Here is a 72089-nt window from a genome sequence, read left to right on the forward strand (position 1 = left end):
ACCACAGTGGAGGCCAGAGGCATCGGTTAGCAACGGTCCACAGCCACGTGGCGTTGACTTGAGCTGCACAGATTAGGAGCATTTGGTCTTCTTAACCGATTACAGTCTCTTCCACAATTTGCATCGGTACTAATCTTGAATTGTGAGCTGTGCTAACTGCAGTGTATACCAGAAGTAGCAGCCAGGAAGGGCCCACAGCCATGTGGCGTTGACTTGAGCTGCACAGAGTTAGTGGCACCTGAAGCACTGAACGTGTGAACAGCCAGCGATGATGCGTGGTCCGGGCAGGCCGCACTGGGAACAATGTCTCTTGCCTTCTGGACTGCGTCATCTGCAATTGAGACTCGATTTGAATTGTGAGCCCTGTTGTCCATTTTGTAGATCAAAGGCAGTAGTCAGCAAAGACATTGGGGAATGCTTTTGGTCACTTACTCTTGACAAATTCCGAGGACATAGAGTACATTTCACTCTACAATTAATAATTCAAAACTGAATTCGAACTGTGAGCTCTGATGTCTGCAGTGTAGACTGCCATTCACTTTTTGTTTAGACTTGCAAGATGAATTTGGTCATTGTAGCAAGCGTACTAAAAGGATATTATGTAGGTTTTGGGGAGATTATACTTAGTTGCCTACTGGACTCTGCAATTAATGAATCAAGACTCAATTTCAATTGTGAGCCCTGATGACCGCAGTGTAGGCAGGAGGCAGCGGTCAGAAAGGGCCCACAGCTACATGGCGTTGAGTTGAGCTGCACAGTTAGTGGCACCTGAAGCAAACAGCATGTGCGGAGCCTTCGATAATGCGTGGTCCGGGTGGACGGCACTTGTAGCAGTGTCTTTTGTCTAACGAATTCTGCCTTAATTAGGCCATGTGGCGATGACTTGTGGTGCACTGAGTTAGTGGCACATGAAGCAACCAGCGTGTGCGCAGTCTGCGATGATGAGTGGTCCGGGCGGGCCGCACTGGTAGCAATGTCTTTTGTTTAATGAATTCTGCCTTAATAAGGCTACGTGGAGATGACTTGTGGTGCACTGAGTTAGTGGCACCTGAAGCAACCAGCGTTTGTGCAGCCTGCGATGATGCGTGGTCCAGGTAGGCCGCACTCGTAGCATTGTCTTTTGTCTAATGAAATCTGCCTTATTAAGGCTACATGGCGATGACTTGTGGTGCACTGAGTTAGTGGTACCTGAAGCAACCAGCGTGTGTGGAGCCTGCAATGATGCGTGGTCCGGGCGGGCCGCACTGGTAGCAATGTCTTTTGTCTAATGAATTGTGCCTTAATAAGGCTACGTGGCGATGACTTGTGGTGCACTGAGTTAGTGGCACCTGAAGCAACCAGCGTGTGTGCAGCATGCGATGATGCGTGGTCCGGGAGGGCCACACTGGTAGCAATGTCTTTTGTCTAATGAATTCTGCCTTAATAAGGCTACGTGGCAATGACTTGTGGTGCACTGAGTTAGTGGCACCTGAAGCAACCAGCGTGTGCGCAGCCTGTGATGATGCGTGGTCTGGGCGGGCCGCACTGGGAGCCTCTTGCCTACTGGACTGCGTCATCTGCAATCGAGACTCGATCTGAATTGTGAACCCTGCTGTCCACAGTGTACATCAAAGGCAGTAGTCTGTACAGACATAACTCTGTGGTGCTGTGCCGCTGGGTTCGCAGGGGGCCGGTGTCGAGGAGGCCGGGGGTCACGGCGGCGGCATGGTGGCAGGGTGAGGGCCGCCGCTCTGGCAGACATGTTGGCGTTCCCAGAAGTGAACCACACCCAGAGCCCCGGCCTATTTATTCACACTCCTACGCTGGAGTGGCGTACGTTAGACCAGCCCACTCAGCTTCCGCTTACAGGGGTGGGACGGCACAGCTACATGATCGAGATCTTCCCCACAGCCTGAGGTAACATGGTTGCGTCGACTGTCCACAACACTACAAGCGCACATGGAGAGGTCTGGGCTCTGTATAGTGAGGTCTGTCCAGCACATCACCGCTACACTTCGCATTGTGTGCATTGTTATTGAAGGGTGACTTGCGCCTTTCACACATACTTGGTTCCCACATCTCCCAACATTCAGGTATTATGCGGCTGAGGGGCCATGTCATTTTGGAAAGGTCCGCTGTCCTGTATTGCGCTGCCTAGTTGGTAGTAGGGGGCGTGTGGTTCGCGGGGAAGGTCCTGGGGGTGGTGGTGGTGGGTGTTGTGGCCTTCAGGGGTGTTGGAGTTGCATGATCAGTAGTTCTATAATGTGTTTGTCTTTAGATGTGATTCTGGGCTGGGCTCGCTTTCATACTGTAGGTAGTCGTCCTGCTTTACACCAGCAAAAGGCAGATGTTAAGGTCTTACTGCTAACGCAGCTTTTTGCCTGGTTTTGGATCACATCGCAGATTTGACTGGTCGTTGAAAATATCGGGAAGTGGTGTTTTCATGTTATTTTTGCACGGGAACACGTACTCTGCATATCAATAGCGTTAGTTGTAGCTCTTATTTGTGGCGATTTTTTATGCGGAAGCTATCAATGGAAAACTGGCGATATCGGCAGTTTTCACCAGGTTGAGAATGGGATGATAATTTAAAAACACAGAAAAAACATAAGTTTAATGAACACTAGAATTAGGTTTCAGGCATGTTAACGTTAGAAACTAGCATTTAAAAGACCTTAGAAATTCACTGAAAAAATCATAGGTTACAGGCACGTTATAGTTAGTTGTACATTCTTCTCGTACAAAACCATAGAAATTCCCCCGTTATAGTTAGTTCAGCTAACTATAACACGCGCACCCGCAATGCACTGCTGATGACGTCGCATATTACATCATTCATGACATGGTCAGTGACATCACTAATGACATCACTCATGAGATCACTGATGACATAATTCACGTGAAAATCTGATGCACCTCCCCACACTCTAATATAACCTTTGATACACCCACTACAGACTACCATTTTCAAAACCATTGACACACCAATACCAGTTACTACATACGAACTTACTGATTCCTAGGTCTACACACACATCCACTCATTCACCCATACAATCACACATACATGCAGTCACTCATCAATACAACACTATCATAAGCACTCATACCCATATACATGCACTCACACACCACCACTCATCCAGAGTTACTCACACACCAAGTCAGTCATGCAAAGAATAAATCACACTTCCATTTACTGACCTATACAGTTATGCATGCACCATATCACTTATTCAAACAGAACCAAACGCATACTTACTCTTATTCAATCACTGCTACAAGTACACACTCATCCATACAGCCACTCTCACAACCACTGACTTTCACGTATTGTCATTTATATACTTCAACTGTCACGTACACTGCATTTAATATATGTAGTTACTTGTACATGTACCATTGAGACATCAATTCACTCACCAGCACACCCATACACACACTCATCCACCTATACAGCTGTTTCCACATGCACTCTTGAACCCATTCACACAGTGAATCAACCACTCAAACATCTATGCACAGAGCCACACACCCATACAAATACTCAGGCAACCAATCGATAACCTATATAGACACTCATGTAGCTACTGACCAACCCATTCAGCAGCTTATACAACAACAGACAGACTGATACAGACATTCACACAGTTCAGTTACTAAGTCATAAATTCAGTAAGACACATGTAATCACTCACTTAAAAAGTCCGTCACTCACCTATTAAATACTCCATCTAGACACTCATAAACCTACTCATTCTTCAACACACCCTGGCATATGTATAATACATATTTAAACTTTGAAGAAAAACACAGTCACTGGATGATGTCATCAGTGATGTCATTTGAGATGTCATCAGTGATGTCCTCAGTGATGTCACTGACCATGTCATGAATGATGTAATATGTGACGTCATCAGCAGTGCATTGCGGTTGCACAAGTTATAGTTAGCTGAACTAACTATAATGGGGGAATTTCTATGGTTTTGTATGAGAAGAATGTCCAACTAACTATAACGTGCTTGAAATTTATGTTTTTTTCAGTGTATATATGTATATATATATATATATGTATATATATATATATATATATATATATATATATATATATATATATATATATATATCACAGCACGTATCAACAAATTACAGTTGGAAAGATGGCAAGCACGCTGGTATCTGATTTTGTGAATTTATTATTGCAAACCCCCCCTCACCCCAGACAGACGCGTTTCGCTATGCAAGCTTCGTTAGTGTCAGTTTGTGTTCGTAATCAATCGCCATTTTAAACCCCACCAATCATTGGTTATTTCCTCAACATAGAAGATGGTATACATGGTGAAAGCCGTGGCCATCTTAAAATGTCTATACCTCCATCTAATACATTGGTTTTAAATGGCGAATAATAAAGTGCTTAAGTGCTTACTATTAAAAACTTTGAAACAACAAACATTTCATTATTCAAGTACATTCCAAAGGGAAATTATTAATATGTGTTCATGAACAAAATTAACACGACATAGATTGTACATTCCTTGATTATAAGGGGTGTATCCCCCATGTACAGTCTTTTGCCATTTCTAATTCAGAATTAGGTAATTAACAAATTCATCATATGAGTTGTGTTGCCCTGTATGGGTAAAGATTTGTTTTTAAATATCCTGAGCTTTATTGTCTAATGTTGGATTCACTGGCGCTTGGAGAGTATAGTTATTGTTATTGATTATTCCTAAAGTTGTTCTAAAGGTTGAACAGGCTCATAGTACACATGATCCCATGTGTCATTTTACAGGTGGACCCACATCTCCTCATCGTTGTTAAGGCCCCATGGTGTCATTGTTTTAAGGTCAATAATATACCTGGAACCTAATATTCGGAGTGCCTTTTCTCTGTCTCCCCCTGTTCTAAACGGGTCATTTGATCTATACAGTAAAAACTTAGGAGATCCCTATTACTCTGATGATATTCAGAAAAATGGCGAGCAACCTGATAAGATTTATCCTTGTTTGCGATTGCTCGTATATGTTCGAGAATCCTAAGTTTAGTGGAGTTGATAGCACTACCTATGTACCGTTTTTTGCAGGGGCATTCTAGGCAATAGATCGTGTAGTCCAAATTGCAATTTAGGAGTTTTTTTATTTTTCTGTTTGGTCCACCTATTCCCGTTCTGCCTGGATATTCAGAAACTTTTTTGCTGTACTTACACGCTTTGCAGCGTAGACAGGGAAAGAACCCCTTCGTGTGTGTTAAATTCAGGGGCTGTGATTTGGATGAAAAATGACTGCGGACTAAATGGTCCGACAATGATTGGCAGCGACAATATGTGATTAAAGGTCTATCTGGAAGATGTTTTTTCAGGACGTTGTCAGTGGCTAGAATATGCCAGTTTTTCTTAAAGCTTTGGACCAGATCACCAGATTTTGTATTCAAGTTGGTGATCATTCTTACCTGATCCTCATCTTTTTGGACATTTTTGACCATCAGGAGATCCCTCCTATTTACTATTGACACTTTTTCAGCAGCCAATTTCAGTATATTACTGGAATACCCCCTACTTTGGAACCTCATGTTTGCATCAGCTTGAGCATGTCGAAAATCTATATCTGCTGAGCAATTTCTCTTTAAACGTAAGAGTTCACCATAGGGTACATTTTTAATTAGACTCTTCGGATGGTGACTTGCCGCATGTAATACGGCGTTTCCCGCCGTGGGTTTCCTGTAGAGTCTCGTTTGGAGAGTATTATTTTGTATAAATACCTCCAAATCTAAGTAACATACATTGGTCGCACTTATTGTGCTAGTAAATCTCAAATTTTGGTCATTATTATTTAAAATAGCGATGTGCTCCTCAGCCGAGGTTTGGTCGCCACGCCACACAATTAACAAATCGTCTATATATCTAGTCCACAGTAGAATCCTGTCGCTCCACCTGTCATTAGTTCCTCCCCATACCTCGTGTTTCTCCCACCAGCCCACGAACAAGTTCGCGTAGCTGGGGGAGAAGCACGAACCCATAGAGGTACCCCTGATTTGTTTATATAACTGGTCTGAAAAAATGAAGAAGTTGTTATAAAGGCAAAACCGCATCATGTTCAACAGCATACAACTGTGTGCCTTATACTTGTCTGTTTTTTTTATCCAGAAACCACTTGGTAGCCGTCAAACCATCTTCATGGGCTATGCAGGTATAAAGATTTACCGCATCTAACGTTATCAAAAGCATGTCCGGTTCCCCTCATACGGAGGAAATCTTGTGTGTCCCTCACATATTAGGGTAAGTCTTTAACAAACGGGGCAAGATATGAGTCAATGAAGCGGGACGTATTCTCCAAAAGACTACCAATTGCCGACACAATAGGCCTCCCTTGTGGTCTCTTGGCGTTTTTATGGATTTTTGGCAAGTGGTAGAAAGTGGAAAGTATTGGTGATTCACATTGGAGATACAAAAATTCATCCATGCTTAGCATGCCTTCTTCTTTCCATTTTATCAGCATTGTTTGAAATTCCGTCATGCTCCTGACATACTCAGCTCTCTTAATGACAGTGTAACACTCAGTATCTTTCAATTGTCTTAGTGCTTCCTGTTCATAATTCTCCTTGCTGAAAATAACTATATTCCCACCTTTGTCCGAAGGTTTTATTTCAATTGATTTGTCATTTTTGAGGGACTTTATTGCCTCCCATTCCCTTCTCGTGATGTTAGACGTTCTCATGTCCATCTTATCTTTTGCCATTTTTTCCAGATCTGAAAATACCGCTTCACTAAAAACGTCAATAGCATCTTGAAAAGCATTTGGCAGTTTTTTTGATTTATTCCTCAAGTTGCTCGGATCACGAACTTGTGTTGTGGATACAGTGCTGTTTTCCTCAATTTGTAACCCTCTCTCTTGAAGTTCTTGTGTGGGAGTCATTAATACATTCAAGAGGGTATTTGACTGTTCTTCTAGGGGTTCCTCCGTGGCGGTTTCCAGATGCGTACCCACAGCCGTATTCTTAGGGTGTAAAAGAAAGATTTTTTTTAACTTCAGTTTGCCGATGTATCTGAACAAATCTATTTTAGTATCAACAAGGTTGAATTCGCTTGCAGGACAGAAGCTTAATCCCTTCTTTAACACCTTAATTTCATCCCCTGTTAGTGTTCTTTTGGACAGGTTGATGATGTTATGGTCATCCAACACGCTTATCTTCTCTTGCGGTTTGATGCACTCCGCGTTGCCATCGGTAAAGTAGTTGGTTGTGTGCCTCCCTTTGCCCCTCTTGCCCCTCCTTGTCCTCCTTTTTGACTTGATTGGGGAGGATGGTTCCTTTGTTGTGGCCTCTGGCGGGTCTCCTTCAAAAAAATAATTATATATATATATATATATATATATGTACCAACGTAATCCAGCTATGGAAGAATAAATAAATCCACTGGAGCCATGGCCACAATTCATAAACGGTCTGTTTATTTTCGGCTTCGGGCAGACCCGACGCGTTTCGCAGTTACCTCACTGCTTTGTCAAGGGTGGTTCATTAAAGTGCAATACACATATTTAAAGGTGCAGGGTTCCACTTGATAAACATAGTAAAAATACTTCCGTTTTTTGTTGTCAGCAGAGTGAATGCAAATAAATTTCACATTGCCCTTAAATGTATTTAAGCCATTCATAGTCAATCAATTCATAGATACAGCCCCAGTGGGCTAATATAAATTCTAATGGTAGAAAAACATTTTTTATACCACTATTTCAAATTTATAATTGTGACAATTTAACTTTCATTATCAACTCTCTTTCTGATGTAGCTCTAGTGAGCAAATATTCCCCGCCTTTGGGCAATGCATCTTAGGAAGTTACATCTTCTATCTGCAAAGAAAACAAACGGAAAAACTGACTTTAAAAACTAGTGAGAACCCTCAGTGACCAAAAAATAATGAAAAACTTTAAAATCAAACATATGCAGTAAGCAAAGGTTAGGATACAGAACATGATTCATCTTAGGTGTACAGAAATTTCATTGTCCATATTTAAACCATAAGGAATCACGGTGTTATATTTTATAATTAGCTTTGACTCTAATTTCCTTAATTCTAGTGTGCGGTTCCCTCCTCTCTCTCTCAAGGGTATTGTGTCAAGCACACAGAATTTAAGCAGGCTTGGGTTTTGGTTATGTTTTACAAAAAAGTGTCGAGCAACTGGGTACTGCTTATCATTTTTACTGATAGCCCGCAGATGTTCTAAAATGCGTAATTTGGCCTTTTTAATCGTGCTGCCTATATAACATAAATCACATGGGCATCTCAAGGCATAAATGGCAAATTCTGTGTCACAGGATAGGTGTTTCAATATTTGAAATGCAGCAACATCTTTGTTCAATTTTACTGTTTTGCAGTTAGTACTGTAGCGGCAGGCTTTGCACTTAGAACATGTAAAGAAACCTTGGACTGGTTTCTCTTCTTAGTATCCTTGATCTCACTTGTCATGAGTATATCTTTTAGAGATTTGTTACGTCTAAATGTTATAGATGGCTCAACTGACAAGTGTTCTTTCAGATCTTCATCAGTTCTAAGAACCTCCCAGAACTTCCTTAGACTCCTACGTACCTCCCATGCCTGGTTGTGGTATGTGGTAATGAATCTCATCTTATTATCCATTGGCATTTCATTCTCTTTGGGAGTGAGTAAGTCCTCTCTCTTCACTAGGGCAACTTTATCAACTGCTGTTTGAATAGTTAAACAGCTGTATCCCCTCTCCTTGAATCTAGATACCATCAATTGCTGTTCTATTTCAAAATCCTCTTGCAAGCTGCAATTGCGTTTGGCACGCAGCAGTTCCCCATAGGGGATACTATTAATAAGGTTTCTTGGATGACAACTCTGCGCTAGCAATAAACTATTGCCAGCTGTCTTTTTACGATACAATTTACTACAAATTGCATTATTGACAATATTCAATTCTAAGTCAAGGAATTCAATTTTCTTCTTACTCATCTCACACGTGAACTGTAAGTTACAATCATTTTGGTTTAGTAGATTTACAAACCCTTCTGCCTGTTGTTGATCCCCATCCCAGATACAGAATACATCGTCAATGTACCTTGCCCAGAGGACGACATGATCTTGATACTGATCGATCTTCCGGGCAACCTGCTCCTCCCACCAGCCGAGGTAGAGACCTGCAAAGCTGGGGAACTAACTGATAAATTTAAAAATCTATATACCGCAGAGGAGTTCGAGGCTGAAATGAGCAAAATCACTAAAAAACTGTTGAAGATTGAGGAAGAAATTAAATTAAAAAACTATCGAAATTTGAACGAGATGAGGCTGATTATAAAAATGGACAGATCCTAACATTCAGCAAAAAGTTTGATGTCTTGAGAAAGAATACTCAACAGCCAAGCAAACAAGTGTCATCATCTCCACCTAGCGTAGAAGATATGCCTGCACTGGAAGGGAGCAGTAATTCATTGGCAGGAAACGCTTTAGTAGATTCAGCCTCTAATGAGATAACCGCGTCAGAGGGAGTAAAAGAACGATTTTTAAAAGAAGTAACGCTAATGACAAAAGGCAGAGCACAGAATCTCCAAGTCAGCAGCGAAAGCCCAGTAAGAGGACGTGGTCGAGGCGGCAGAGGAGGAAGAGGGAAGAATTACGCCACAAACAGCACAGGAGGAACCCCAGTGGGAATGGTTACCAGGGGAAGAGAAGCGCTGAAGAAATGAAGAGTCAGACTGTGGTAAACCTCTCTAATTATTTATTGACTGATGATGAACTAGATGTGCTTGCAAAAGGATTGTCATTTTGCCCATCTTCTAAATTTAATTATACAGAGACTAGAATTGACCTGTTTAACTTTACAAGAAAATTGAAGCTAAAATAATGGTTTGCTATTCATAAAAACAGGCAACCTAATAACTCTAACCAAACTCCAATTAATTTGAATGTATCAGATTTAGACACATTACATGTAATACAAGAATTGGGTAATGCTGAAAATTTCATTGACGACCCTTTTTTGAACCTCATAAATACAGACATTGACATTGGGTTAAGTGGTGGAACTAATTTTAAACCCAAATCCACTTTTATTCCCCAAATCAACAATGATGCGATCAATTGTTTTGAGAAAGGTATGATTGATGGCCTCAGAAACATTGACAAAAATGATTGTAAAAGCAAACAAAATTTGTCGAAAAACCAAAGACAAGCAATTAAATCATTAGAAGATCGCAGAGATATAGTAATCAAAAAGGCGGACAAGGGGGGCAACGTGGTTGTCTGGCCTCTACAAATGTATTCAGATGAAGGTTTGAAACAGTTGTCAGATTGCACCAAATATGAGGTGGTGACTAGGAATGAATATGACAAATGCATTGATGAAGTGTCCCAAAAACTGGTGAATTGGAGGGATATGGGTATTTTGGAGCAAAATGAGTATTTGTTTTTACAATGTAAAGATGCAAAAATACCAATCCTATATCTCCTGCCCAAAATCCATAAGCATGCCACTATACCACCAGGGAGACCAATAGTATCTTCCAGGGGTAGTGCATTGGAGAATGTGTCAAAATACGTGGATTACTTTCTCCAACCATATGTACAGGGACTCCCGGCATATGTTAAGGATACAGGAGACTTCCTGAAGAAGATCAATGGTATTGAGTGGAAAGACAGTTATCTTCTCATGAGTTTGGACGTGTGCAGTCTCTACACCAGCATCCCTCAGACAGCTGGTGTAGATGCCTGTAAACATTTTCTAAGAGAACGGTCAATATCTTTTCTGTTACATACAGACATGATATTAGAAATGATTGCAGTGTGTCTGAAGAATAACTTCTTCATTTTCAATAAAGTTTTGTACAAACAGACCCAGGGGACGGCAATGGGAACCTGCTTCGCCCCCAGCTTTGCAGGTCTCTACCTCGGCTGGTGGGAGGAGCAGGTTGCCCGGAAGATCGATCAGTATCAAGATCATGTCGTCCTCTGGGCAAGGTACATTGACGATGTATTCTGTATCTGGGATGGGGATCAACAACAGGCAGAAGGGTTTGTAAATCTACTAAACCAAAATGATTGTAACTTACAGTTCACGTGTGAGATGAGTAAGAAGAAAATTGAATTCCTTGACTTAGAATTGAATATTGTCAATAATGCAATTTGTAGTAAATTGTATCGTAAAAAGACAGCTGGCAATAGTTTATTGCTAGCGCAGAGTTGTCATCCAAGAAACCTTATTAATAGTATCCCCTATGGGGAACTGCTGCGTGCCAAACGCAATTGCAGCTTGCAAGAGGATTTTGAAATAGAACAGCAATTGATGGTATCTAGATTCAAGGAGAGGGGATACAGCTGTTCAACTATTCAAACAGCAGTTGATAAAGTTGCCCTAGTGAAGAGAGAGGACTTACTCACTCCCAAAGAGAATGAAATGCCAATGGATAATAAGATGAGATTCATTACCACATACCACAACCAGGCATGGGAGGTACGTAGGAGTCTAAGGAAGCTCTGGGAGGTTCTTAGAACTGATGAAGATCTGAAAGAACACTTGTCAGTTGAGCCATCTATAACATTTAGACGTAACAAATCTCTAAAAGATATACTCATGACAAGTGAGATCAAGGATACTAAGAAGAGAAACCCAGTCCAAGGTTTCTTTACATGTTCTAAGTGCAAAGCCTGCCGCTACAGTACTAACTGCAAAACAGTAAAATTGAACAAAGATGTTGCTGCATTTCAAATATTGAAACACCTATCCTGTGACACAGAATTTGCCATTTATGCCTTGAGATGCCCATGTGATTTATGTTATATAGGCAGCACGATTAAAAAGGCCAAATTACGCATTTTAGAACATCTGCGGGCTATCAGTAAAAATGATAAGCAGTACCCAGTTGCTCGACACTTTTTTGTAAAACATAACCAAAACCCAAGCCTGCTTAAATTCTGTGTGCTTGACACAATACCCTTGAGAGAGAGAGAGGAGGGAACCGCACACTAGAATTAAGGAAATTAGAGTCAAAGCTAATTATAAAATATAACACCGTGATTCCTTATGGTTTAAATATGGACAATGAAATTTCTGTACACCTAAGATGAATCATGTTCTGTATCCTAACCTTTGCTTACTGCATATGTTTGATTTTAAAGTTTTTCATTATTTTTTGGTCACTGAGGGTTCTCACTAGTTTTTAAAGTCAGTTTTTCCGTTTGTTTTCTTTGCAGATAGAAGATGTAACTTCCTAAGATGCATTGCCCAAAGGCGGGAATATTTGCTCACTAGAGCTACATCAGAAAGAGAGTTGATAATGAAAGTTAAATTGTCACAATTGTAAATTTGAAATAGTGGTATAAAAAATGTTTTTCTACCATTAGAATTTATATTAGCCCACTGGGGCTGTATCTATGAATTGATTGACTATGAATGGCTTAAATACATTTAAGGGCAATGTGAAATTTATTTGCATTCACTCTGCTGACAACAAAAAACGGAAGTATTTTTACTATGTTTATCAAGTGGAACCCTGCACCTTTAAATATGTGTATTGCACTTTAATGAACCACCCTTGACAAAGCAGTGAGGTAACTGCGAAACGCGTCGGGTCTGCCCGAAGCCGAAAATAAACAGACCGTTTATGAATTGTGGCCATGGCTCCAGTGGATTTATTTATTCTTCCATAGCTGGATTACGTTGGTACATGTGGGATTGGCATTCCCTGCTGTGTTGCCCGCTGTTAACTGTGGCTTGTTTTCTTGCCAAGAACTACGTTGGATATATATATATATATGCTATATATGCTATATATATATATGCTATATATATATATATATATATATATATATATATATATATATATATATATATATATATATATATATATATATATATATATATATATATATATATATATATATGTCACTAATTTCGCCAAATCGACTCGAGGCAGCTGCCTCAGCCCAGTCCCAAATGACGAAAGAGCAGACCCGTGATTTCGAGCTTAGTCAAGGTGCTTTATTTCCTCCAGCAAGCCAGCCGCCATTACGCGTTTCGCTTTCCACAAAGCTTGATCACATGGCAAGTTGCTTAGAGCTGGTGCCGTTATTTAAAGTGCTAGTGCGAGGGCAAACGCAAGGTACAGCAAACAACATTAAAAAAAATACTCTCAAATCATGTTGTACATCGGGATTTTTGTAGCATAAATGAAATTTACACATTTGAACAATTTATAAAATATATAAATATTTAAATATTTAAAAATTCATTGTAAATTCATGTATAAATACAAAGATACTAAGAAACATATGTGTAGTACCTCTATCAAGTAGGACATTGTTAATCAAAATGTCGCTTAAGACTTTATATGATATTCAGCAATTAATTCACATGTCTGAATCCGATTAAAGCCATATTTCAACTTGGGTAGTAGAAATAAATCACTACTTCAACTGTGTACTCAACATTTATCAATCGAATAAAGCCCCAGTGGGCATATACTTTTTATTTTTGAAAGTTAAATTCATAAAGGCTGTCCATTGCCCTAGACAAATACCGGCATCAAAGAGGTCAAAGAAATGTGCATATATGAAATAAGAAAAAGTGCTGGTGCAAGTGCAAAAACTATACAGAGCCAATACTAGTTTCCCCAGGATCACTCCTGGTACAACCCTCTTAAAGTAGCTCATTAAACATAAATCATAAAGAGTAGAGGTGCGGACCCCTATATAATCAGAAAAAAATCTAAAATTGTTAAATCCACTGCAACATTTAAATACAGCACAAGCTGCCATAAAAACATTTTACACTTACGAAACCTAGAACGATTGACCCATATACTGATCATTATTGGTCTATTAAACCCCTGTTAATGTTAACCACTGCAACATTTGCAAGACAAAATTGTTGTCTGATGTGTCAGTTGACCGTTATACATAGATGTTGTTAGGTTAAAGGCACGTGTGTAAGTCCTCCGTTGCATTCAGCCTGTTCGGCTGTTTGCTGTCTAATTCTAGAATGTACCGGGTTTCGAGAAGACGAAGCCTCGCATCTCGATCCCCACCTCTTTTCATAGGCCAAACAGAATCGATAACAAAATATGATAAATGCAACGGATTTGAACTATGCTCAGTTTCGAAATGCCTTGCCACAGGGTAGGTTTGGTCCTTGTTGTTAATTGCCCTAATGTGCTGGAGTACATGCTTGTGGGCCGGTACTCCCCACATACCTGAGCCCCCAGGTGCACTCCAGCACATAAACCGCATAGTCCGTCTTACAGGTCAGGCGCTTAGTAATTTCACGAGGTTCTTGTGAAAAAGGGCTAACATATCTGGTCTTGTTAATCCCATGCCTGCATGCCTTACATTGGGTACATTTTCTGAAACCTCTGCCCAGAGCCTTCCATGTGTTGGATATTTGGGGTTATATGGGTATCCTGTCTTTTGGGGGTTAAAGCTGGTTCACGGGACATTAGCTGCGTCCTTCTCAAAGCAGCCTCAATGATGTTACTGGAATATCCCTTTGCTAGGAATCTGCACTTACTGGCTTCCTGTGCAATCCTACAATCCTCATCACTGCTGCAAATCCGCCTGATGCGCAGCATCTCCCCATATGGGATGCTGCGAATCAGATGTCGTGGATGGTGACTTGCAGCATGCAGGATGGTGTTGCCTGCTGTCGGCTTTCTAAACAGTTTGGTTTCTATACGGTTCTCCTTAATATATATTTCCATGTCTAGAAAGCTAACAGAATCTGCATGTATGTGTGAAGTAAACTGTAAATTCAAATTGTTTTTGTTGAGATTACTGACAAACTCTTTTGCTGCCTCCTCCGTCCCCCTCCATACAAAAAATAAATCATCAATGTACCTGAGGTAGGTGACCACATGTTGTTCCATGACTGCCTGGAGTTCCCCCACCAGGACCTGTTCCTCCCACAGCCCCATGTGCAAACACGCGTAACTGGGGGAGAAACAGGGCCCCATGGCGACCCCTCTCACTTGTTGAAATATTTGATTGTTAAACAAAAAGAAATTTTGCTCTAAACACATTTTAGTCATGGCTAACAACATCTTATTGTGCACCCCACAGTGTATGGGACGTTTGTCCAGGAAATGTTCAAGTGCCTTAAGTCCATCCCGATGTCCAATTGAAGTATATAGGGAGGACACATCCAGGGTCATAAGTAAACAATCCGGACACAACTGCAAATTCTCAATTTTCCGAATGAAGTCCGTAGAGTCTTGCACATAGGAACTGAGTCCTTTTACCCAGTCTTGCAGAAAGTAATCAATGTATTTAGAAACATTTTCTAATGAACTGTCAATGGCCGAGATTATAGGGCGACCTGGTGGATTTTCACAGTTTTTGTGGATCTTCGCGATGAAATAAAAGGAGGGTACTACCGGATGCTCCTTTCTTAGGAACCGAAATTCATCCTCAGTAATAACCCCCCCCCACTTCTCCAAGCATGGAGTTTGGCATTTTGATCCCCCCAAGCTGTTTTCAATGTGGGCAAGTTACTTTTTCTGTAACACGAAGTATCTCCAAGTTGTGTTTCCGCCTCCGCCAGATATAGATCATGGGGCCAAAGCACCACATTGCCGCCCTTGTCTGCTTGTCGCACCAAGATATTATTATCAGAGTCCAACTTTTTTATCAATTGCACATAACCCCAGTTTTGCTTACTCATTTTTTGGCGCTTGCTGTTGGTGACCACATATAATTTTTTTCAGATCTTTCACCACCAAATCATGATATACATCTATATTGTCATGTAGCATTATGGGCTGGAAAGTGGACTTAGGTTTAAAAGGAGTTTGGCAAGCATTTGTACTTCCCCAACCTGTATTTGCTTCAGGTCCTTGACTTCCATCAGTTTCTTTTTGGAGGGACCAGATTTCATCCAGCGCTCCTTGGTCCCCCACCGTCAATAGGGAAGGGCTCCTAGCCTCAACAGTTTGTTTTCTTTTTGACGGAAGACTGTGAAATTTGCTGAGTTTTAGTTTTCGCACAAACCTGAATGTGTCCATACGTGCATCAGCATAATTGAAGTCGGATGGCGGGCAGAAAGACAAACCCAATGCTAGCACTGCTTCCTCTTGTTGCGTTAAAGCTGCTTTAGTTAAATTGATCACTGAGTTGGAGTTGTCGCTTGCGATGTATTCCGGTTTTGATACCGGTTCCATCTCCCTCTTGGGGGTCCCTTGGCTTTGCCTCTTATGCCTGCTGCTCCTTTTGCGGCGTTGGCCCCGCTTGTAGTTGCGCCTTGTGTTTGATTGGCCGGCAATGTTCGTGAACGCAACGTATCCCTCCGGTCTAGGCATAGGCAGTCTACCTCCTCTACCATGGAGAGTTTGGTAAACCCCAAAGATGGGTCATTGATTCTTTCGCCTTCTGGTTCACTTTCAGCATTGGAGCTGAGATCGGATCCCGATACCGCTATTTCTCGTGTGCCAGCCAGATTTTTATTTTGCGAGTTTTTGACCCTTGCTTTCACACCATCGTAGCGCCGGGCAAAAGTGAAAATCTGGCCGTTGAGGTAATCCAAGCGATCTCTCTCAAATTTGAAAGTCTTTCTTTTTTTGATCACTTCCACCTCGTTTTTCAAGCGGACCAGCATATCTTCACGCAACTTTTGTATTTGCTCATTCATGCCCAACGCAGTGATTTCCTCCTCCAACTTGTCTATTTCTGCCTGCACTAGCTGCATACTTTACTAGGATCTTCATTAATTTTGCTGACGATTCTAAATTCGATTCTGCCCAGTCATTAAGCATTGCGGGGTCAGGATTTTCGTAACTGGGAGCCAGTGTTATTCGAAGCCCCCCGGGTACTCTATTGACTTGCAGGTATATATATATATATATATATATATATATATATATATATATATTCACTGAAAAAACCATAGGTTATAGACCATATATAGTTAGGAATTCGCATTTACAAAACCTTATTTTACTCACACAAAACCATTGAAATTCCATATATAGTTAGTTGCACTAACTATATATCGCGCACCCGCAATCCACTGCTGATGATGTCACATATTACATCATTCATGACATGGTCAGTGACATCACTGATGACATCACTGATGACATCTCAAATGACATCACTGATGACATCTCAAATGACATCACTGATGACATCACTGATGACATCTCACTTGACATTACTGATCACATCACTGATGATATCATTCATGTGATAATACGATGAACCTCTTCAGACTCTAATATAACCTTAGATACAATCAGTGTAAACAGACACTCACAGACTGTCACTCATCCATGGAGTTACTCACACACCTAGTCAGTCATGCAAAGAATCAATCACACCTCCATTTCCTCAACTATACAGTTATACAAACTTTACTTATTCAAACATATACTAACACATATTTACTCTCTTATACAATCCCTGATACAAGTTCACAATGATCCATGCAGCCACTCACACATTCACTGGCTCTTATGCACAGTTATTTATATATGTCAACTCTCACATGTACTGTGTTTTACATATGTACTTACTTTGACATGTAGCACTGAGATATCCATTCACTCACCAATACACTCATGCACACAGTCAACCGCCCATACAGCTGTTTCCACATGCACTTTTGAAACCATACATCTAGTGAATCAACTGCTCACACATCTATGCACAGAGTCATACACCTCCCAGCCACCCACACACACACTCAGTCTCCCATACAAATACTTCGGCAACCAATCAATAACCCATATAGTTACTCATATAGCTACTTATCAACACATGCAACAGTTTACAGAACAACAGACATAATGATGCACAAATTAAGACAGTTTAGTCACTAACCCATTCACTCAGTGAGACACATTTAATCACTCACTCATACAGTCAGTCATGCACCTACTAAATCCTTCATCCAGACACTTATACATCCACTCATTCTTCAATATGTAAGACATATTTTAACTTTACAGAAACATACAGTCACTGGATGTTGTCATCAGTGATGTCATCAGTGATGTCCTTTGAGATGTCATCAGTGATGTCATCAGTGATGTCACTGACCATGTCATGAATGATGTAATATGTGACATCATCAGCAGTGGATTGCGGGTGCGCGATATATAGTTAGTGCAACTAACTATATATGGAATTTCAATGGTTTTGTGTGAGTAAAATAAGGTTTTGTAAATGCGAATTCCTAACTATATATGGTCTATAACCTATGTTTTTTTCAGTGAATTTTCAAGGTTTTGTAAATGCTAATTCCTAACTATATATGGTCTATAACCTATGGTTTTTTCAGTGAATTTTCAAGGTTTTGTAAATGCTAATTCCTAACTATATATGGTCTATAGCCTATGGTTTTTTCAGTGAATATATATATATACATACATATATAAACATATATCATCTGTATATCTATATAAATACAAACATAACTGCATGCATACATATACTTATATGCATACAGATGCATGTTATTTACATGAAAGTTGAAAAAACACTAATAAAAGCAAAGCTAAAAAGCCACCTCATTACAAACAGAATGGCTTTAACTTAAACGAGGGCGAGATCTAGTGCATTTTCAATGCTTGTTTACTTTGGTTCCATCAAGAAGGCATTCAGATGTGTCACACATTTGCCATAAATTCTGAATGTTAGCACTCTAGTTGCACATTAGATCACTGTAGTAAAGCTACTGCTCACCAGGGACGTCTGCTGCTGGTATTCAAAGTGCATGTTTCAGTCTGCATGTCAGAATTTTTTTAATGAAATAGAAGAGGATTTGAGAAGTCACTCAAAATGATCCCTAATTTTTCTTTCTGAAGCACTAATCATACTTTCTATGGCAAAATTAACCCCCTCATGTTGTTCCTTTTTAAATTGAGTGTTTTCAGACTTACCACTTCATTCCAATCAAGATGGCTTCAGGTGTGCCATACCTTTGTAATAAGTAGGACTGTTAGCGCTCTAGTTGTTCTTTAGAACACTCTGGGACATTCTGTCATTGGGCTATACTTGGGCTACATCTGGGTGATATTTGGGCTACATTTGGGCTCTTTTGTCTCTGGTGGCCATTTTGGGAGACTGCATGTCAGAATTTTTTAACGAAATAGAAGAGGATTTGAAAAGTCACTCAAAATGTGCCCTAATTTTTCTTTCTGCAGCACTAATAATACATTCTATTGCATAATATACCCCCTCATTTTGTTCCTTTTTAAATTAAATGTTTTAAGAGTTACCACTTTATTCCCATCACGATGGCTCCAGGTGTGCTATACCTTTGTAATAAGTAGGACTGTTAGCGCTCTAGTTGTTCTTTAGAACACTCTGGGACATTCTGTCATTGGGCTATACTTGGGCTACATCTGGGTGATATTTGGGCTACATTTGGGCTCTTTTGTCTCTGGTGGCCATTTTGGGAGACTGCATGTCAGAATGTTTTAATGAAATAGAAAAGGATTTGAGAAGTCACTCAAAATGTGCCCTAATTTTTCATTCTGCAGCACTAATCATACTTTATATGGCAAAATATACCCCCTCATGTTGTTTCTTTTTAAATTAAATGTTTTAAGAGTTACCACTTTATTCCAATCAAGATGGCTTCAGGTGTGCCATACCTTTGTAATAAGTAGGACTGTTAGCGCTCTAGTTGTTCTTTAGAACACTCTGGGACATTCTGTCATTGGGCTATACTTGGGCTACATCTGGGTGATATTTGGGCTACATTTGGGCTCTTTTGTCTCTGGTGGCCATTTTGGGAGACTGCATGTCAGAATGTTTTAATGAAATAGAAAAGGATTTGAGAAGTCACTCAAAATGTGCCCTAATTTTTCATTCTGCAGCACTAATCATACTTTCTATGGCAAAATATACCCCCTCATGTTGTTTCTTTTTAAATTAAATGTTTTAAGAGTTACCACTTTATTCCAATCAAGATGGCTTCAGGTGTGCCATACCTTTGTAATAAGTAGGACTGTTAGCGCTCTAGTTGTTCTTTAGAACACTCTAGGAGGCTGCAGTAGAACACAAAGGAATCAACTGACAGTCTCTGTCCTTGTTGGATGTACATGTTTTACTGAGAATGTCAGACTTCATTTTCACATGACTCAGAAAGACAATGTGAATTTACAGAAAATATGCTTTCAGTTTAGCTTATAGATCCCCTTCCAAACCACTGTGGGAAAATCATGAGATATTAGTTTTCTTTCAAACAATATTCATGATATCACAGCAGAAGGTTTTTTCACATGGTAAAATCACCTTAGAACCCACCACAATTCCTAAAACGAGTATGGTACCATCAACAAATGATTTATAATGTAACTAAAGTCCTAAAACCCTCTATTAACTACAATGCTTTTTAATGAGGTGCTATCATGTATATTGGTCCCAAGATGGCTGCCAACACTTCTTGGATGAAGTGCTGACAGCCAATCAGATCAGATGTGTGGTTAGGCTCCGCCCAGATATATATCTTTTTTTGAACCTAAATTACTCAAAATCCACTGGAGCACATATATTGAGAGCTAGCAAAGGCACATCGGGCTAACAGTCCCTACAATTTTGCCAAGTTTCGTGCAAATCCATTCAGCCGTTCGAGCTAAAAGTGAGGCCAACCGCCCTATGGAAATTAACATGGGAAAAACGCGTTTTGGGACCCCCTTTTTTCTCGGCCCCCCCTTGATGAAACCCCCCCAAATTGTCAGGGGCTGCTCAGAAACAAAATGTTCCATTTTCCTGAAAATTTCAGCCAATTCCGTCCACAAACGCCAAAGTTATTAGACATAGAATTTTCAAAAATCCCATAGAGAAAAAATCCTAACTATATATACCTACTGGCGACCGCCAGTAGGTAATATATATATATATATATATATATATATATATATATATATATATATATATATATATATATATATATATAATATATATATATATATATATATATATATATATATATATATATATATATATATATATATATATATATATATATATATATATATATATATATATATATATATATATATATATATATGTGAAAAAATCACTCTCCAAGTATTAAAGCATTTTTGAAGATGTTCAGGGAATTTTAAGAATCCAGAAGAGTTGAATTTCCATTTAGCTTTGACACAACACATTGCTATGGATCACTTCTGTTAAACCTGGTAAGTGTTACGAAGTCTGAAAACAAATCAACCCAATCATCTTTTGTGCTCTGAAATAAGACAAACTGGACACTCTTTTGGATACACCTGGGAAGCTATTTGTCAAGCTGGAAAACTGAGTAGAAGAGAATACATTACCTCAGAATCAGAGAGGCTTTGGAGTGTCTAAAGAAATTATAGACCAATGCCTTATCCTTGCATGACTTGTGGGGAAATGGTTGGAAAATGTGTGAACTCATTAGTGTTGTGTCTTTACATAGTATTAGTCCATCCTTGCTTCTATAAATATGCCATTACTTTGGGTAAATTGAGAATGCTGGGCATGAAGGACACCCTGATTCAATTAATAATGTTGCTGAATTCAGACACATTGATTGCAATCTCTCAATAACGCCTCTCTGGGAGAGTCACAGTGAGTTAAAAGCATGGCTGTATTATGGCTCACATTGCTTTTAGTTTGTTTGTGGGGGACTTCTCAGGTTTCATTTTGATAATTTGGGCAAATCCCCCAAAATTGCATAATCACCAAAATTAATATCCTATAATACGTGGATGGGCAGTAATTAGGGATCAGACTCAAATAAGCTTCCAGAAACAATTGAATATACTAGAGGCCCTGGGTATTAAAAAATGTTGTGCTGAATAATACAGATTATCTCACTCAGATACAAATGCATCCGTATTTAGGTGGATGACCAACTGCACCCCTCTTGAAGTTTTGAGCATTTTGCCTTCCTCTGTATATTTTTTTATAAACATAATTTCAAGAAGGCTCAGACAAAGTATTGAACTCTTTTAAAGTGCTAATTAACTTAAATATAATCAATGGTGTCCAGTTTGTTGTATCTCTAATCATGGTTTAAGAAGCGGAGATCGTTCCCCAACTCTCGTATTTGTAGGAAATTTAGGGATCAAATATGGTACGGGCAGGTTTGAATCTGGTTTACCCATATGTTGTCCCTTCCACAACCTTTGGGTGTAAGACTCAGTCACAGCTAAACTCACCCAAGGTTCTGGAAACACTGGATTGCTGATAACTGGACCTGGAAAGTGGAAATTTAGAGTCCTTTTATTAAATTGCTCAGAAATGACTGAAGAATGATGATCCCTTTCCACCCAAAGTAATTTTTTCCATCAATGCACTGTGAGCGTCAATTTTCTGTCATTAAAAAGAGCATAGCATTTTGAGTTTCTTCTAACATTAGATTGTGTTTAAACTGTCCCCCATCTTGCCTTCATGCCACAATATATCACATGATATCTGCCGCTAATTCTGGTTGTAAAAAAAAAAACTTGTCTAGTTCTCACTTGTATTAACGGAAAGTCTTATCAGAGAAATGTCCTCATTGTACTGAATCAAGGACAGTTCTTACTGTCCTAGGCTTGGGAAACAACACTTACAACGCAACTTTTACAACGCACTACCTTTACAACGAAACTTTTACAACGCAACATCCATTACAACGCATGCCATTACAATGCAACCATTACAGCGCATGTCACTACAACGTATACCACTACAACGCATGTCATTACAACGCAGTCATTACAACACATACCATTACAACGCATACCTACATTATCCAACACTTACCCTCCTGTTGCACCCCCTGGAGTTAGAATAGTAATTTTTACCCCTACACTATCCAATACTTAACCTACTGTTGCACCCCCTGGAGTTAGAATAGTAATTTTTACCCTTACACTATCCAACACTTACCCTACTGTTGCACCCCCCTGGAGTTAGAATAGTAATTTTTACCCTTACACTATCCAATACTTACCATACATGCAATGTAATGGTATGCGTTGTAATGGTATGCGTTGTAAATGTAGTATGCGTTGTAGTGGAATGCGTTGTAAAGGTAGTTTCAAAGAATTCGTTGTAATGGCATGCGTTGTAATGGAATGCGTTGTAATGGATGTTGCGGTGTAAAAAATGTGTTGTAAAGGTATGCGTTGTAAAAGTATGCATTGTAACGACATACATCCCCTAGGCTTATGTCAAATAATGTATCACATAACTGTACAGCTAAGACTGTGAGAGTGGTTGAATCTCATTGTACTCCTATCCTGAGATAAATCCTCAAATGTATTATGTGGTAAAATGTTTCTTCTAGATTGTTTCTTATTGGTCCAAACCCTGAGAATCATGTATTCTAACAGAATGTTTGAAATTCTTTGTCTAAAGCCCTATATAAAAGCGTAGATTCTGCTTACAAGAGAGACCCTGCATTCCCCATTTTAGAAGGTAAATCTAGGCAGATTTCATTTAGAACTGTACTGAGTTCTTTGTACCTAGGACGTGTATGCTTTGCTGCTAAATTTTCCCATGACAACTTTTCGTAGGCCTGGGCGGAGACTGTGAAGTTTCACTCTGCGGAATTACGTGGAATTAACGAAAAACTCAGCTAAATTCTGCGAAGTTCTGTGAGCAGGCGGAGTAAACACCTTGGGTCACATAGAACATCTTCTATGCACTAGAAACAAGAGAGCATGATGTCACAGATTTAAACTTACTACCAGGATACAAAGTGCAAGTCAAAACAAGAGGGTGGTGATTTCCTTTAATTTCTGCAGTCTGCACATGCGGTACAGACTCTTCAGCTGCCCTGGCTGTCAATGCCATGCCCTCGACAATGATGCCATGAAAATGAATTTGGATAATTCCTACCTTTAGAAGGATTGTTTATCTCCACAAACAAAAGGCGTGTACCAGGGAGTACAGTTTCCAATTTCACAAGCACAAAAGCCTGCCATGCACAATGGGTAACCCCGGCAGCCAGTAATTAACAATATGCTTTGCTTTTGAACTGTGACCCATGAAATTCACAAATGTCCATGACTCATTTTCAGTCCTAAACACAAAATCACTTTACTAGAATCTTTGAGTGAAAGCCCTGGCTTCACCCACCAATAGCCTCTTCCTGCCCCAACACGGGTCACAGACCTCCCTACAAAGTATCACTGTGATCCCCAATCTGCGGAGGGGGCGGCGAAGGGGCGCACTATAGACTAGGGCCATCCAACCCATCATCATCATTGTTTTAAAATCAAGACTCCCACTCTCGGTAGGGGGTGGCTTCTTCGTAAGCAAGGCGACAAGTCACATAACCAGTCCATCGTTCGCAGCTCTTCAAGAGGGGCAGGGAACATATGCACAAATTATTTTACTCTCGTTTAACAGTACGCAGTATCAGAAGCCTTATATTTGCGCCTCACCTTGAAACAGATAAATAAAATACCCTCTGATGATTGCTGTCTTCCATTGTATCTAGTTTGGCGCCGATTACTAGAGACAGAATGTAGAGAAATGGTGGTTCCTTCCTTTGTTTTATTGACGTGAGTTATTGATATATTTAGCCATGTGTAAATGTCTTTAAAAGTAATTTGTACCGTCTTTAAAACAAAATAGTAGACTGCTTTGTGCCTTTTAGCCCTGTCAGTAGGGCCAATGAAATTACGCAATCGTCAGACAGACATATTAATTTTAAGTCCCTGACAAAACGTTAATGCCATTAAAAATAAAATATAGATTGCAAATCAGTCAAATTGCCAGTTGTCGCCTCACTATTTTATGAAGCTGCCTTATGAAAAGATGCTGTATTTTTCTTAATGGTCTCGCTCTACAGGCAATTTCAGAAATTAATTCTGCACTTACCACCTGCCACTGAATCAAAGCCATTACTTAAACAGTGCTTTTAAATGCAGCATCCCTTGGCATTTATTGGAAAAAACATGGGGTCTGTTTCCGCCCACATATTAAACACTGGAGGGTAAAAAACCTCCGCCATTCATCACTCACCAGTGACATTTAATACAAAACGTTTCCTTTAGATTATTTTGTTTGTGTATGCCTTCGCTAATTGCGTTCTCCCCTTGGAGTTCCATGTGATGTGTCCTATTGTATGCAACAGAGGTGGCAGGAAGGTGGTCTGTTCCATTCTCACCCCCAGGTATTCAACAGCAGTCCTTCACATACCATCTGGGGATAATAACACATTAAAGGAAGTTACTGGACAGGGAGCTTTATGCCCCCAGTACGCTGTGTTGTATTTATCATTATGGTTTTCTACTTTCCATTTATTTTCAGCCATGGCCCGTGGAGGGAGTTGAGGTGGGGCAGGGGGGCGGGGCAGGGTAGGGGGTGATAAAAACCGGTATATGGATATTTGGAGGTAAGTAAACAATGTAATTAACAAAACGAATTTCGTAGCGTGCCCTGCATCGCATTTTGTGATGCAGGGCACGCTACGAAATTAGTTTTGTTAATTACATTGTTTACTTACCTCCAAATATCCATATGCCAGCTTTTATCACCCCCCACCCTGCCCCTCCCCCGCCTCCCTCCACGGGCCTTGGCTGTTTATTTTCTCAGAAGCATCCGTTGTCTCGGTGGGTGAGTTCTTGTGCTGTGTATAGTTGTGCAGTTGCAGTAGCCAGCTGCTTTTACTTTTATAAAAGATCCTCTGCAACTTCTTATGTGCGGCAAGAGGGCAGGGCCTCAGCCTACACTTGATTTCGGATTGGATATTCTCACAGGGTGTGGGGTAGAAGTCTACATGTAGACAGGAAAGGAGCTACGAATTTCAAAATGCGATGCAGCCCATGCTACTAAAGTCGTTTTATTAATTACATTGTTTACTTAACTCCAATTATCCATATTCCGGTTTTTAGCACCCCCCACCCTGCCCCTCCCCGCCTTTCCGCCCCACCGCAACTCCCACCACGGGCCGCGGCTGCTCTTTTCACTCTAGAAAATGTTTCTGGAGCCAAAGCAGGCAAATGGAGTAAAAGATCAAAAAGAGACCTAAGATTGATTAGAGCATTGCATCAGTGCAGTGTGCAACGATTGGCTGGTGAATGGTGAAACCACGCTGTGATAGGATGTCCTTGGACAGAGACGAAAGGGGACAGAATAAGGCAATTGTCGGTGTGAAAATAGTGAACGTTTGAACCAAGGCTCCTATTATTAAAATGGAGAGTCTGTTGTCAAAAATATAATTCAGAACATATAATAAAGATTATTCCACAATTAACATAATCATGAATCAATTAAATCAATTTTAAACAAATAATTAATTATTAATTAGTTATTACTTAATTAACTTCCTACCCTATACCTCCACAAACCCAACAACCCACACCTAAAATATACCTTAAAAACTATAATTACAAGTACTGCGCCTATGATTTCTCTATTAATATCACCTCAGCGTCCACAGTCCTATCCCACAACTAAGAAAATCCAATATATATTCATCAGCACCTGCTCATGCTACCCTACCCAATTCATCATACACTCAGCTTCCTAACCTCATCAGAAAGGACCTATGTCCAAAATGGTCCTAGGTAATATATATTCCTTGCCAAAAAGCAGAATCGTCAGAAACCTCATAGATCCTCTCTTGATATACCCTTAGGCAGCAATTACAACCTCCTCCAGACCCCCCTTACTACACACCCAAACAGGCTCAAAACAACTTTCCCTAATACCAAGACCACACAAACTCTAACAGACAATCTGGACATTGTCTTCTTAAACATCAAGGGATTAAACAATCCTGTAAAATAATAGACTATCTTTACAAAACCAAAGGAGACATTTTTCTCCTTCAGGAGACTAAAATCACCAACAAAGAAGCAGCCTTACTAAAAAAAAAAGGATATGCGAGGCCCCCTGATCGCCTACAACACATTAAAAAAACTGGGTTATTACTCTAATTTTTAAATGGTCCAATGTCACCCTCGAATCCTACTCTGTAGACAAAGAAGGCAAACTAATATTTACCACCCTACACAGAGGGGAATCTCTTATTAATGTTCTCAATAACTATTGCCCCAATAATAATGACACTGCCTTCTGGAACAAAGTATCAGATAAAATAGGCCATTCTCCCTGTGATGACCTTATCATTATGGGTGGTGACTAAGCATGGGCGGAAAATCCGTTCCGCTCGCGGATTTTGCGGATTTTTGGTAAATTCGCAATCCGCGAACGCTCGCGAATTTACCGAAAATCCGCAAATTCGCACGCAGCGGATTTTTTTTTCTTGGTGATACAATTTTGCGGCGTTCACTTACCGTCATTCAGTGTTTGCCGAGTTGTTTTTCTCGATATTTTGCGAGTGCTGCGCCATTTTGAATCTTGCTGCGGGATCCCGCGGGAGTTTGGCGACGCATCGCGAGAGTTCGCAATTGCGAACATGTAGGTGCGGCGGGCAGCAACAATCTCGCACTCGCGAAATTACAAAATTTGCAATTCTGCACAAGAAATCCACTAGCAAGCAGGATAGACCTTCTGAAAATGATGATTTTTATCAGAATAACTCCTCAGGTTGACATTTGCCTGCAATTTTTTGGATTTGAGGCCTTTTGACTTTCTTTGGATCACTTTTGGATTAGAAATCAACTTTCACAAGTAAGTTTGTTTGGGGCATTACAGTTGCTGTTCTGCAGAAAAAAGAGTTTTGCAAAACTGAAAGCACTCAGCAGGTGCAAAAGTTCACTCATCATTAGTAACCATTCCCTGTAGTACTTCCTGAGGGGCCCCTCCAGAGTTCAGTTGCCTATGTTTGTTTGGGGCATTACAGTTGCTGTTCTGCAGAAAAACGAGTTTTGCAAAACTGAAAGCACTCAGCAGGTGCAAATGTTCAACTTCAAACTCATCATTAGTAACCATTTCCTGTAGTGCTTCCTGACTGGGGCCCCTCCAGAGTTCAGTTGCTAGTTGCAACAATTCTATGACCCTGCTCTGACCCTCACAGCAGGCTCATAGAATAGCTACAAGTAGGCCACAAAGGTACTGGAAAAAAAAATTGCACTGCAACAGAAAGCAAATTACAGATAAGGAAGCAGGTGCCAGATTGGAATTTTAAAACAGTGACACATTAATAAATCAACCCCAAATTAATTCATGTCAGTTGAAGCAGGGCAGGTGTGCTTGCTTTCCCCCCCATAATCTACAGTGATGATGAACCAGAGGGTGGCATTTATGTACCAGAGGGTGGCATGGGTGAAACAGAGGGTGGCAGTGGTGAAACAGAGGGTGCTGGGAACCTGTGATGATGAACCAGACGTAGAAACAACATAGTCGCGACCGTTGCGAGCCGACAAGTAGGTTCGCAATTGCGAACTGGTACAAAACCCTCGCGAACTGGCAGAAACCCTTGCGAACACACAAAAAAAAGCTGCAAATTTGCGAGATTTCGCGGATTTTGCGGATTGCGAGTACGCAAATTCGCGAATGCCAGATTCGCAAAATTCGCCCTTGCTTAGTGGTGACTTCAACTTACCAATGGGTATGATTCTAGATTGCCAATCAACCTGTAAGCATCATCCCCCTAAAACCTTTAAAGTACTCCAAAAAATATGCTCTAAATACAATCTCAAGGATTCCTGGTGACTACAGCATCCGAATCCAGAGAATATACCTTTTATTTGTCACTGCACAATTCCTACATAAGAATTGACTACATTCTAATTTCAGGTTCATACACACACCTGACTGTTCAATCAAATATATCTCTAATCCAAAACGCCAATGTAAAATGTGGCGATTGTGCAATGATGTTGTGGCCAACCCTGACAACAAAAAGAAAATTAAGGAAACTATATCAAACTACCTTATTGACAAAGATAAATAGGGCTGGGCGTAGTTTGCGAAGTAGCGCTTCACGAAGCTAGCAAAGTGCACTTCCCCCTACGCGTGCTACACGTAGCACTACGCGAACTGAGTAGTAGCATGTTCGCACTGTGCAAGATGCAGTTTTCAATGATTGCACAGTGCGGACAGGCATCTGGCACTGTGCAATCATTGAAAACGGCATCTTGCACAGTGCAAGCTGTAGTTTTCTGCCGCTCGAGGCAGTGGCGGCTGGTGACATTTGAAAGAGGGAGGGCGTAAAATAATTGTGGTATTGCACTGCGGCGAGCGAGCGTAGCGAGCGACCCGAACAACCTACGGGGGGGGTTCCCGATGAGAACATTTTGACAAAAGAGTGTACAAATGGTGCATTTTCAAGCAAATTTGAGAAAGCAGGAAGGTTAATAAAACAATTGTGAATCTGCTCTAACAAAGATAGTGACTGGCAAAACTGTCAGTCTAATCGGATGCATATCAGACACCGGCGTACCACATGTTCGGTCCATCTGTGCCACTGTGTGCTATTATTTCACCAGTGGTGGTTTGTACTAAACTAAGTTGGTATTCCTTGACTTTCACGAATACAATTCCTGCAGATAATGAAACACTCTGAGCCCTTAATTAACTTTGGATGCAAATTACCAAGTAAAACAGAGGATATGCCTAGTATATGTTCCTGTTGCAGTTTCTTGCATGGCTCTTACCTTCTGCATGTGAATAGTACATTTTTTTGTATTTTGTACGAGCAGTATAAACCTGCTTTATCATAGAAATGGTATGAAGAGGACCCATTTGCTGCCAAAGACCCCCTCAAACCTTCAGAAATGCAGAAAGTATTGAACTACTACCTTGATCATTCGCTTTGAAAGAGCAGGAGGCTGAAAAGCTACCTTTGGGGAGCAGATCTCAAGGAACGCTTATTAAGAACCGCAAAACACATTGGTCATCTGCAGACAGAAATTAAATGCTCAGATTTCACCCTATTCACCTTAACAGATTGTGATGAAAATAAACATATGTGGCACAAAAGGGAAATGCTGGAGAAGAAAACACTTCAGTTGTGCTGCACTATTTCAATATTTGTAAGGACAAGTAATTTACAAGAAAAAGCAGAATAGCATCCTATTTATTCTGCAGTCTGACTTTAAGGGGATGGAAGAGGCGCCAAACTCCAACACGAAGCCTCGAACATTTCATTACCGGAGACATTCATTCCCTGAATGCAAGCACAAGTGAAGTGCATTGCACGATTAATTCCTATTGGTAGTAATAATGTGATCACGCAAGCCCTCTGTTTCTGTCTGTGAAGAAGTACAGGGCAGTACCATCCTGCGAATGTGGATGTGTTGAAAGACCGATGCTCAGCATTCCAAAGCTGTAATTAGTGTAGATGGGCCAATAGAGAAAGAAAGCAGAACATTTGGAGACATGGAAGCATGGGAACAGAAAGGGGGCTTGGAGTGACATAAATGTGCAAGAGAGGGGCTAGCACAAATAAACTACAATCTACTACGCCATACAGTAGCAGTGATGTGGTATTAATTCACCTGAAATTGATAACCGCAAAGAAGGGCTACAAAACCTAAATTTCACCTCAATTCAAACTTTCAACTGTTAAAGGCTTTTTGGGCAAAGCTGACCGCACAAACTCTGGAGTTCACAGTGACCCCACCACGAAAGCCGCTGTGCCACCCTGTGGTCGCAGCAGCCTCCAGTATGTGGTCGAATTCAGTATTTTTGCCAGGACTGATTTGGATTTCCAGTCCGGCCACAGGACACATTTTGAATCCTACAACTGAAAATGTTCATTTTAGCAGCAAGTATTTATTTGCTATTATAAAAGTTTTAAAAAAGAGGGCTTGTGACTGGAAGGTTAAGGGGACACCATCAAAGCTATATCAGCGTTCATAAGCATTATACCAGAATTCTCAGTTACATAATCTTTCTTCTTGTATCTTTTTTGCAATTATTACATTTTTGAAGCCCTTTTTAGGTTTCGCCTGGCGTCCGCTGCGCAGCAGCGTCGCGCAGGCGAAATCTTATGTTTCACAGTATGGGGACTTTGTCCCGCCTTCTCTTCCATTGGCTAGCTCCATAAATGGAGGTTAGCCATTGGAAGAGCGATCTGTACGTCATTGCCGGAGCAGATTCGTGGGCGTTCCCACGATGTTTACTCATCTCGCCCCTTTGCGATCGTGGGCAGTGTTTTGTTTTTTTAAAGCTTTGTTTTCGCTATTTTGGAAGTGTCGTTTGCAGGGGTAGGTTGCGCGATGTCCCGCTGTCCGTTCCCGCCCCCCTCCCGCTGTCCATGAGCCCGTTCCTGCCCTCCCCTCCCGCTGTCCGTGTGCCCGTACCTGCCCCCCCTCCCGCTGTCCGTGTGCGGACGCAGTATCTTCGGCGAACATGGCGGCTCTCGGAGCTGGCGCCTCGGAAGATGTGTTCCTAACTTATTATAATGAGGTTAGCCGGCTTGTTTGTGTCGGTGTGGGGAAGGAACTTGCAAAAGCGTAACTGTGAGCACCCGTCGGGATCGGCGTTGTGCGGGGAAGTGGGAGTGACGGGGATGATATGACCAATACTCACCCATCACAGTGGGGTCTGAGTCTGAGGACAGCTCTAGCTCAAACTCCAAATAGCAGACGTACAACGGAGGCCGCCCTTTAGCACACTAATTTTACATGGGTCCTTTTCATGTAGGTGGAGAGGGGACACATCTGCTTCTGAAATATGCCAATTATAGACAACTAGCAGCTCTTCCCGACGTTGTCCGGCAGCAATTAGGCTTCAGGGCCCCCGCCCGCCCCGACGTTGTCCGTGGGTCCCCCGGAGCCTTCCTCCATATATTGCAGTATTATACCTCTATGTTTACTTTGTACGCTTTTGTAACCTGCACACGTACCTTTTTCCTCCTGTAATGCACCGTTTGGCTCACTTTTTTAATGCTCCGTTTGATTCCTCTTGCTACCTGCACACGTCACTTTTTCCTCCTATACCTCTATGTTTACTTTCTACGCTTTTGTAACCTGCACACGTAACTTTTTCCTCCTGTAATGCACTGTTTGGCTCACTTTTGTAATGCTCCGTTTGCTTCCTCTTGCTCACGATGAACTCTTTTGTTACCTGCACACGTAACTTTTTCCTCCTGTAATGCACCGTTTGGCTCACTTTTGTAATGCTCCGTTTGCTTCCTCTTGCTCACGATGAACGCTTTTGTAACCTGCACACGTAACTTTTTCCTCCTGTAATGCACCATTTGGCTCACTTTTCTAATGCTCCGTTTGCTTCCTCTTGCTCACGATTTTCATTTTTGCTTCATTTTTCCGCCGCTTACCGCACCTAAATAAATAAATAAATAACCTACCTCGTCCGCCGCTCACCGCTCCTCCCCGCCTGTCCGCCGCTCCTCACCGCCTGTCCGCCGCTCCTCCCCGCCTGTCCGCCGCTCCTCACCGCTCCTCCCCATGCCATGTCCGCCAGTCCTCCTCGCGCTCCTGGATGCCGCTCCTCCCCGCACTCCTCACGTCTGGCACGCACGTCGCGGCCAGCGCTTCTTCCAAGGGACTACTTTTTTTCTGTAAATTTTTTAAATAACGTGTATTTATTATGTTTATATAGCCTATGTCCATCTGCACACCCTGACGATTACAACGATGCATCGGGTGAATGGATTGGCACTGTGGTCCCGGAGTTTACCCGCCTCAAAGGTTCAAAGTTCTTCCTTTATAATAGTAGTATAGAATGTACTGCTCCCCATGCAAACATCTTAACCAGGGTCATTGCATGAAACTCACTAATCGCACTTTGGAAGAAGCACGCACACACTGGGAGCCACCATGGCAACCGGCAGGGCCACTAGGCAGGATGCTAACTGCTTCTCAGAAAATAAATAATGCATCTTTTTATGGTGGCGAAGAGGGTGGAGGAAGAGTATTTTCTGTTGCAAAATAAGTTAATTCTGTGGTTAGATCAATCTGCCTATAGAGCACAATCATCTACATTTTTGGTCTGAAAAATAACTGATATGTTTTGTTATTTTACGAAGAATGCCAATCCCAAAATGAAAGAAACGTGATAATCTGATCTTAGTGCAAAATAGCATCACAATCTAAAAGATGTCAAATGGGGAATAGTTTTACGCTGTGAAAAAAAGTAATGCATAAATTGATTTCGCGTTTATTGCGGACATGATTGGCTAACTCCAGTGGCATCCTTGCCTGAAAAATGTGAAAGATAAATAAAAGTGTAGGTTTCAGTGATTTTTTTTTTTTAAAGTAACAAACGTTATAGATGGAAATGAAAACTGGGTTCTGTTTTGCCTGAGATGACTCTTGTGGAATACAAACCTACTACAGCCGTGTGCCGCTTCAGCAAGTATCAGTAACACTTTCTAAAAAGTTTGGCTTACAGATTGATCACTTACAACAGCTAATACAAATGCATGAGCACGCTCAATGCAGCTTCAAGTTTAGTTGCCTGATTCAAGTTAGCAGGACATCAAAACACAAAAACGTGCATGGTCAATGCCTTCTGGCACTTTAAAAACATCTGCTTCCAAGGCTGTGGAATGAAAAAAACAATTATTCATGCAACTCCGCACTTCTAGCCGCACCTTGCCTGCCACCACGTGTGTACATGCTTTTTCACTGTAACTTAAGTCTGGTTTGGGTGTGATTGAAAACTGACTCCTTGCAACACCCTTTAGACAAGTGAAATTTGGCCTAGGCCGCTCAGTGGAGCTAGGCCTGGCCCAGTCAGTGAACTTAGGCCTGGGCCACTTAAACTCTAAGCTGCGCGGGCATTGAACCTATGCAGTGAAGCCCAACTCCCACTCCCTTGATTTCTGTGAATAACAAGAGTAATTTGCTCCGAAAAAAAGAGTAAAAATGGCACAACTCTACACAAGGATGGTTTAAGACGCATATGTTCAAGAAGGTATTACACATTGCAACACAATAAACCCTCCTCTATCAGTAATGAATCTATTTCAAAATAGGCCCTGAAAACTGATGATATGTCAGATTCCAGTTCCCTTCAGGACCCGTTCAGTGAATAACTTCTATTACTTGATACCTGGAAACCTTGGAGGCTGTTTATTAAATCTCTTTTCTGCCACCTGGCTGTGCTTGCTCCCCTGCCCCCTGGCTGTGCTTGCTTCCCTACCCCCTCGCTGTGCTTGCTTCCCTGCCCCCTCGCTGTGCTTGCTTCCCTGCCCCCTCGCTGTGCTTGCTTCCCTGCCTCCTCGCTGTGCTTGCTTCCTTGCCCCCTCGCTGTGCTTGCTTCCTTGCCCCCTCGCTGTGCTTGCTTCCCTGCCCCCTCGCTGTGCTTGCTCTCCTGAGTGTGTGTATGGCTCTGGGTGGGTGTGTGTGGCTCTGGGTGTTGCTCTGGGTGGGTGGGTGTGGCTCTGGGTGAGTGTGTGGCTCTGGGTGGGTGTGTGTGGCTCTGGGTGGGTGTGTGTGGCTCTGGGTGTGTTTGTGTGTGGCTCTGGGTGTGTGTGTGTGGCTCTGGGTGTGTGTGTGTGTGGCTTTCGGTGTGTGTGTGTGGCTCTGGGTGTGTGTGTGGCTCTGTGTGTGGCTCTCTCTGTGGGTGTGGGTCTGTGGGTGTGGGCCTGTGTGTGTGGGTCTCTGTGTGTGTGTGGGTCTGTGTGTGTGGGGCTCCGTGTGTGTGTGGGTCTGTGTGTGTGTGGCTCTGTGTGTGTGTGGCTCTGTGTGTGTGTGTTCTGTGTGTGTGGCTCTGTGTGTGTGGCTCTGTGTTTGTGTGTGGCTCTCTGTGTGTGTGTGGGGGGGCTCTGTTTGTGTGTGTGGGTCTGTGTATGGGTCTGTGTGTGTGTGTGTGGGTCTGTGTGTTTTTGTGTGGCATTTGCCAGAGATTAAACTATTGGCATTGTAAATGACAATGCCATTTATTTATCTGTTTTCAAAACCAACACATAAATACAAATTTTGTCATTTACAATGCCAATAGCTCAAACTTTTCAAAAGGTGAAACCATTGTATTGTAAATGCTTGTTCCCTTTCTTGTCGGTATTTTCAGTGCATCTCGTACTGCACGCTGCACCACAGAAAAAGGACAAAGTTCGAGTACCAGAGAATAAAACCTGTAACAAATAAATATGATCTCGGTTCTTCTGGCATATCTAGTTAATGCATTTGTATGCTTAATGACCTGCTGGCGAGTCTTCCTCACTCATCTGGTTGGTTTTAAAGCGTGTGTTTCTGTTATGATGTGCCAATTATCATAGTTTGAAAGGGCGGATTGTATTGATTTAATATAATGTTTAAAAAATAATTAAGACGCCAATGAAGGTACTTACTTTGAAATACGTGCAGCATGAGTGTACTTGCAGACCCTATCCAACGAGGGACCAGGCACTCCATATTTTTACAACAGTGGTGGAGGATACCGAATCCTGCCCATAGAACTAAATTTAGTGTTGCAAAACAGCGTTTTTGGTAATCTGTGTTTGACACACTTTGTTGAAATGCGTAATACATATTTTATTTTGATTGGTGTTTTAATGCACGGTTTTGATTAACTTCCCTGTATAAGATTCATTTCAGTGCTATTTATGAGACCAGCTTCATTCACATTAGCTTCCCAGAGAGAGGAGAATGCGAAAAGTGGATAACATATGCCACTCCATATGTCCAAGGTAGAGCCCCTCAAAACATGATTAATACCTAACTCTAATGCCTTGCTGTGCGAGCGATCTTCTTTTTATTCTGGCCCTAATGCCCCCTCACGTTTCAAGTAAACAATATTTTGACTAATTGCTTCTTTGCGCAGTTGTGAATCAATGTCACATTTCAAACACTTCACAGAGAACTTGTCAAATGGAGCCAGGCTTCGGGCCCTCATTACACTGGATTTCCCCCACCCTCGCAGTTACCAATAAGGGGGGTTAGGGGGGGGGGGGTGGTATCAGTTACTCCAGAAGTGAGGGCAATTACAAGTGGGACGAATGCAAGCCCTCGGACGACTTTCCAGAGTTCAGGGAGACTAGCTGCATGAAGCAAAGGTAGGACTCGGCGCAAGGGCTGTGGGGCAGCAAAGTGCCCTCCGAGTTCGCAGCAGGCCCCAGCGGTCTGTGGTTTATTAATGCTCGGAGCCGGAGTACAGCAGTTACCAAAAGAGTCGCCGTACAGAAATGCTAGCTACGGTTTACAGCCCCTTGAGGTTGAACGGTGCTATCATGCACTTCGGGATTCCAGCCACAAACTAATGCCTGACAGGAGGGCACAAACACAGTTAAACACTGCTAATCGATCTCATGGCTTGCTTAGAGCTGAAACATGCACATGCATTTTGAAAACTTTATTCTGGAAATATATTCTTTTTAATTTTCACTTACCGGAGGTGAGAGGAATCATGGCGCAGCTTCTTTATTTTCACTTTAACCCGCCCTTGTTTGATTTATCACAGGGCATGGTAGGGTGGGGTTAACAGTGAGGCTTGCTGAAGAGTGATTGACGTCTAGCCCTGGCCTCTGCAGAGCTGAAGCAGACAGCGCCCAGGGATAACTCTATTCGCGGGGGAGGTCCTTCAGCAAGTAATACAATGGCTTTGCCGAGCTGGTGACGTCACGAGCCTCAGGGCTCCGAGCTCATCAGCCTGGCAAATCTCGGTTTGCTGGCGCATGCTCAGAGAGCATGATTTGTGCGTGCCATTACCTGACTTGAGAACTGCTGCCTGAAGTGCATGTCTGCGTACCAGACAGTCAGACGTTTACTCGCAGAAATTATTTTTCACTCGTAGTTAATTGTAGAATAAGAAGCACAACTAGGGGGCAGAAAAAGGACGAGGGCGTAGCCCCTCCGCCCATATAAAAGAACCCCCACTGGCTCGAGGAGATTTTTACTCGAGCAGCAGCCTTCTCAACGCAAACTAGTAGTTTCTTATTGCGAGCGGTCGCGAGCATACGCGACCACTCGCAATGAGAAACCAGACCTCCTCGCATTGATAATCTCACAGGGAGGTTAATTTTCCATGCTCGCGATCGGCAACTTGATGTTGCTGATCGCGAACGAGGAAAAAGTCTCGCCAGGATGTCATTTTGCTTGCTCACGGTCGCCAACTTGACGTTGAGGACCGCGAGCAAGCAAAAAATGACCGCTGCACTAAGCTACCCGTGTTCGCACTGTGCTCCATGCAGTTCGCATAGTGCGAAGTTGCGCAAACTTCGCAAACTACGCAAGCGTAGCGTAGTTTGCCCAGGCCTAAAGATAAACCAAATACAAATATACAAACAATATAGGACTCTCTCAAAGCAACTCATTGACATAAAATCCAAGATAAAAAAAGACAAAAATAGCACACTGCTGAAACTAGAGGAAAAAATGAAACAACTAAAGCTCTCACATATCAGAAACCTAGGAAAAGATACTCTCTTCCACCTCACCCACAACAAATATGAATATAACTAAATTCTAAGCGTAAAAGCTGGTGTGTGGATTAACAAATTCAACAGCCTCAAATTCTGCGAAGGTAATAGAGCCAGCAATCTGCTGGCCTCACACCTCAAGCACAAACAAAATCAGAAAAAGATAACAATGATCAGAGACAAGAAGAACAAAGTACTTACTAACTCTAACAAAATTCTAAACACTTTTAGACAATTCTATGAATTACTGTATATGGACGACCAACCTATCAACCCTGAACAATGCCAAGAGTACCTGAGTAAACTGCAAATACCCCGACTATAAAACTCATCTATGCAAACCAATTACCTTGACTGAAATAGACAACTCAATTGAAATGCTAAAAGAAAACAAAATGGCTTCACAGGAAAATTCTACAAAATATTTTCCCAGTCACTCTAACGACCATGTTAAAACTGCTTAACCCCTTCGCAAATACAGGTGTTATCACAGGTAGTTCAGCAGAATCCAACATTGTAGTAATCACGAAGGAAAGGATATACTTAACATTACACAAAAACTACAGGCCCATCTCGATTCATTTGGACAGTAAAATCTATGCAAAGATCCTAGACAAATGTCGCAACCTATTCTTGCCACATTTAATAAGTAATTTCCAGGTTGGCTTTCTTAAAAATCGCATGTCAAATGAAAACACTCATCTCCTGTGCCATATCCTAGATAAAGGTTTCTCAGCTAACTAAGCCTCTTTTGTGATTACACTAGATGCCGAAAAAGGGTTCGACAGAGTATCATGGATCTTCCTCAAACAATCCCTTATACTTTTAACCTAGATGACGAATTTCAAAAAATGACCATAGCTCTATAATCAAATCCAAGTGCCCGTATTTGCATCAATGGTTCCTTATCGCACACGCTTAGGCTACAAAAAGGCACCAGACAGGGAGGCCCGCTTTCCCCATCCCTTTTCTTATTAGCATTAGACCCCTTATCCTAAACATTAAAGGCAACCCCAATATCTCAGAAATCAATTTCAATGGGAAAATAGTTAAACATTCTTCTTACGCAGACGATATATTAATAACCACGTAAAACTCAGGCCCATCTATCCAGGCTCTAATGGAAACTATAGAACAGTACTATGACTTTTCCGTATATAAACTGAATAGGGAAAACTCAGTAGAGAAATCACTCAACCCACGTGGCACAAAATACATACTATGAAGTTCACACCTCTCCTGGCAGCCTTAATACATCAAAAATCTAGGGGTAGAATTTGATTCAAACATAATAGATACCATTCAAAATAACAAAAAACTCACCCTTGAAAAAAAACATAACCTTACTAGATAGCTGATCTCCTAAGTTCATCACATGGTGAGGGTGCTTGGAAACCATTAAGATGATGATCACACCAATAATTAATTACATAATCAGTATGTTCATCTTACTACTCTCTGATGACTTCCACCATAAATTAGACAAAATGCTTTCACGATTCATTTGGCAAAACAAAAAAGCAAGAATAGCACTAAAGAAACTCTGTCTGTAAACCTCCCTGGGTGGTGTTTTACTGGCAAACTTCAAAGACTATCAGACTGCCTTCCAAGCCAAAAAAGGCACCTACTGGTTTCAACCCCTGCCAACTATATCCCTGTACGGTTACAAGTGGAAAGTGCTATCCTGTACAAATTAGACCCACTAACCTTGCTCACTGCAAATGTTAAATAACTCACCAATACCAAATCCTTACTAAAAAGCACCAAAAACGCCCTACTGAATATAGACAGGAAACTTCCTGCTCGGATGAAACACTCTTCCCTATCCTCCCTCTGGCGGAACCCAGTTATTACTTACAATGGTCAGATACTTGGCCACCAGGTTTCTAAACGACACCACTTAACCCAACCCAAATTCACAAAGGCTAACAAGAACGTAATACAATACTGGGAAACCCACTCTTCTAATCCTATATCCGAATCAAAGTGGTTAGCCATTTGGAAATCCATCACCACACATAAAATATCACCAGTGCTTTCCCAAACAAACTTTTTTATTTAATACACAAGGCCTTTTGGACACCATCCCAACTTCACAAACTGAACATTCTAGAGAGCCTACTTGCTGGAACTGTAAAGAATAAGTTGGTGACCTCACAGACCTTTTATTCCACTGCAGATCAGTACCCTCTTCTGGGAAAAGGTGTTACTTTTCCTTTCAAAACTCTTTAACATCTACCCTAAGAAGAAATTCTCATTTCCCATTAAAGGATTTCTTGACCTGAGCATTAAAAGATCAGCAGATCGCCTTTTAATTGATCTCTTATTTACAACCCCAAGTAAAATCATTACCTCTAATTGAAAAGATACATACAAAGCTTCTTTTCAAAACTGTATCAATTGGATTTCACATATCAGGGGGGCAGACAATGACACCTTGAAATGCTTCCCATGGAGACCGCAACAAAGATACATTTGGAAATCCCTAGATGACTATTTTGCAACTGACAAACCACCAAAAATTGTACGTAATTTGCCCTATGATCTCTCTGGATGCAGCTTCCCCCTAGGGGAAACCTCATTAAAGTGTGTACCCTTCTATGGCAACCCCATGCTTATGATTCTGCTCTGTATCCTCACCTAGATATATGATTGCTATACCTATTCTAATGTTGAGTATGCATTCAAATATGTACTATGGCAGCCCCATCCAAGAGACCTTATGATTAGGGGTGGGGGGGAATTTGCGTAATCGCGTTACGCAAATCTCCCCAAAACGGTAAAAAATCTCTGCGAACACGCAGAAATTCCGTGAACACGCCTTGTTCGCAATGTTTTTTTACTGTTTGCAATAGCATGCTTGGGGGGAAATATTTTGCGAACACGCATTTGAGAATGCGAACAAGCAAAAAATTTTGCAAAGTCACGGAACGCAGAATTATGGGCAATTTTGCGTACACCGCAGAACGCAAAATTACCCAAATTACGCGAATTACGCGAGCAGAACGGAATTTACTGCCCAGGCCTACTTATGATTCACTAGACTACATGTACCTATTTGCCCCCCCTGTATTTACTTAGCCTCCCTGGTTTTTGATATGCTTTTTTATTTTAAAAAATGAATAAAGATTATTTTAATTTTTTTTAACTATAATCACGCAATTTATATAATTGTTAATCAAATAAATAATTATTAATAAAATATGAATTAATTATAATTAATTAACTTCCCACTCCTTACACCTGCTAACCTCACAACCCGCTAAAATGCTATCAATTACTATTAACTAAATTCAAAATGATATATCCCTTAAAATTACAAACTATATTTAAAAATAGTGTCAACAAATATTCAAACAATAATTAACATATACAAATTAATATATGAACTAAAATACATAAAGATAATTACAAAACAATATTTTTTACATCTATGTTATTGAAAATGATTGAAAACGATATTAAATTCCTAAAAAATTTATATTTTTGTCAATTATATTTCTGCATTACAATATTTATGTGTCTCATTATTTAAAAATCGCTGGTGTGGGCACTACCAGATGATCCTGGTTACAAAAACTGCTGTCAAGTGTGCTGGTCTGCCAAATTGGATACACACCTCCTACACCAAGAGGGAAGGTACAAGGGGGAAGAAGCAGAGCAAACCTCTGCAAATTCCTAGAGTCACCCTAGGTTTCAGGTGTCCGAGGCATCAGAGGAGGACAAAGAGGACCAGACTGGCAATACGCCATCTTCGTTGGATAAGCAGCCTACAGACCCATAGACTGATTTGGATGCTGTCATTCCAGCAACCACTGTGATACCAACGACCGGGTGGTGGAGATGCATACACCGGGACAGTGGGAATTCATAAAAGGATGAGACTAATCTATTGCAACACTTTTCCAGAGGACCGGAAGCTGAAGCTGAACCAGTACACTCCACCTCAGGGAGTGAATCGGACTCATAATATTGAGCACTTCAAAGGCAAGTTGGCCAAGAGCAATTACTCCTGGAAAGCTACTGTTGACACTTAAGACGAGACCACAGAAAATTTGGGAAGATGGTGAACTAGAAGATCAGGAACAATTGGACCAGATTGTCATTCTTGACCTTGACCTGCAATTGACCAGTACTAAGTGACCTAAGAGAGAAAGAAAGGTAAATCTAAAGTAATCTGGTCCTGACTGGACATACTTTGCCAAAATGAAGTTTGACTCAGATGACCACCTGTGGACTTATACAAGCCTCTTTGAGACTAAACACTTGTGGCGACAAAGATTTTCTATGCTAGCAGCTGACAAAATGTCAAAAGGGCCAACAGAGAGCTGGGGTAATGGTTAGTGGACGATGGCTTCTTTTGCCTCCAGCTGATGCAGAATAACATCCTGGTACATTTCAAGATAGTGTAGAGACAATAGGATAGCAGCTAGAGCACTAACTCTAATCAAAGGTTTCCTAGATCTGATCTAAGTTGAACGTGGCGCAGTCAAGCTGCAAAATTATAATTATGAGTTTGGCAATTGCCATTTCGGTTTCTATGTTTGGAAGGCTGTTGGATGTTTATTTGATAGGAGGAGATAGCTCTCTGGTTCCAAAAATTTCACCTGTATCCTATAGCCAGTCCTTCCTTGTCAGGATTAAGATTTCACACCTCCCACAGCATGAGAGTTTGTACAGCTATAACATGTATTATCATGAGTTGTCGGAGTATGTGAAGGTCATGGAGGTGGAGGACTCCTTTGTCTGCTCTTATCCTACTGCTTCAGCAGGTGAAGGGATGCTTTATTTTCACCTACCTATGTCCTACTCATTCTCCTGCTCTGTTTTCTTACATCTATTTTCCAGCAGAACTCAATTAAACTGTTTTATTCTGGTTTCGATGATTCTGTACAGAATGTACCTATTGTAAATGGAGACAATATGTTTTCATGGGCTACTAAACACATTTCTCACCTTGACAGAGGGTCAAAATCAAGGGATCAGTGTGAGTATATGATGAAATTCTTTGCCCCTGTGACTAACATGAGCAAGCATGACTAATCATAGCTTGCATGACGTAACTTGCAAAGTTAACTGTGATGAGGGGGTATTTGTAGATGAATTAAACAAAAGGACAAGAATAGATGAGGAAAAAGGAGAAGGAAAGACGAGTGCACAGCACATTATTGGGAAAGATGAAGAATCTTAAAGGAACCCCTCCCTAAATGAAGCACTGAAGTCACCAATAAAGAATCATTATGCATGATACGACAGAGGGAAATGACACATTGAGAGGTTGTGATGGAGTGAGTGTGAACATAATTATTTAGTTTAATGGAAAACTTTCTCTAATCTAGAAATCAGCAATAAGGGTATTAACTATGGGGATCATTATGATGCCAGGTGGTGGACTGCCAGCTTCTTTTAGAAAAGGAAGGCGCACCATAAATAAAGTCGGAGTCATATACTTAAGTCCATTCAGTTAGTTTTATTGGTGACAAAAATAAAAGTGGCCATCAGCCAATGCGTTTCATTCCTTCGACCAAAGGAACTTCATCAGGGCTCAGGCAATCATGTAGCATATTCTGTCATTTCATCCGTGTTTTTGAAACAGTCAATGGATCACCCCATAGTACGAGTCAAGCAAATCAGGTCCTGAAATGTAATCGGGGTCTTCTGTGTTCCGAAGCTCAGCAGGTACGCCAATTAAAAAGTTAACGGATGAAATTACAGAATATGCTACATGATTGTCTGAGCCCTGATGAAGTTCCTTTGGGGCACTACATGTGCCCCATGGGCTACTTTACAGTGGCCCACAGGGGACGGGGATCCTTCTTGGGACCCCCAAAGTCCCTTTCCGACAGCCTTTTCATGTCGGTCGGTCCGCCATGAAAAGGCTGTCGGAAAGGGACATTGTAATCTCTACCACAGTGCTTGCGCGAGGCACCACCCCTATGCAAGGATATGAACCCGAATGCCGCCCGACTGGATCTTAGATCCTTTCAGAGGTGGTGGTCTTTCCCCGGTCGGACCAATGGCCTGTTGGTGGCGATCCGCCTGACATCATAATCGTGTGCTATGTGAGTGTTGAATCTGCTTATTTCCAACTACTGCACAACTAGGCTGGCTGCTCCTACACCACATTCATTTTTCCCTGGATCTACCATACTAATGAGTTCGATTTTCCTCTTGAGTAATATATTAGATGAAGTAAGCATAGGTTTAATCAGATTCTCAGTGATATTTACAGAGCACTTATACCCTCTATAGGAGTAGTATTGAATGATGTGAAGATTAGAAAATTGTCCACTTTACTTGATCAACATGTAACGACTACTGCAGGTGCACTGACAGTGAATAATACATCTTTGGTTGTATTGTGAGCTATGATTATGTAAAACCGCCATGCGTTGGATTTACTCCTCGTGAAGGATTTCGACGTTTGCAAAGTCATTCATGCTCGAGAATGCTGTGCAGACATTCCTCGCATAGATAGGTAGCTTGGCAGCTATATTGATAACCAAAAAAGAAGAGGGCCCCTGTGAAAATATATATGCAGGTAGACAACAAGGGGTAAAACATGCCTTAAACAACAAAAAGGAAGAAACCTGCCTCAGATCAGGATAAGCGGAATATCTTGCTACAATTTGGGGACAACTTGCCAATACCATCAAGCCAAAAATTAAAAAAAACCCTCAATAATGAAAACAAAAATCTTGGTCAGATCACAATAAATGTCAACAAGTTATGAACATAATTTTTGTAAATGGGTAAAATAACTGCACTCTGGTGGATTACAAGAAATATTTTTCTTCATCCCCCTACAGTCACTCGGTCTCATCAACCACACCTGCAATTATATTATACACTCCACATGCATCCATTTTTCACTGACATACATTGTATCTTGATAAATGTCTGCAAACAAAACAGGGATAGAAACAATATGAAAGGAACAATGTGGAGCTGTTGTCACTTAAGATATTTAGATATAATTAATGGGTGGAAATATCTTGTAAATATTTGATGTAGATCCTAAATCCATCTGTATAAGTGGAGTATTCAACTTTATATATATATTTATATAGGCAACACAATCAATTATTGTGATCCTAGTACTCCTAATAAAACATGTGCCAACACGCGTTTCAGTCAAGACCGTGATAGTGGTCACAACTACCTTAGGGCGCTCAAATATACCGTTGCAAGATTTGAGATGGGGTGAGGAATGGGGAACGAACAACAAATCCCATGGTAGAATCGTCTGAGATCATATAATAATGTCTGAGTATAGTGGCAGCGACTCCAAGGATAGAGCCCATGCAGAGTTCTGAATGTTACCATCCAGTTTCTCGGGAGGGTATCCTAAGTTCTTAGTTAGATGCAAAAAATCTCGGGAATAGCTGAGGGCTCAAATACATACATGCTCTCAGTATACTAACATAAGAGATAAATGAATCCTGGAACTGGGCATAATGAGGCTTAAAGTGAAGTCATAAGTATATATATTGAACCTCAGGGCTGGTAGAAACCTCGCTCCAACAACAATCGAGGGGTCCGATTCCTCTCTCGACCCAATGCAAGCCGAGTGAGGAATCGGACCTCTGATAATTACTAACATGTGATGTTTACTAACAACACAAGCATAATAACTGAAAGAATCAGGTGCTTGGGAAGGATTAGAATCCTTCTTTGGGTCCATTAGTATGGGATCTGTTAAGATAGGAGAGTGGCTGGGTAGTATAGGAGGAGGAATTTTAAAGATTGCTTTAGCTCCCTTTTGATCATACTTATTGAAATTGCATGTGTACTCATTTTCTTGAACTTTTGCAGAGAATTTCATCACAGAAGGGTATGAATTGTGGATCAAAGAAGCTGTCAGCAACTAAAGGAAGAGAGAGTAAATTACTCGATGTCAAGGGTAAAGAAATGCAAACTGAGCTTAATGATGGCCTGAAGGATCTAGGAGAGACTTAGCGGAAGAATCCAAAGTTGATGAATAATCAGCGGTGGCTCCACTGCTAAGGCGAGCAGTTTGAAAAGGAAAAATACAATTAGAATAACACAAGGTTATTAGCCTTTTTTTCTGTTCCTGCATAGTAGCGAGGTGGGCTGGGCTGGCCAGAGCAGGGGCCAGGGGGAGAAGTGATGAGCACACTCTAAGTGCGCATGACGGTTTGGGCTGCCGTGTTGCGCTGGCCAAACAGTCATGCACACTTTGCATGATCTCTAACAGCTGTATTGCACAGCCTGGGTGGAGGACATGCACAGTCTCCTAGTCCCCTCTGAGCTCCAAACAATGGCCAATCACAACAAAGTTGTAAAGCAGCGTTGTGATTCGCTAGGGGAGTCTGGGAGCTTGTGTGCTTCCTAGTTCCTCATCCTGGAGTCGACCAAGGAGCAAAAGAGGATCGAGAGGCAACAGCCGGCCTGCAGGTAAGTGTTTTTTTTATTAACCCCCACCCTCTGTCCTGCAATCCCCTGTTAAGATGCGGACCCCACAGTGAATAATGTGTTGTAATAAAGAATTTGGATGATGATTAACCCCTTCCATGCTGGGCCGTTTCCGCCGCTGTGCGGTAAACAAAAGAACAGGGGGGGGCCGTGACGAACCCCAGCCGTCATCAGCACACGAGCGCCGCAGAGCGTGATGGCTGGGGTTCGTCACCAGCATGGAAGGGGTTAAAATCATTTTGGGTGTTGTGAGCATTGGATTTCTGTCAATAAAAAGAGCATTGTGATTTGAGCTTATTTTAACATTCCATTTTCTTTACACTGTCTCATATCTTGTCTTTACGCCACAATATATCATGCAATATCTGCTAATGAGCCTTGTTTTAAATTAAACTTATCTAGTTTTCACTTGAATAAGCATAAATGTTCTCAAAGCAATTTCCTCACTGTACTGAACCAAGAACTTTTCTTTCTGTCCCAGGCTTATGTTAAACAATGTACCAGCTTGACTGTACAGCTATGGTTGTGAGAATGTTTAAATCTCAATGTACTACTATTCTGAGAAACTCCCCTAATGTATTATGTAGTAAAATGTTTCTTCTAGCTGTTTCCTATTGGTCCACACCCTTAGAAGTGTGCATTCCCACAGAATGTATGAAAGTCTGTCTAGGTCCCTATATAAGAGTGTGCATTCTGCAAGCAAGAGAGGCCCCTGGTTCCCCATCTTAAAAGACAAATATATGCCGTCTTCATTTAGAACTGCACTGACTTCTTTGTACTCATGACTTATATGCTTTGCTGCTAAACTTTCACTTGACACCCTTATTTGTGATTTGCCTATTCATTCTTTACCTAAAGCACTGAAACCAATATTTTTGTCTATCATCCTAATTACAATGTTTCAGCATCATTATATGGGTTTCCCTAAATAGCAAAGGGATGGTTCCAGTCAGGGAGCACCAAAGTCCATATAAGGCAAACGCAGCTTCCGATTCTAGATGTAGGCATGCCCCATGAGGTAGCATTTGATATAGATTTGCTCGCTGACAGCACTATAGTTGAAAGGATGTCCCATGATAGCCACAAGATCTATTGTGGGAACTCTGCTTAACTTCTGAACTGCTTCTTCTAATTAATTGGAAAGTCTGAGCCTTTGAAGGCCTAACTGTTGTGACTTGTCTTAGTTACTATTCATTCTCCCCAGAGTTCCAAGTCCCTGCTGCTCAGCCAGTGAGTGGGGTCATTGGATGGTTGGAATGTTAAGAGTTGTTGTGCTTGGATGAGTGGACATTTGAGGTGAGAAGGGCTTAGCAGCAGGTTGCTGCTGTGGGTGGGGCTTTACCTGATTTACTTGTAACCTGATCTGAACCTAGTAATAAACCTGCATCTTTTTTAACTTATGAGACTACATCTTTGATTCCAACACTGGCGATGAGGATGGGTATGACTTAGGGCTGTTATTAGTGTTCTAAGTTCTACTGAAGTTTGCATGATGTGATTATCTACGTTTTCTAAAATTCATAACACTATTTTATCATATTGTGTTATCTCATCCTTTTTATTTGATGTTAATCCAGAAGCATTATTTATGGGACTCATTGATTGTTTTATTTGAATGGTACATTGTTACTTTAACAGAAGGAGACGTGTTGTGACTTGTCTTAGTTACTATGCATCCTCCCCAGAGGTCCAAGTCCCTGCTGCTCAGTCAGTGAGTGAGGTCATTAGTTGGTTGGAATGCTAAGACTGTTTGTGCTTGGATGAGTGGACTGTGCGAGTGAGATAAGCTGAACAGCAGGGTGCCTCTCCTGGTGGGGATTTACCTGATTTACTTGTAACCTGATCTGAACTTAATAAATCTACATCTTTGTAACCTTCGAGACTACAGCTTTAATAACAACACTAACCTTTTTATAATGATGATGATAACAGCAGTACCCCTTGCAGTAGAGGGGCTGCCTGTATCCACTGAAGACTTTGAGTCATGGGTCACTACCAGTCCTCGATACAACCTTGCTAAAGAAACTAGGATTGTCCCATTTGCCTTTATCATGCATCAAGTGCATCCTTCTAGCCCATGAAACCAAACCTGTTGGTGTGGCAGCCCTGCCACTGAATAGTAGCCCCATCTGGGATCCATTCAGAAGTGGGCACAAATACCCTGGAGATCCTGGTATTAGGAGTAATTCAAGTTGAGTCAATCATTTGCAAACTTACCGCCTGAGACCACTTTTTGGAGTTGAGATCGAGAGGTCTCATGATATATTTTATGGCACATACAAAAACATTCATGTTCAAATAACATAATTTGCACAAGCACCACATTTCCTATGTATGTTTGTTACAAGTGAAACCTATCCTTAACAGAGCCTCTAATACATTGGCGTTACCTAACCATAACAAGTTCGTTCCTGTGCCTCCAAGCCAGAAAAATTGTTCATGAGTGAGATCATGACTGGCTTCATGACCCTTCCTTTTCCATCCCAGTCCAGAGGGTGGGAGCCTCTTTATGGGAGGTGACCACCCCTAGCCCCCGCGCTAGTGACACTGATGTTTGAGCCATTGATTTGCTAGAAAAGGATTCTGCAGGGTACCTGAAGGGTCCCCACCAATTAGAACCTCTCCCTGCATAAAATACAACAAACATGCATCAAAATGACACCACTAGTCTGAGCATCTGGGAAAGAAAACCCTTAGACGTGAAATTCCAACCTAAGACAATAACATGACAACCTCCGCTTACACCTCTGAAAAGAAAACATTGAATACAGTATACCTCAAACTTAAAATGCCATTGACCTTCCTAGTGATCCAGCACTTCCCTTTCTCCCTTGCCCTGGTGATGGTGGGTGGGGAAACAAGGACTCTGCACATACGGCTCTCGGGGGCAGAAGTTAGAGGAGGTCAGCAGCTATGCAGCTGTAGACCGATGTAGGCGGGCATCCTGGTGGTCCTGTGGTGGCCTGCTTCACTGCGCACCGCTCCTTTTAATGGTTGGGACGTTCACACTGCCAGCCCAAAAAACTTCTCACCAGCCCAGAATGGCTATGCTCTTCGGGGTGAAGCAGCAGAGGCCCCACCACCCCCACCCAGTCCTGTCCACTAGCCGTCGCCCTCACCATAATAGATGGCTCTGCCGAGTTGAGATAGCTCCTTCGATATGGCTATGGTTACAGTAAAACTGATGTTTGAGCCATTGTTCTGCTAGAAAAAGGATGTTGCAGGAGACCAGAAGAGTCCTTGCCAATAATCACCTCACCCACCACAGGACAGCATAGTCCACCTACTATCTGGCTCCATACCGGATGCGTTGGCCCAGCCACGCCAGCCAATTTTCCAGAAACAATGTGTTACCTTTCTTGGACAAGTTTACACCATCCTGCGAGAAAATTAATTCACCTTTGATGCAACCATGACCATGAGGTATTGACAGCATACTGGCTGTGTTCAATAATGTTTCCACCATCTTGTTTAGGCATTTTTTCTGATTCATTGAGGACTCTGACAGACTTGCCATCTCTTATTCTCGGGACAATGTGTGATATTGCAAAATAGATTCAGGGAACCTCCTTGAGAGCCAACCCACCTCTGAGACTATCAATTGAAGTAGTCAAATCAGGTTAGTCAAATCACTGCCTTCTAAATGCACAATTACCACCTCTGTGGGAGTAAGCTTTCAAAAGATACAATCTGCCCAGCGAAGATCTCAGATCAACTGGGACTGTGGTTAGACAGAATCCGGCAATTTTGGAGTGTGTTGCATAATCCCCAGCTGCATAACAGACCTTTGCATGCCACACATAGGAAGGACTTAACACCAGCACTTCTTTAACACAGGCTGCTTCTGCAAAGACAGGAAAGTACGGATTATCAGGCAGCCACACCTCTTTAACATTCCTTCCACCTGTGTTGACAGGAAAGTGCTGAAAAAGGAACAGGAAAGGATTAATGGCAGATCATCACAACATGTTTAATCTCACATACTTCTTATAACAATCAGATTTCTATCTCCTTTGGACTGATTGCCCTCCCAGTCATTTGCTGGCTGCCGCGGTGGCTCCTCCGATCCTAAAGGAATTAGGGATGTACTCTGCAGGTTCTAACCCCACCAAAGCCAGGGCCATACTGGGGACTTTGACAAACTGGATCCTCGTGGATGAACAGACTGCCTAAAGCCCAGGGTGGGCAGCGTACATTATACACCGCAACGTTCCACATTGGGTAGCACTCTTTTCGTTGCACACTGTGCAGCAGAAGATGCTCCCCTCTACCCATCTGGTTGATGTTTGTGAGAGTGATGGTCACTGCCAGGGAGACGTTTGCCATTCAATTTCCCCCAAACTGCAGACCACCTTGTTTGTCTCTATTTATATTTGCCACTAGCTCCCCTACCCTTAATGCCCCATAGAATGCCAAGCAGAAAGCGGCTTTGAAAAGGCATACTTCAGCTGGTAATCTGCACACTTTCTCAAGGCTATCAATGATCCTCCCTAGTTTTAGTGGTCTATGGTATGCTAAGCATCTTGTCTGATCCCCTCAAGCCTCTGCCAGCCCCTCTGTGCCCTTTGTACAAGGAAACCTTCGTCTATCAGGGTGCCCCTGCATTCCTGCGAAGAAGGAAATAACTGCGGTGTAGCACCTAGTGTAGGACACTGGCTTCCCCTCCTCACTTAAGGATCCCAGAAATGCAGTTATCTCAGGTGAAAACAATTTCCCATCCCATCTTTTCCATGAAACCTGCAGAAAGTGCAAAATGCCCCCTAATAGGCACGCCTTGCCCTGGGTGCTAAACTGGCAGCCATGATGTCTAGGAGGCTCGGGCACCAAGCCGCCAGAGTTGGCCCAGAATGGTGAAGTGAACTCCTCTGCTTTCGGGTAATGATACCTGAAAGCCTGCGTCTTAAAACGGGACAGAGCATCTGCTACATTGTTCTATACGCCAGGTAGATGTTTGGACTTAAAATTGAATTGAGCCTCATACATAGCAGTATCTTTTTTTTAACAAGTTCAAGATCATGTTACATTTAGCTGATTGCTGGTTAATGCACTCTACTACAGTCGTGTCTCCGACCAAAATATCAAAGACTGAATGTGAAACGTGTCTGGCCAGATTGTGAGGGCGACTGGAAAAAAAGCTCCAAAACCTCTATGTTTGCCATTAGTACTATTCCACCCAGTCTGCCTACCAAACTTGGGCACACCAAGAAGTGCCCAAGATGTTGCCAAAACCGATGCTGCCAGCGAAGTCCGTAAACAAACCTAACTCTCCTTTGGTCATGGTGGAGCTTGGCCTCACCACAGAACTGTTGAAGTATTTCAAAAATGCTTCCCAAATTTTCATGACCTGTTGCCCCTCACTTGACAACCTGGTGCAATGGAGTTTCTGTTTTAAACCAACATGACCTGGGCAGCAGACCTGGAAAATTGGTGGCCTAAGGGTATGTATGATATGGAATGCGAAATTCAGCTGTCTCACTACAACCTGCGGTAAACGCAAAGTCTCTTTCCTGACTTCAAGACACTCTTCCAAAGCCCTCATAAATGCTCTGACCTCTTGGGGAAGCCTGGACACGCCTGCCTTGGAATCCATCTCTTTCCCAAGTAATTCAAATAGTCCTCAATAAAAAAAAAAGGCACCCCAAATACCTTCATTAGCTTCTGAGTTGCTTCCAAGACCTCCCACAGCCTGTTGTACACAGAAAAAAGAAATGATCAAGATAATGCAATCGCCTCTGCTGCCCCGTCTTTCACTGGAAAACCTACTCTAAGAGGGTGCTAAACATTTCAACGTAAGCACAGGCCAGCTCCAGCAAAATGGTAATGTAGTACCATTGTATTTTTCATCTTTGGGCGGTAACTTAGGTGGGGGGATGCTCCTTCGTTTCAACGGAGGACCCGGCCCTGGCAAAGACATATCTAAGGCAATATAACCGCCTTGTAATAGCACAGGCCCTGGCTTGCGGCCAAGATGTTATCCACTTGCGATTTGGATTCGTGAATCTTTAAAGCGTGGGATAATTACATTCATAGTCCCAAACATATCTAAAAATAAGGCTGACTCAGAGCTCTAAGTGATGCAGTTTATGTATGTAAAATTTGTAAATCTTCCTCGTTGCCTCCAGTGATGTGTATTCTGTACTGTTTACAACTACCCTGTTAAAAGCATGGAACTTTCATACAGTATATTTACTATCTGTACTTTAATCACAATGAAACTTGTTGTCATAGCAATGGAATCATTTTACTCTGTATAGTCGAACTTGAAAAACGTTTTATTGTTGGGTGGGCATCCTAATTGGTCAAATGGTTTACGTAATGCATGGTAATCTTTGTTTGGATGGCGAACGCTCACCAGTTAGTTGGCCGCTTAGCCCTTTTGGGCAGTTTGCCTTAACCCTTGCACCGTGCCCATTCCGTGGAAACATACCACCGCCCCCCGCCCGCCTACCATCCTTACCATAAAGATAGCCAACAATGCGTGTCCATGTTGTGGTCCTTGTTGGCCGCAGTTTTATTAGGATTACACACATGCTGGTTATACATTTGTCATTTGCGAACTGCCGTATGTTTGTAATAAGTCATACATGTCAGCAAACATAGAAACCATCTTGGGCCGACTCTGGGCCGGTACTTTTGTGTTACATATCAGTTCGTAAATGGCACCCCAAAACCAGCTCCTTTTGTTAGTCCTTGGTGGTCCTCTTTGTTGGTTATTTCCGGGATCACCATTGGTTGGTCACCCACGCCTTATGCGTGTAGTGGAGGGTAGCTTTTCTCTCTGGAGTTAGGCCCTAGCTCGCTACCTTTTGTGCCCTGCTGTCCGGCCGGGTCTGGGCCGCGAGTGCCGTCTCCTCTTGCTACTCCCCTCCTTGGTGCGGCCACCTCACCCTGCCGTGAGGCATCCAAAAGTGAGTGGCCCTCATCCTACACACAGCCCGCCGGTGTGTTTCCTTAGCCAACCATTGTACCAATTTCCGCCACGTCGCAGGGAGGCTAAAGTCTTTCTGCGGCTCACCCCCTATAATAAGCAGTTTTTTTTTTGGTTTTTTTTAACCTGCGAGCACCATTGCACCCCACAAGTTGTCCCAGAAGACTCTCATCCCTATGCCCGAGGGGTGGACCCCATCTGGCCCATAAAGTTCCGGGCGTCCTAGGTGAATCAAACCCTGCCTGATGGATTCCAATCCGTTGGTCTTGCAGAATTTGTGCATTGCAATGTTCATTTTTCTCCTGGCATTATCCACCGCTTTATTGGATTCATCGCCTCTCTAATGCCTCCTGCTGACCATCTCACACCATACGACTGTCGTGCCACTGAACCATGTGGCCATCCTGGTGAGATCTGTCCAAATGGCCTGCCCCAATGCTTTGCGTCCCATCCGGGTCAGGTCGTTGGCGCCAAGCTGAATGATCAGGACGTCCGGATGCGAGTCCGCAAGCAAATCGTTCAGTGTTGTCGGTAGTTGGTGCCATTTCATCCCTGGTTGCTCCAGCCAGCGGATGTATGTCGCTTTGGGTTTACTTGACATTGCGTGGCCTGACTGCTGCCACCAGGTCTCCATCCTGGACACAAAGGAATGTCCTACCACCCATACCAGCTGTGGGCGTCTCCCTGCTGAAACGAAATACCGACAATAAGGTGGCCTGCTGCGCACCGGGACATTACTCAGCGTGCTTGGCTGACTGAGGGGGAAGAGTACTGACACCCTGCAGTGCGGCATCCCAAGGTTGCCCTGATTTACGCTCACCCTGCCGTGCAGCATCCCAAAACGACCGACCCCTCCCTTTTTTGCTTCCTGTCCTGTTTTACAACAGCTGAGCCCGGATGCATGTCCTGCCAGCTCGGGACCGCCACCTGCCGTCCGCTTGAATTCTCTTCTCTGGCATGCCATGCTGCGATGCCGAGGTGGCGGCGCCAATTCGAAAAGAGTGGGGAGTGACTGTGGGTGAAGGCCGACTTTTGCGAGGCCCTGGCGCATTACCGTAGCGAGTTGGTACCTGCTCATGTTACTCCCATCCTGGTGTTTGAACAGTGGTCCTTTGCCTTTGCCTAGTATTCGTGCATTTGTGTATGGTTTGGCTTTCACAACTGATTTACAGGTTAATTCGACATGAAAGCCAGCTCTACTGCCCTTGAGGCTAGAGTGTCAATGTCATGCCAATGCGTAGCACCTCACGCTGCTTCCTTCTAGTCTAAGTCACGTGCACCCTGCGAGAGCCACACCTGTCGTCTCTTCACTGACAGACCTCCCACACCTGGCTCTCATCATTACCTGTCCAGATTTTATTTGTCTTCTGCTTTGCTGTTAATTTCCTGCTTTCTATTACCTCTGCGATAAGTGGCCAGTGATAGAAAAATGAAGTGTTATTTACAGGTGCCCGATCGGAAGAGATCAAACAAAAAGCAGGTCTGGGATTATCTCTCCCCGCCAGGGGCCCCCTCTCGCCCTCGTCCGCCCTCTTGCTATCTAGAGATGCGTCACTTGGTTACTGAGTGATGAGAAAGCTCTGCCCACACCAGCGGAGCGCCGTACCGCTCGAGCAGGCAGGAAAGGGACGCGCCAGCGCGCAGGAGGAGGAAGCTGGGAGAAGGGGCTGAGGAGAAAAGGGGCTGAGGACAGAAGGTGGAAGGAACGAGGAAAGGGGAAAATAATCAGGGAGAAAATAAGCAGGAATGAATTAGGGAGAAAACATTATGGAGCATTTTTGCGTAAGAAGGGGGGTCATCAATTATGCAGACGAGGAATGTGTGTAAAGGAAAGTGTCATTTGAAGGTAGACGTTATTTAAATAGTTAGGGGGCTATGCTTTGGGATATCTCTCACGAACCTCATTAAATGGCTGAATGAATGTAAGAGGAGGCATACATAGCATAGTAGTGCAAATTGAATCCTTTTTAGCACTACCTTGCTGAGGAAGTGGGGGACGATAGTGCGGTGCCCGAAGCTCTGCTCAGAAGGATGCTGCCGGTGCTATTAAATGTCATCGCACCGAAAATCAATGGCTGCATAGCCTGGAATCCACCGCATGCCTCTTTGATCCACTACCAGACACTCCCTGCTCCTTTTTCTCACTCTTACAGCAGGCCCGGCTCCAGGATTTTTTCTCTGAGTGGGTCATGTAGAAGCAGGGTGGGTCATGAAGATGAATAGGTTGCAGTAAGTATTTCAGAGATTTGCCGCCTGATTCATCATGCTCCCGTTTTGCGAGGCCCTAATAGCGATTCATAGCGAATCGCTATTAAGGACTCGCAAAACGGTAATCATGTAGGAATATGCAAAAAAAATGCGATTCCTTACAATTCCTTATTTGCGATTAGCTAATTGCTAATCGCAAATAAGGAATAACTCGCCATTCATTCCTATGGGCCAAAAGGCCCATAGGAAAGAATGGGGAGTATTCCTTATTTGCGATTAGCAATTAGCTAATCGCAAATAAGATTGCGATTTGAAGGGTGCCAGGGGTGTCCACAGGACACCCTGTAGCACCCCTCAAATGACATTTCACACAGGTGTTGCACACACACATGTCCAAAGGACATGTGGGTGTGTAACATGCAACTCAGAAAAATGCTTTTAAATGCATTTTTCTGAGTTTTCGCAATTTACCGCGAGGTCTGACCTCGCGGTAAATTGCGCCTAGAAATTGCGATTTCGCAAATTTAAATAGGATGTTGAATAGCATTTAAGGAATCTCAAATAGAGATTCCTTAAATGTCATTCCTCGCAAAATTGCGAGATCGCAATTAGCGATTTTTACATTTGGGATGCTGAATCCCAAATGCAAAAATCGCTCTCGCAAAGGGCCGGATTCTCAGAATCCGGCCCCTTGCGAGCGCAATTTAGGGTCATGAATCGGGCTGTAGATATTTTAGGTGTTGGTATTTCAGCGATTTTGAAATTTTTAAGACAATAACCACCACCCAAAGAGCTACATACGTTGCTTTCTTTGATGCCCTTCTATTATGTTAGGAGGTTTATAAAGTGAATGGTTACCCCAGATGGAGTGTCCCCGTGCTGAGGATAAGCTGCACTAAGCTTCAGATAGCAGTCCTTCAGGTATTACAACAAGGCAAGACTGGCAAGTCTATTCTGCGTTATTTTCTAAATAGCCAATTCTTAAGAGTTTTCTGAAAATGAGCTTCAGATGGCTCCGATCTCAAGCCCCAGGGCATATAGTTCCAAAGTTTAGCTGCTAGGATTCTAAAAGAGCACACACCCTAGGAGCATTCTGTTCACTCTAGGAACCACTGTCAGTGGCACCAGGGCCGGACAGGAAACAGAAACTGGCCCTGGCAAACTGCTCAGCTGATCCCCTCTGGGGTGAGGGGGAGTGCAGACGGGCAGTTTGCGATGGCTGGTTTCGGACGATTTTATTACAGGGGGTCGTTATTGCTGACCCCCAGTAACAGAAACGGCCCCCCAGGGGCCCAAAACAGCCCCCACCCTAGCGGCCTACTGGGGAAATGCCCGGTGCCTGCTAATGGCAAGTCCGGCCCTGAGTGCCGCACCGGAAGACCTAAGGTGCGGGGTGGGAGTGTAAGCTTGAATCAGAGGAAACATATATCCTGGGACCTACTGACTGAGTATCAGATGCACAAAGCGGAGTGCTTTGAAGGAAACTCTATGCCTTACATGGAACCAGTGAAGTTTGGCAAGTCCTGTTTTTATAGAGGATTGTTTTGGAATTTTAAGGAGTAGCCGAGCTGCAGCACTCTGTACCCTTTGAAGCTTCCTCAGTCTGCCTTTGGAGACTCCCAGATAGAGCTCATCACAGTAGTGCAGGTAAGAAGCCAGCAGAACATGGATAATGTTTTCCTAGCAGATTCTGGTAATAATTCCAGAATTGTTTGTACCGTTTTATAGCACTCCAAAGCAGGTACCGACTGTAGCTGAGATCTGCTTATCGAATGATAACGCTGCATCAAAAGTTACACCCAAGTCCTTCACTTTAAGTTTGGGGACCAGAGTGGGGCCCAATTCACAGGGTCACCAGGTGGAAGACCTGATCGAAGGTTGTTTCCTGATTACCAGGAACTCTGTCTTGTCTGTATTCAATCTAAGACAGATGGCATCCATGCATGCCATCAGGTCCACCAGACAGCACTCACAGTTATCTGCAGCCATCCCATTATCTTGAGGACCAACTGAGTGTCATCAGCATAGGACACGATCTTCACCGCATGGTTTTTGACGTTGTCGGACAGGGGACAGAGATAGAGGTTAAACAGGGTCGGGCTTAAAGTTGATCCTTGCGGCACACAATATGGTAGCCGGATAAAATCCTAGGTATAAGGTTTCTGAAACACCTGAAATGAACAATTGTCCAGAAAATAAGAAAGCCATTTGTGGGCTCTTCCCCTTATGCCTTGTAGCCACATGAGCCTCAGGAGCAGACCATATGATACAGTATCGAAGACAGCACTTAGGTCTAGCAAGACTAATGCAGCTGTCTTACTTTAGTCAGCCAGTGAATGTACTGTTTCTGAGGCTAGAAAGAGGGTGGATTCAGTGCTATACTGCAGCCTAAAACCAGATTGCTTCTCGTGAAGAAGGTCATTTTGGTCAATGAACTTTATTAGTAGAGAGTTTACATGTTTTTCGGCAATTTTCACAAAGGAGGGAAGCATCGAAATCATTTGAAAATGTTCAGGCTTGAAAGAGTCCAAAGCAGGTTTTTTAAGGAGAGGAACCACCATAGCATGTTTCCACTCCGCTGGGAGTTGCCCAGCTTCAATAGATAGGTTGAGCAATGCAGATAGAGTTTGGCCAAGGGTCACACGCCCATGTGGCTTTGGGAAAGGCGAGGGACTTTGCTTGTCAGAACTTTAAAATGTAATTCAGAACGTTCAGGCTGAAGCATGCTCCTTGTCATGTGCAGCAACAGAAACCTTTCTGCTGATTCACAGGGCTGCTTTACGGTTTTAAATGCTTCTAAAAACTTAGCAGCTTTTTACATTGAAGAGCACTGAAGTTTAAAAATATGATACAATAAGCCCAGAATCATAACTCTGTTTTATATATATATATATATATAAGCTTCCATCCTCAGCATACGATCACAGGTTTACCATATGGTGAATTTTTGAGGATACATAGAGCATGCATTACACCAGAATCATTTGTGACAGCTCAGCAAGCAGCAAGAAGTAGGTTTTTACAAAGAAGCTACAGAGCCAAATTACTTGACTCTGCCCTCATTAAAGCTAATGCACATGACAGACTTGATTAGTTGCAAACACCACCCACACAGGTTATGACAGTGACTGATTCACTCTCGACTTTGAATCAGAGTGACACTTCCACGCTTAGTCCTCCAGCTCCATGCAGGTTTATCTCTACGTACAGCAGGCAGGCCAACACTATCAAGGGCATAATCAACGTCCAGTGGCCTATAATTCTTACCGACACAGTGTTGTCACAAGTATTACCTGCTAAACCTAACTTCACGTACAGAAAAGCACTCTCTATGCGAAATGACTTAGTTAGAACCAGTCCAGAACTAGATCTCAAATCAGGGTGGTTAACGGAAAGTAAAGGCTTTTACAAGTGCAGCACATGCCGAACATATAAATTCGGCATGAACGTTAAGACCTACATGACTGCTTTCTCAGATGCCCCTATCAATCTGAAGGGACACTATGCGTGTCGGCAAACATCCTGAACAACGAGTTCCGGAGTCACGAGAGCCGAACAACGACTTGCCCGAACAACGACTCAGCCTTAACCACGCATGTGCGTGGTTAAGGCTGAGTGTTCGAAGAATGTGGGCGTCAAAATATGTGATGCACTGCCGAGAAGTTGATGTCTGTTCGGAACAAGACACTAGTGCGAGCGATCACTGGTAGTATTAACTGACTAATAATACTCATCAGTAGTAATATTAGTAATAATAATAATTGTTTTTGTTCTCAACCAGCAACAGAAAAATGTTTAACTTTACACCTTGTTCCAAATGGTAATTGCTGTTAATGCTGAAATATCTATTGTTTTCATTAACATGTAACTTTCTACATAAGACTGGTCCCCGCGATACTAATATTTTAGTATAATATATGGAGACACGGGGCTGCGGGTGAGGGGGGCTGCGGAGTAAGGTTCCAGTCGTGGCGTTGGTGCAACATCATGTGATTCTGGGCAAATCACTTAATCAAATTGTGCCTACTAAAAATTAATGTGTCCTCGTGTAATGTAAATGGTGTTCGTGTAGAAGCGCTCCAATTCCTTCGTGTCGAGTTCGCGAAATATAACGAAAAACTGCAACTTGCAAAAAAACAAGGACATCCCTGACCTCTATTACATGATTGTTTACTCATCTCCGGGGTGCTGTTTGTCAGACAGTGAGTGATGCTTGATTAGGGTGACCAACTGGCATTGGTGCAAATTCAGGACGGTGAGTGTAAAAATTCAGGACAAAGGGTCAAAATTCAGGACACAAATTCAGGACAGGAGGTCAAAATTCAGGACAAAACTTCTGGACAATTGGTACGTTTTACAGGCACATCAGAGGTCGCGCAATAGTATATAAGTAAGCCCAGCCATTTCTAAACATATTCAACCATTTGCAAACCTATCCATCATGTATCCTTCCATCTATCATTTCACTCATCCATTCCCTTCATCCATCCCCTCATCCATCCTTTCACTCATCCTCCATTATCCATCCATCCATCCACCCTTTCACCCTATCCATCTGTACACTTATCCATCCACTCTTCATCCCATCCATCCATTCACTCACCCATTCAGCCGTTTACCCTTTCACCAATCCAGCCATCCTTTCACTTACTAATCCTTCCACCCATCCACTCTTTTAGTCATCCATCCATCCTCCCTTTCTCTCTCCATCGACCCTTTCACTTAGCCTTCCTTCCATCCATCCATCCACCCACCCATCCATCCATCTACTCATCCACTCATGAATCCATCTATTGCCCCTATCACTCATCCATCTATCATTTCACTCCTTCACACATCTATTCATCTTTTTGTCCATCTGCCCTCCCTTTCACTCACTCATCCATCCTTACACCCACCCTTTCACTCATATGTCCATTCATTCACCCTTGCACTTATCAATCCATCAATCTATCCATCATTTCACTCATCCTCCTACTCCCCATCATCCAGCCACCCACCATCCACCCACCCACTCACCCATCCTTTCACCCACCCACCATCCAATCCACTGATCCATCCTTTCACCCACCCACCATCCACCCACCCACGCATCCATCCATCCACCCACCCACTTATCATCCATCCATCCTTTCACCCACCCACTCATCATCCATCCATCCATCCTTTCACCCACCCACTTATCCATCCATCCTTTCACCCACTCTCCGTCCATCCATCTTTTCACCCACCCATCATCCATCCATCCATTTATCTGTCCTTCCCCTCATCATCCATCCATCCACTCATCATCCATCCATCCTTTTCCCTCATCATCCATCCATCCTTTTCCCTCATCATCCATCCATCCATCCTTTTCCCTCATCATCCATCCATCCATCCTTTTCCCTCATCATCCATCCATCCTTCTCCCTCATCATCCATCCATCCTTTTCCCTCATCATCCATCAATCCATCCATCTGTCCTTCCCCTCATCATCCATCCATCCTTTTCTATCATCATCCATCCATCCTTTTCCCTCATCATCCATCCATCCATCCTTCCCCTCATCATCCATCCATCCTTTCACCCACCCCCTCATCATCCATCCATCCACCCATCATCCATCCACCCTTCCCCTCATCATCCATCCTTTCACCCACCCCCTCATCATCCATCCATCCATCCATCCCCTCATCATCCATCCATCCATCCTTCCCCTCATCATACATCCTTTCCCGTCATCCATCCATCCTTCCCCTCATCCATCCTTCCTTCCTTTCATCCATCCTTCCCCTCACCCATCCATCCATCCCATCCATTTATCCTGCCCCCTCCATCCATCATCCTTCCCCTCCATCCATCATCCTTCCCCTCCATCATCATCCTTCCCCTCCATCCATCATCCTTCCCCTCATCAATCATCCAGCTACCCTTCCACCCATATATCCAGCAATTTACATTTTCTCTCCATCCTTCCCCTCACTCATCAATCCATCTATCCTCCCTCATTATCCATTTATTCAATCTGTCATTCATCCATTCACCCTTTCACTAATTCATCCAGCCTTTCACACATCCCTTCACTTACTTACTTTCCATATTAATTTTGAGCTGAGCCCTTTTGAGAAGAGGCCCATCAAGAACTTCACCCTCGCTGCAGGAGACATTCCAGGACTGGGACAGAAGCCACCCAGGGCGGAGACAGGATCCACCACAGGGGGGGACAAGAGCCATCACAGGCGGGGGGGGGGTGGACTGGAGCCACCACATGGGGGGACAGGAGCAGGAGTCATCACAGGAGAGGGAACGTGATCCACCAGGGTGGGCACAGGGGTGGGCATGCAGTATTCTAGAATCATCTTGGGCTCCTCGCCCCCTCCTGCACAAGACAACGAGAAGACAGGCTCTCTGTCCAAAATGCCATCCCCCACTGTGATATACAGTACTTACAGGAGATACTCTAAGAGAATTGATTGAACTGATTGTCCTCCATACTTTGTTAATCAGTGTGGGTGCGATTGTGCCATTTCTTTATTGTATTACATTATAAATGTTTGAAGAACCAAGGTTTGCTTACAAACTAGTGACAGTAATTAAGCTCGGTGAAGAGAAGCAGGTGCTGCCTCGGTGTAATCAGGGGTGTAATCTGGCCGAGTCTAGGATGTTTGGGGCCCTGGGTAGAAATGGAATGTGTGAGCCCCCCTCTAAATAGCAGATACAAGACGCATTCAGGGCTGTTTGCATGTGAATGGATGCCCCCTGCTCCTGAACCTGCAGCCCCTCTCTCTGTCACCTTCAAGCACCTCTTAACAGCTCATTAAGGGCTGGAGGTGTGAGGGTTGCCATCCCGCTGTGCCTCTGCAGTGCTGCTGGGGGTCTGAGCTTTCATACAGCATCGGAGTCAAGAAGGGAGGTGGGGGCAAGCTGTGCCCGGTTAAAATTACGGACAAATGGCGTCCGTTAAAGAATCCCTCACGGACAACGGACAGACAGCCAAAATTACGGACTGTCCGTGAAATTTACGGACGGTTGGTCACCCTATGCTTGATCTAGGCACAGAACACAGAGGTGACTTTTGAAAACCTTAAGATATTTTCCAATAAAGGTACAATATTTTATAAATCGCCAGAATGGTAATGTGTCAAACGCATGAAGCATTAACCCCCTGCTTTGACTAGCTGTTTTTTTGTGCAAGTGGGTCTGTGCACTAATTATGTGAACCCGTTTATATTTCTTCATGTGTGCTTCTTTTTTTCATGATTCTAGCAAGGTATATGTACAGTGCATGCACAGCGCATGACTTCAGATTCTGGTGGTGAGGGCAGGGTGAGCGGTTGAAAGTTACAAGGCTTAGACTGAGATAGTTGGGGGTTCGTGTGAACGGTTGTGAAATGCACTTGACGCTGCCCTCTTATTTAAAAATAGAAAACGTAGCACCGTTTGGGGGCCAGACGTGGAGGTTTTTTATCAAGTAATCTGGAGGCGAGAAGTGTGACAAAAGATCTGACTGGTTTTGTTTTAAGCTCTCCGTTACGGTGTCACTGTACATAGGGTACAATGCACAACAGCGCATACGATTTATCTTGACGGATGTATTTTGATAACTGTGGTCATTTTAGGGTGGGTGTAATTACTTTAAATAGGGTGGGGGGATCGGGTGCTAGATGAAAATAATTTTTTTAACACACATTTTTTTGCCACGAAAAAACGTGGTAAAGGAATGCAGTTGCTGTTGGTTTTCCCATTAAATCTTGTGGAACCTCCCCTGTGTGTGCTACTTTCCTTTTGGAGTGATTTTCCTGGGATACTTGGAGCGAATTTTAGACTCGGGCACACCCCCGTTTTCGTGTGCACCCACTCGCGTGTGCAATTGGTTGGTGTTTTGGAGCTTTTGGTTTTATATATATATATATATATATATATATATATAAGCTTGAGCTCTGGTTGCTTGAACAGGAAGTGGAATCTCTTCCCCAGTGCTCAGAACAATAACAGCAAAAAGAGGACTATTCTCTCTTTCTCCCAGCCTGCTTAGCAACAAACAAAGGACTACTTGCCTGATCTGAACTATTTGGCGGCCATCTTAGTCTAGTCTCTAGTTTCTATGGGATTATAGTATTTTAGACTAGTAGAACAGAATGCCGGCCTATGCCTATATTATTATACTCTCACTATAGTTTTATTATTTGTTTAGACCTGATTACTACCTCATATATGAAAGAATGCCTACCTATTACTATATTTGTGCAATATTGCTCTCTTAGCCTTCTCTGAATGTATGTACTACACAGACTGCTACCTCATATAGGAAAGAGTGTTTGCCAACACTGCATTAGTACGCTCTAGCTCTACTCTAAACATTTGTATTGCTCAGATTACTACCTTATATAGGTCAGAGTGTTTACACATCATTGTAGTACTACACCTTTATCGGTATTTTGAACTCCTGTATGCACAGACTATTACCTCGTATATTAGGAGTCCTCACTAGTGCCACTTTCACCTGTATTCTGAACATTTGTAAATGCACAGATTGCTACCTCACACTATTTGAACTGACAATCAGTGTCACCCTCGATTTTTGAATTTTGAGTCTTGTAAATTGTGTATCTGGATCCTTCCTCCATATTCTATCAATATTATTGACTATAGTATAGTGCACTCACCCATTGTACCCTACCCTTATATATTATCAGTATTATGCCTATTCTTACACCTTGTACCTGAATATTTACCGTTTGTATTTGCCCTACTGCTCACTCTCATATCCTGGTTAGGCGGGCTGATTACTAGTGTCACCTTGTTTTATAACATCTTGCTTGCTGTAGCTTATCATTGTGTTTCCTACTGTATACACCCGTTTTTCTGCAAACATGTCTTTCTACACATTGGTACCACTATAGTCCACTACTGCATCCTCCCATACCCACCTAATCCTGCAACGCAACATGGACCCCATCGGCAAACATACATACAAAATCATATACCCACCATCACTCACCAAAAAAGCCGCCAAACGCTTTAAACACAACTTCCTTAGGTCACACTCGGAAAAGCCCTTCGCTGACACCTACTTCTCACCGGTTAATGGATCCCTGAACACCGATATCATCTTCCACACCACACGCAGAGCTCAATGGAGAAAAGCGTTCTTCACCCTACTCACCGTCTCCTCGACTAGAAAATCCGCACACAGCCAAACACTCTCCATCTCCCCATCCCTGGTCTTTCCAGGCAGAGCCACCATCACTATTTACAATACCGGGATTGTCCTATTACAATCCACAGACAAGAACCTGGAACTGCTAGACAACATGTTCCCCACCTTCAAAGAACACCTCTCCAAGTCACGGACAAACACGCATATCGCCCCCAATACCACCAACCATGACCTCTCAGCTACATACTTTTCAATCAGGGACACACCTACCACCCCTGACCTCCCATCCCCTACCCACAACCTCACTATCCCAACTCAGCACCCCATCACAGACATAGATCGCTCCCCCTCATACGCCGCCCTTTCCCCCGCCCCCTCCACCAACGTGCGGACCTCCACACATACCCTCAACACACCTATCACACCTACAGCGGGCATTAACACCCCGCTCGGCGCTGACAGCACAATCCCCACACTTAACACTCCCAACTTAGTCCAGCACCAGAATAACACGCATTCTGACAATTCCCCCCTTTTATCCCCCCCCATTCTCAGTCCTCACTACCCTCCAATCAACTGCGCAGAACGTACTCCCTCTCCTAATTTAACCCCCCCTCCCCTCAATAGGATCATCTCCACTCCCACTCCCCCTCCTACTCTCAGCCCCTACTATCCTCCTTCCAACACAGCTACCAGTCTCCCAGCCTACACGTTGTCCCCCACGCCTACCGCCAATGCCCCCACCCATAACATCAATTTCCTCCCTACCCCATCCACTCCCCAACAGTCCAGAACCTCTAACCTCCCTAACCCCATCCCACGCTCCAACACAACGCAGACCTGCCCGAACACCAGCCCTCCCCCCCGCATGCACACGAACTCCCTGGCCAGCCAATCACCCCTGACTGCCACTCCCACCCCCACCACCTACCCTACGATGGAATACATCATGGCCACCCTCACTCAGATCAAAGAAGACATTCAAGTCATCAAAGAACTACTCTCCACACGCCCTATACACCGCCCACCCACCTCCACCCCCCCTCCCAACCTGCCTCCTACCCCGCCGGCGGTCCCCCACCCTCACCACGCCCCACACCAGGCTTCAAACCCTGTTCATAGGCGCAGCAATTCCCGTAGTCCCCAGCATCGCCCCTGCAACGCCTCACACATCCACACCTCCCCGCCAAATGTGTCCCCCACCTCTCAGACTAACTCTCGCACTCAGCTATGCCCCAAGCTGACATCAATCCCAGCTCTTAATCGCAACAACCGCCCTCGCCGCACCCACAACTCTTCTTCTGACCTCGACACACTCACCCTTCTCCGCTCCTATGAACCAACCCCCCAAACTCACACAAGCACCCCACACCGCAACATTCCCACGATACACCCAAATCCCCTTAGACCACCCACATTAAACAGCAGAGCCTCCATCCCCAATAACCTTAGAAAAGTCCCTCTCTCGCTAGAACAATCTAACACCCTCTACACACCCCGTCTCAAATGCGCGCTTCTCAACTGCAGATCGGCGACGAAACACTCAGCAGCCATTGCTGAACTCCTCTTATCGCAGGGCCTTGACCTAATCATCTTGACTGAAACGTGGCTAACTGAATCCTCGACACCCATAATGGACATTCTGGTTCCTCCCAACTTCCACATTATCAGGCTCGACAGAACAGGCCAAATAGGTGGCGGAATCGCATGCATATACAAGAACAACCTCTCGGTGCAGAAAGTCAATTCCACATCCCTGCCATCCCCAACATCCTGTGAATACATCTGCCTCGACATTATTAGTGAGGGCAAACCGATATGCTCTCTGCACAGCATATACCACCCACCCAGGGACAACCTCACCTTCTCCCAACAAATCATGGATATGATCTCAACCAATTCCGGTCGCCAGCTCACCCAAATATACCTTGGTGACTTCAACCTCCGCTGGAATGATAGCAACGACGCGGTGGTAAACAGTCTTAAAAATTTCCTCGATGCCCTGAACCTCACCCAAATATGCAACAGTCCGACCCATGAGAAAGGCTCTACCATCGACCTGATCATCTCCAAGGAGCATTCTATCCAACTCGAATCCATCCAACCCTGTGACTGGTCAGATCACCACATTATCACATTCTTTATCAACGAAAAAGTCAAAGTCAACCCTGTGCAACTCTCCAAGCCCAAGGTCTGGAAAAGAGACTCGAAAAAGCTCAACCCTGGCTCTCTGCCCCCTAACAGCTGCAATCTCCTACTCCCTCCTGCAGGCGCCTCGGACGTCCAAACTCTGACTGACCACTATCTCAACACTATGACTTCGATAATCAATGAGGCTGCACCTATGCAACTAAAAAGAGTCGCCACTAAAATCTCCAAACCATGGTACGACGGGAGTCTCAACGAAGATAGAAGAGACATGCGAATGGCAGAACGGACCTGGAGATCAGCCCCCTCTGCAATGCACCTAAAAGAATTGAAGAAGAAGAGAAACGCCTACTTCAGGAAAATAAAACGCTCAAAATCGGACTTCTTCCGCCTCCAACTTAACCAAGCAAAGAACCGCCCGAGAAAACTGTTTGAGCTAATCAAATCGCAATCCAAAGAGCAACCACAACCACTCAACACCGGGCGTGTGGCACCCTCATGTGAAGACTTCGCTGCTTTCTTTATCAAAAAAACCGACAAAATAAAAAGCGACCTCCTCACTGACGCAAGCCTCTACTCCAAACCCAAATGCCCAGCACCCGTTGAACCAAAAAACAATGCGACATGGTCAACCTTTGACACATATTCGGAAGAAGAAATTGGCAAATTACTCAGCACCCTGAAACCATCCAATCACCTCACGGACCCCCTCCCTGCCTTCGCAGTAAAAGACTTTTCCCCACTGATTCTCCCTCTCTGGACTAAAATCATCAACAGCTCTCTCCAACAAGGAAGCATACCTGACTCCCTCAAAGTTGGTCAGGTCACACCTCTACTAAAGAAACCAACAGCCGACCCCGCGGATCTCAACAACTACCGTCCCATCACCAATATCCCCACTCTCGCCATACTGCTGGAAAAATGCGCACAACTACAACTGACTAAACACATTGAGCAATTCGATCTCCTCAACCCTCACCAGTCAGGTTTCCGAGCAGGACACAGCACAGAAACGGCTATGACTCACATAATTGACGACGCACTTCAAATGCTAGACCAAAATGACACCTGCCTCCTCATCCTTCTTGATCTCTCCTCCGCATTCGACACCGTTAAACATGAGAATCTACTAGAACTACTAAACAAAAGAATGGGCATATCTGGAACTGTCCTCAAATGGTTCACTTCCTTTCTCCGCAACAGGACGCAGAAATTCAAGAGCAACAACCTGATGTCCATGCCAGTACCTGTAACGCTAGGCGTCCCCCAAGGATCTTCTCTATCCCCAACTTTGTTCAACCTAGTCATGGAACCTCTCACCACTTTGCTACAAGAATCCAATGTACACTTTCACATGTATGCCGATGACACCCAACTTTACCTCAAACTGCAATCACCCAACGACATCCTGCTCCTGAACTCAACGATCAGATGCACCCAAGCCTGGCTTGCCGACAATCACCTCAAACTCAATGCCCTGAAAACAGAGTTCCTTCTGATCGCACCTCCAGCGAAGATATCCACCACTCATCATTGGCTTAAACTCCTAACCGCACTCAATGTCCAACCCACCATCGTGGAATCAGCAAAATCTTTAGGCATAACACTCGACACCAATCTCAACATGCAGCAACATGTCAGCAAAGCAACAAAGGGAGCGAACTTCCAGATCAATACTCTGAGGAAACTTAAACCCTACCTCCCAGCCAAAGACTTCCAAACAGCGGTGCAAGCACTAGTCATCCCACGAATTGAATACGGCATCACCGCCCTCTGCGGACTCCCACTAACTACAACTGCACCACTAAAAGCATCTCTAAATGCTGCAGCGAGACTCATCACGGGGTCAAAAAAGCACTCCCACATCACCCCTGACTTGAAATCCCTGAATTGGTTGCCGTTTGAAGCCAGAATACATCTGAAAATAGCCTGCATGACACACAAGGCGGTACACCTAAACTCACCCGGCTACCTTGCTCAGAAATTGTCAATCTCTGGGGGAATCAGAAACACCAGAGGCGCAAACAATCTTCTGCTGAAACCTCGAAGATTCCGGAAGGAGAAAACATACAAGCGCTCTTTCTCAGGAATGGCGCCTAGGATTTGGAACTCACTCCCTCCCGAAACCAGGCTTATCTCTTCCACTACACTCTTCAAAAAAGAAGTAAAAGCTATCCTCATGGCTAAATTCACCTGTACTACTATCTCGAACCCTATCAACACCCTGCGATGATCTGTATTACTTGCTTGACCCCTTATCTACTTGTACGAGCTGTCTTATCACCCACTTGATTGCTTTGCAGCCACCCAATTGTATTATTTGTATTGTATGATCTACTGATTTACTTATCTGACTTTGTACCCTCATGTTCCCTTCTGTACTGTGTGAACTATCGACCACCTATTTGACTTTGTTCCCTCATGTACTCGTCTATGTAAAGCGCTCTGATATCTGCAAAGATCTTGTTCGCGCTATATAAAACTCTGAAAATAAAAATAAAAAATAAAATATATATATACATGTTACAGTCAAAGTGTGAAATCCCGCATTCTATAGAATGCCTAGGTAATGTATAGAATGCCCGACAATGCCTGAAAATCGAACGTCAAAGTATGAAATTATTGATATTTTATACATTGCCTAGGCATTGTATACTTTGCCGGATTGTTTGCCGGCAAAGTATATAACACGCCTAATCCCGCCATTTTATTCCAGCCCGGCAATGTGTGAAATCCAGCATTCTATAGAATGGCTAGGTAATGCATAGAATGCCTGAAAATCGAACATCAATGTATGAAATGATTGATATTTTATACATTGCCTAGGCATTGTATACTTTTCCGGATTGTCTGCCGGTAAAGTATATAATACACCTAATCCGGCCTTTCTTAGTGTAACAAGTACTTCAATCTCAGTTCTGCTTTCATTGTTTTCCGGTAAGAATATCCTGTGCTTTATTTCGTAGTTTTGTTCTTTCAATTTCAAAATGCGTATTAATTAATAAAGGCTTCTCATCTTGTGCCCTTTTAACAATTTGCGTAAATGGTACTGGTCATTCTGTATAATGTCTAGGAATTGTATAGAATGCCTAGAAAAAGTATGTATTTCATAGTTTGCCGAAAACCATCAGGCATTCTATACATTACCTAGGCATTCTATATAATACAGGGATTTCTCACTTTGACTGTAACACACATATATATAATGTATTCTTATTCAACCAACTACTCACATGAATAATGTATTCTTATTCAACCAACAACTCTACAGACAAGAGTGCGGAACATCCATGGGAATCTAATTTTCACCTAATTATGCCAATACTACCATGGGTTGGTGGGAAAAGACTATAGCATGGGACCCCACAAACCAAGCAGATCTGGAGAAACTGATCTTATGGGTCCGGTATATAGACAATTTGTTTTTAATATGGAATGGCACAAAAACTGAATTTGACCTCTACTATTCCAAACTATGTAACAACAACATTGGATTGGAATTTACATACAACACCAGTGATAAAGAAATAGACTTCCTGGATCTGAAAGTTTATGTAGAACATGACCGGATACAAACCACTCTATTCCGGAAAAAGACTTCCACAAACAGCATCCTACATGGGACCAGCTTTCATCCTCAACCGCTACTTGCAAGCATCCCATATGGCGAATTCATTCGCATGAAAAGAAACTGTTCAGATGAAAAAGATGCAGAAATCAAAATTGAGGAAACCGTTGAAAGACTGAAAACACGTGGATACAGTGAACAAAATTTGGAAAGATGCAAAAAGAAAGCTGCCAAACAAAATAGAACAACAATACTCATTTCTAAATTAAAATCCAATGACTCCCAAGGACCCCCACGCTTTATAACAACATATAACAAAGAAAGCGGAATCATCAAAAGTATAATCAAAATATACTGGCACTTGATATCAGGGGACCCTGATATTGGAAAGATAGTAGGAACGGAACCAACAATAACCTACAAAAAACCTCTTCTCTTAAAGACAAACTAGTGCATAGCCACTTCAAGGAGAAAAAAATCAATACCAACAGCAATTGGCTCACAGACCAAAAAAATGGGTTGAAAAAAATGCAACGCTTGCAAAGCATGCAAAATTGGCCAAAATAAAACAACCTTCGAAGAAGTTGATGGAAGAAGTACCTCGATCTTTGAAAAAATAAACTGTTCATCTACACACGTGGTGTACGTTATACAATGTAAATGTGGATCTAAATACATAGGAAGTACAACTTGCGCTTTGAAAAAACGTATTTTAGAGCACATTAGAGCAGTTAAAAACATAGACATGTCATACGCCACTGCAAAACACATGGCAACCTGTCAAAAAAGTAACTGGAGAGCTATGTCCTATTATGGCATACATATGATTGATGTGGATGAACGTGGTGGCAATAGAAAGCGCAAACTGCGACAGATTGAATCAAAGTTTATAATCAGACTCAAAAGGAAAATGCCCAGAGGGATGAACTTTGACGAAGAACTTTATGTGCATTTGGAATGACAACAGAGAATTGCTATATGAACTGCAGAGGTTAAATGTAAACACATGGAATTGCTTAAAAATTGGGTACTATACCAATGTATGAACATGCACACAGGAATGATGTTGAAATAAGGTACTATACCACAACACCATTCATCAGCGCGTCTGTACAGAAGATAAGAATTGTGTACTCATATTGTGATTATCACAAAGTTAAACATTTAATACCAAAGCACTGCTATAGTACTTAATGCCAAGAATTATGTGCTTAAACCGCTGTATGTCAGAATCATGTGAAATCATTGTTTTATAATTGAACCACTAGTCCCACAATGCACCCTAACAGCCAGGTGGGATAAATAGTAAGCATAGTTAATTGCTCACTTACCGTGAACAAAGCCTGTTCCCAGGCTGAAACGCGTTGGTCTGAGCTGGAGTAAGAAACCCTTGTGAAAAATCCAGAACTTTGTGTGCCGCATTCCTTGTGAGAAAAAAAAAAATATATATATATATAAGCTCCTTTTGCATTTTGCATTTAGATCGCGGTGCCCTCACGAATGGGTGCTTTTGACGCAGAAATGCAAACCACGTTTGAAATACACGCTCCTCATTTCTTCCGTCTAGGTAAATGAAGCACTCACAAGGGTGTTGGTTTTTCTGCAAAAATTCATTTATTTCATTCTTCCAGCCACAACATGACGCGTTTCGGCTACTGCCTTATTCTTATGTCATTTTGTTTTCGCGCGCAAAGCGCCATTTTTATAAAAACCACACAATCGTCATTAGGTCACGTGGTGCACTCAATTGCAAGAAACAAAAAGAGGACTGTAGCCCCACACCATCACGGGCGCCATCTTAACATCTCTTAATACAGTTCTTTGTTCACTTCAAATGAAAACTGAAAAAAACATTTATAGTTCAAACATTAATCACATTTTCTAAACCTTATGTGTATTTATCATACACACAAGTATATTATCCAATGATAACACAAAGTGACATAGAGCTGTCTAGTTATAACGCCGTGTATCGGCTTAATTTACATAAAGGCATTGACCCATATTCAATTACCAATTTGAAAATTAATACAGCCGTGTATCGGCTAAAACAGTCCCCTAAACTTAAAGTGCCACTGTGACCACAAAATTTAATTCAAGCTAACTCGGCATGTTCTCTAAATATCGTAACAGTAAGTATATTCCATCATTTACAGTTCTAAATTTCCCATTGTTATTAGTCTCCCAGATGAATTGACATTCCCTCTCCTATGTTCATCCCCCTAGGGCCCTAGTCCCAAGATTAATTATGTATCTTGACTCTAATCTGCATAATTTCCTGACCCTGTCTCCTCCCCTAATATGTGCAGGTACTGTATCAATCCCATAGTATCTCAGAAGTTCCCTATTACTATCATGCCGTTCAGCATAATGCCTCGCGACAGGGTAGGTTGGATCCTTTTTGACAATTGCCCTCATATGTTCAAGTACTCGCATTTTGATGGATTCAATAGTGCTCCCTATGTATTTTAATCCACAGGGGCACTCGAGGCAATAGACCACATAAGTGGTAC

The sequence above is a fragment of the Lissotriton vulgaris genome, chromosome 7, assembly GCF_964263255.1.
Source record: "Lissotriton vulgaris chromosome 7, aLisVul1.2, whole genome shotgun sequence".
Taxonomy (NCBI): Eukaryota; Metazoa; Chordata; class Amphibia; order Caudata; family Salamandridae; genus Lissotriton; species Lissotriton vulgaris.